Source organism: Aedes albopictus, chromosome 3, assembly GCF_035046485.1.
Source record: "Aedes albopictus strain Foshan chromosome 3, AalbF5, whole genome shotgun sequence".
Lineage (NCBI taxonomy): Eukaryota > Metazoa > Arthropoda > Insecta > Diptera > Culicidae > Aedes > Aedes albopictus.
Window position 1 is genome coordinate 263,425,524 of NC_085138.1, and position 72,089 is coordinate 263,497,612.

Genomic DNA, 72,089 nt, shown 5'->3' on the forward strand with positions numbered 1-72,089 from the left:
TCTCCAGTTCCGCACTCTGCGTAGCATCCGTAGATCGTCCTCCACTTGGTCGACTCACCTAGCTCGCTGCGCTCCACGTTTTCTTGTACCGGTCGGATGACTCTTGAGAATCATTTTAGTCGGGTTGCTATCCGACATCCTGATGACGTGACCCGTCCACCGTAGCCTCTCGAGTTTCGCGTCCCGTCTTCCGTAAATGGTACGCAACACTTTCCGTGCGAAAACTCCAAGGGCGCGTTGGTCCTCTGCACGTAGGGTCTATGTTTCGTGCTCATAGAGGACTACCGGTTTAATAAGCGTTTTGTAGATAGTTAACTTCGTGTTACGGCGAACTTTATTCGATCGTAGAGTTCTGCAGAGCCCGTTGTGTTCGTGGCATTTCTGCAACACCTGGCGAATGGCGAACATCTGGTCCGTTGTAGCGCGTTCACCCATGAATCCAACCTGATATTGCTCCACGAACTCTCTTGCAATCGGTGATAGACGGCGGAATAAAATTTGAGAGAGTATCTTGTAGGCAGCTCTCAGCATTGTGATCGCGCGGTAGTTCTCGCAATCCCACTTGTCACCCTTTTTGTAGATGGGAAACACGATTCCTTCCATCCATTCCTCCGATAATACTTCCTCCTCCCAAATCTTGGTAATGATCCACAGTGTAGTGCTCTCACCAGTGCTTCTCCACCGTATTTTAGAAGCTCGCTTGGTAGCTGACCTGCTCCAGCGGCTTTGTTGTTTTTCAACCGGCTAACCTCCTGCTCAATCTCGTGAAGGTCAGGGGCCGGAAGTCTTTCATCCTGTGCACATACTCCTAGATCTGTTACCACGCCACCTGAGGTGCTCATTGTAATGCTGCCTCCTCCTGCTCAATCTCGTGAAGGTCAGGGGCCGGAAGTCTTTCATCCTGTGCACATACTCCTAGATCTGTTACCACGCCACCTGAGGTGCTCATTGTAATGCTGCCGCCACCTCTCGACCATCTCACGCACACTCGTGAGAATATTCCCGTGATTATCTCGGCACATGTCGGCTTGTGACACAGAGCCTCTTCGCGAGCGGTTGAGTTTCTTGTAGAACTTTCGTCTTTTAACTGTTCACATTCGCCGTCGTACCAGTCGTTTCTGTGATCCGGAGTCGCGAAGCCTAGTGCTGTAGCCGAGGTACATACTACGTATGGCGGATCGGATGTCCCTCAAGCCATCTTCAAATGTAGCTGCGCCAAGCTGCTCTTCTACATTACGCAGCTGCTCGATGTTGAGCCGCAGCGTTTGACTTCGACGCGTGGTGATCTGTCGAAAGTTTTGAGCGCATGCATACAGCGACTAAGTAGTGATCCGAATCTATATTCGCACTGCGGTATGTGCGGACGTTGGTTATATCCGAGAAGAATTTACCGTCGATTAGAACGTGGTCGATTTGGTTTCTGTTTGATGGTCGGGTGATCTCCAGGTGGCTTTGTGGATATCTTTGCGGGGGAAGAAGGTGCTTCGGACTACCATACCACGGGAGGCTGCAAAGTTTACGCATCGCTGGCCGTTATCATTCGATACGGCGTGCAGGCTGTTTCGCCCGATTACCGGTCTGTACATTTCCTCCCTTCCTACCTGTGGGCAGTGGACGTTGATGATGCTGTAGTTGAAGAAACGGCCCTTAACTCTCAACATGCACATCCTTGCGTTGATCGGCTGCCACCCGATCACACGTTGTCGCATCTTGCCCAACACTATAAATCCTGTTCCCAGTGCATTGGTGGTGCCACAGCTTTGGTAGAAGGTAGCCGCTCGATGCCCGCTTTTCCACACTTTCTGTCCAGTCCAACAAAGTTCTTGCAACGCCATGATGTCGAAGTTGCAGGGATGTAGTTCGTCGTAGATTATTCTGTCACATCCTGCAAAACCTAGTGATTTGCAATTCCATGTTCCAAGTTTCCAATCGTAGTCCTTATTTCGTCGCGTGGGTCTTTGCCGGTTGTATCGAGTCGTATTTTCTCTTATGTTATTCGCAATGGGGATTTTTACGGGTGGCTTATTGGGCCTACGCCAACACTCCTGACTCGCCGGAGGGCCATCGTGCCAGTCCTGTTTAACGTCCCAACCAACACTGGGACGACCACGCTGATGAGGCTACCACCTTGGATCTAACTGGGCGTGGTGCAGTGTTTCTTACTCAGCCGCTGGATGCCAGAACAGACGCTGTTTGAGCCGCACCTCCTTGGTGAACAGACGCTCGGATCGTACCTCCTCAATCTAGCTGAAGTCAGAAGGACAACAGTGCCCAGGCTGCACTACCAGCTAAGCACACAACTCTTAGCTGGCGGTCTTTGTCATCGCTTGACCCGTGGAAGCATGAGATAGGAACTTGTGAGGACCAGAGCTATATTGAACGCTCTCCTTATCGACTCACCGTTTTGCAGCCCTCCGGTAATACTTCCTCCTCCCAAATCTTGGTAATGACCCACAGTGTAGTGTCCTCACCAGTGCTTCTCTACCGTATTTTAGAAGCTCGCTTGGTAGTTGATCTGCGCCAGCGGCTTTGTTGTTTTTCAACCGGCCAACCTCCTCCTCAATCTCTTGGAGGTCAGGGGCCGGAAGTCTTTCATCCTGTGCATATACTCCTAGATCTGTTACCACGCCACCTTCGGTACTTGCAACGTCACTATTGAGGTGCTCATTGTAATGCTACCGCCACCTCTCGGCCATCTCACACTCGCTCGTGAGAATATTCCAGTGATTATCTCGGCACATGTCGACTTGTGACACAAAGCCTCTGCGCGAGCGGTTCAGCTTCTCGTAGAATTACTTTCGTTTTTCAACAGCACTGCGGTATGTGCGGACATTGATTATATCCGAAAAGAATTTACCGTCGATTAGAACGTGGTCGATTTGGTTTTCTGTTTGATGATCGGGTGATCTCCCGGTCGGGTGGCTTTGTGGAGTGAGTGAAAATATATGTGGCTTTGGGAGTGAGTGAAAATGTATTTTCACTCTCCTCTTTGTGCGGGAGATTTCTCAAGCCAGATTTTCGCTGAAAATTGGCGTGAGGGAGAATTCTATTTTCGTGAGAATGAGCGAAAATTCCAGACGCTGGTTATAATAGAGTCGTACGCTGTCTTAAAGTTTGCAGAGTCTATCTGTTTGTTCACAACATTCTCGTCACCTCTTATCTTAATGTAAAAAGTTTCTGTTATTAGTCTTGTGTAGCTGTTTGTAACTTTGTCAAGTATTTTTGTCTTGTCAAAGTCGAAAACATGTCCCTCTTCTATGTCGTGTTGTGACAAACCAGTACCAGATATGTTTTTTGTTCTAACGTTATATTTATGTTGGTTGGCCCTGGGCTTGGATTATATCTTCCAGGAAGCTTTGATTTCAGGCATGTGGCCGATGTGCTTTGCAGTAATGATTGGAATAGCTGAACGTATAATCAATGGCAAACAATTCTGTATAAATCAGATCTTCAAGTCATCTGATATTGTTATACTGATCATAATGCTGCATAGTATATCTATCGAACATTGTCGAAGTCATTTATGTGCCGGTAAAATATAATTCCAAGTTGCTGAGAATATTACAAACTGAGGGAGGGTAGAGGCCCAGTCAGACCCCTGAATGGGCAATGTGGGTTAGTGTATGGGAATGCCATTGAAGGTTTATAATATTCTCCGAGGCTTTCGAAATCCAACAGGGTGCGTCCCCGGGTTGCGTATAGGGGGAAAAGGGAGATTTTTCGCATTTGTACTGTAATCAGCCAATGTGATATTATCTCCTATGGTGTTGTAGTGCGAATGAATAATCTCATTCTATGGGAATTCGAATTCGAAAAGCTTGACAATGTTTTGAAGACAAACATGTGATGAGAGAATTGCCTAATAGGAAAGTCACATCAGCAAAGCTTTTACATATGCAAATGCTATCCATGGGGTCATGTCTAGCATTTAATATGTATGGCAAAGACTGGTTCTTACCTAGCAGGGGCACTACAAGACCACGCGGACAATTCGATTAAAGGCCTAATTGGGGATAATATATTTTCCAGAACTGAAGGGACTTTTTTCCGGGGTGACTGGCGAGTCGGAGAGGGTAGAAGTTTCCGTTTGTTATAATTGACAAAATAAACAATCGGGCGCTTTTTCTTTCTTTGACTTGCTTGGTGTTTTATGGATTATTGTTTTTTTTTTTGGTTTTGGAAGGTATGCGATTCACTATTGAGCCTTAAAATTCTTTTGCATCTGAATAGTATTGATATTGTCAAGTCTGTACCAACACCCTAATCCCACACCAAAATACCCTTTTCCTATCCCATGGCGTTTATGTGGTCAGCAAAGACTATTCAGCCATTACCCCTCCTTATCATCGGCTTTGGACTGACTTGCGCTCTCATTGCCCCACCAAATGCTGCAAAATGAAAATGAAAATGAACGTTATACTTATGTTGGTTATTTCTCGCCGAGAACCAATCGATGAACTACCAGCACAGCACCTATTGTTGTAGCAATGAAACAGTAGAACGCGCGCAATTGAATTTTGTACAGCCCTTGGTTTAGCTTGTCAGCGCTGTAACTTTTGAATTTGATAAAGGAAATGGCTGAAATTTTGAACACAAACCTCTCAATCTACTTTTTTTGCATAGGCAAAATTTCAAAAAAATCGATGCGCTATCAATAATTTTATAGTCGAAACCTATATTCAGTGCTGAAAAATTCATTTTGTCATATCTAGTTTCAATCACCTACAGCTCATTTTAGAAGCTGAACTCGAGAATATGGTATATGAAAAACTTGTGCGGCTAGATCAGTTCTGCATGAAAGTTACGAAAAAAAACCGCTATTTTCCGAATATTTAAGGTAAATGTCACGGGCTACCCTTGAAAAATGCCAATGATATTCACGGTGAATATCATATGGCATTTTTCAAAGGTAGTCCGTGACATTTACCCTAAATATTCAAAAAATAGCGGGTTTTCCGTGACTTTCTTGCAGAACTGGTCTAGCCGCATAAGTTTTTCATATACCATAGTCTCAGGTTCAGCTTCTAAAATGAGCTGTAGGTGGTTCAATTTAGATATGACGAAATGAAATTTTCAGCACTGCCTATATTGGGGCTGCCCGTATTGTTAGCCCACCATACAACAATTAGTCAGCACTCCTTATTGAAAGTACTATACCAATAATCATTAAATTTTACAGGCATAATCCACACATAATCAACTACCTTCTGTGAAAATTATATGAACATTGGCAGAGACATTCAATAGTTATGAGTGTACAAAAATCGCACATGAAAAACATTAAACATTTTTACTAACACTAACCTGTTGATAGGGGTAGTAACTTTCAATCTAATTAATAAAAGTTGATGATTTTTTGCAAGAAAGTGTCTCTATAAGTATTATAACTGCTTACAAAATTTCATAATTATCCCCATAGAACTTTGAATTGTAGCGGAAACGAACCATCTATTATGCGAATGAAAAATTGGTCATGATCTAGGTCATGATTGTAAAAAATCTCAAAAACCACGTCTGTTTCTCATCCACAATCAAAAGTAATGCATCGATTTCTATGAAATTTTGAACAAATAATAAACATACATCGAAGAGTTCTCAGTTAATTTTTGGCCTATTTTTATCGATTCAGTACAGAGTTACTGCCGTACTTCTGTGTCCCGATTATTGCGGATACAGGCTTAGTTACCTACAAGGGCAGTCATCCAAACAATGTTGTTTTAGGCTTTCTATTCATCAACATTCATTTCATTCAAAAAATCACATTCAAAATAATACAAGCAGTTGAATACAGTTTTCCACATTTGGTAATAATATTTATTGGATACCTCCTCCCTTCGCACTTTAAGCTGTTGTCCGATGTTAAGATACTGACTTGATTGATTTTGATCGTTATATTGTGGCCACGTTGTTCTGCTTCCAGCTGGTGTTGGGTTTCTGAAATGAAAGAAGACTCAATATAGACGTTAAATGTTCTTTCCCACAAACGTAGAGGCCAAATCTGTTCGAAAAAAAAAATGAAACAATATTTGCACATTTTATGAGTATGAGTAGGTACCTAGGCAGTATAAACGGTGCTTATTCAATTCGATGCACGTCTACATTCCATAAAGGTCCTTCCCTCAAGCATGGCTGGGAGCTCTATTATGGTGCGGATATGCCAAAGCAGTGCGAACGTTTGTCATTTTGGACTTGTGTGTGAATAAAATACTATCGAGTCGCGTCGAAAAATGAATAGCGAATTTGTGTAATGGTTTGTAATCGAAGTGCTTTTCATGGCTGGAAATCCGTGGAAAAGAAGATATCGTATGCTGCTTTGTCAATCTTTTTTTTCTGTTTTGAATATTCATGAAATTGGCTGTAAAAGCATGGCAATTGTCGGAATGGCTTCTATTGTTGAATGTCGTCCGTGAGGGGTGAAGACTATTTTCCTCTTTTCAATTTACGAATCGGCGATTGAATAAACCCATTTTTATATTGAATAATGGTTATTCGTACGCTATCTCAAACGAAGGTGCTACTCTTTGTAAGGGAGCATCTATTAAGTACGTCACGCTAATACATTGCTTGTCACACTTTCACAAACCTCTCTCCCTCTCTAAGCTTGACGTACTTAGTGGGTGCCCCCTAAGATGCATCTCGCTCTCTCCTTGGCGTAACGTCTCCACTAGGACAAAGTCTGCTTCTCAGCTTAGTATAGGGCACTGCACTGTTTTGATTTTGTATGGGATTTTGAAGTTTCTTGGCCTTGTTGTTTACAAAATTTCCGTAGGAGTGAAAGAGAAGGAGAGAATTTCATGCAGTCCCCTATTCTATGAGCACTAGGCTGCGGCTTATTTTGTTGTTGTTGAAACCTGGAATTCGTTAGCTCTTCTGGATACAAATGACATAAATAGAGAAACCTCTGATTTTGAGTCAAAAAAAAAATGAGATTTAGAGGTCGCACAATCGCTTCAAAGTTGAATTTTCGAGTAATGAAAAGATGTTTTCACTTCAAGTACCATAACTTTCTCAACATTCAACCGATTTTCATTCTTTTTTATATGAATTTCTCACAAATTAAATTTCGAACAAACTCGTAGAACGTTAAATTTTTGCCAAAGTCATGCAAAATATGGGTTTTTCAAGATTTATTTTTTTTTTCTTTTTACAAAAAAAAAAAACTTCAGAGTCCGAAAACTTTACAAGCGGTTGACCAATTTCAAATTTTTTAGCTTGCTGTTGTAGATATTTCTGTTGCATATCTTTGTCCCAAACAAATTATTGATCAAAGTAGTCATTTTTATGATACTTTTTACCAAAAACTGACAAAGCATGCCTTAAAACTTGATTTTTTTTATGCATAATTGGAGTTTTTGACGATTTTTTGCAATTTTTTACCCCAAACCAGATACTAAGCATCATATTTAGGGATATGGAGCACATTGCAAAAACTGAAGTTTAAGGCTTCCATATGATTATTTAGAATACATTTTCCACTGTTAGCCCGAAACTATGTTTGAAAACAATTGGGTTTTTAAATTAAGAAAATTGTATCGATTTTTTGATTTTATACGAAAGAGCACCTTTTTCTGAGCCACTATGATTTTTTCAGATTTTTAGAACTTTATTTTGGTACCTAAAATCAATTTCAAAGAAATTATTTGAAATCACCTTTTGACAGCTGAGTAACTGTTTGACAGCTCCACCCAGTACAAAATGTGACGAGGGATGATTTGACAAATCGCTCCCATACAAACTTCAAATTGATTTTTAAATAGGTTCCCGGGCACCAAAATTCATGAAAATTTGGATTTTGGCTCAGTTTCGCATGCAGATATGGAATTATCTCAACACCGCTAAAAAAGCCAATTGAGGGGCCCAGATGCAAAGGGGTGTAAGTGATCATTTTGTCGATTTTGAGTTGAGCATATCAAAAAATTCTTCAGATTTCAAGCTTCCAGGAACTTTTTTTAAGATTATTTTTGCGATAATTAGAAAAATTACAATAAATCGGAGAAAATTGAGCCGAAATTGGAACTCCATACATTTTGTATGGGATGAAAAGTTGCTGGAAAACTTTAAACCTCATTTACTCGAAAGTCGGTTTTTGTCACTTTTTGTCATTTGTCGTTTTTGTCACACCCCTTTGCTTCTAACCCCCTCAATTAAAATTTTGACAAAATCCTGATTTTTCCAATATAATACGCGTGTTCACGCACATTCCAGCGTCTTTCTGGGGCCGGTGCTATGTTGGTCAATTAGGGACAATCACTGATGGGTATGTAATTCACTAGTTAGCATTATTGCACAGGCACAGACACGCTTAATGATCATGGTCAGTTTATTATTTGGATTAAGTTACACGAAACACTTATCTTCTGGCCAAATGTTGTATAATGGACAATTAATTACAGTTTTTCCTATACTAATGGCGTTCAATTCAGTGTCTGATGGGCTTTTATAGTCTTGTAGAGTAATACCAGCGGCGGTCACGATTTTTTCCGCAGATTGTGAACAATCCTCGGTACCCACTTACGTAATTTATGTTTAGTCCCTTACGGTCAGGGCTGTCTTTCCCAGATAATGTACACCAGACCAGATAGACCGTGCGAATCAAGAATGATGAAAAATTTCATCAACTTCTGGATTTAAACTGTGTAACCGGTGAGATCTTTCCATTTTGATCACTTTTATCAGTTATAAGTTTCATAATCGTAAAACTTATATAAAATTCTTAAAATGGGCCATCATTGAGGGGTCATGGGACCATAACGTTTTAGTTTATTTTCAGAGAGCGAGTAATGGCGCTTAAGCCTAGGCACTAGGGTCAGGACAAGGAGTAAATACCTGTGTTCCATCCCAGGAAGGACCAAGGACCAAGGGGTGACATTAACCTTCTTAGCATTATCACCCCCACCGATTTTCACCGTATTTTGATTTTGCTTTTTCATAAACTGAGTGGTTGGTACGAGATGCCCCCACTCATTGTCTTACTTGTTGAATTTAAAACGCTGCACAGTAGGCCTGGCCGCTTTAATGCTTGTAATGCATCTCCGATGTGCTGCAATCATTAATAATGACAAGAAAAATTATGGAACTAGTCGATTCCATCATTTGCCAGGATTCTTTCAATGAACGGCTGTGTATGTGAAGACTAGACTAGACTAGACTAGTCCCTTACGGTCAGAGCTATCAGATCAGTGTAACACGCTAAATATAATTTACACAAAAGGCAATTTACACGGAAAAAAATACACGGTAATGAATATTTATTGGGTACCGGACTGGACACAGAAAATTTAATGGTTTTTTTGGTACATCGAGGTCTTGAAATTAGTCTATGGCGGGAAACCCGAAACGTCCCGAAGTTCTATATAAAGGCCGTATTCCTTTAAAAGTGCTGCTTGGTACATCCTATTAGAACTCATATTCCATTAAAATTTAATAATTCCTGCACGCATGGACTGTGGGACCAAACCACATGATGATTTGTCCAAAACTGGCGTTAACAACGTGTTTTTGGTATTTATCCATTTTGAAACGATTTTTTGAAGGTAGTTTATTCACAGTATTCTTAGGCAACAGAAATATCTGCAAAAGTAAGCTAAAAAATTTGCAATTGGTCAAACGGTTAAAAAGGTTTAGGACTCTGAAGTTAAAAATTTTTTGTGAAAAGAAGAAACAAATAAATTAAATCTTGAAAAACTTGAAAAAAAATTTGCGTGACTTTGTAAAAATTTGATGTTCTACGAGTTTATTCGAAATTTAATTTGTGAGAAATTTATAAAAAAAGGTTTAAAATCGGTTGAAAATTGAGAAAGTTATGGCACTTGAAGTGAAAACACCTTTTTATTATTCGAAAATTCAACTTTGAAGCGATTGCGCGACCTCTAAATCTCAATAGGGTAACCAATATAATTTGGACCCCCATATATTTTGGACCCCCTGGATCGTATTATCATAATTTTCACAGCTTTAATGAATTAATAAAAATGCAAAAACGCGGTAAAGACGAAATGCGGCATGTTTCAGCCTCCGCGCCCTGCTTGTCACTGACGACCGACGACCTTTCACTCTTCCATCAGCGTTCCATTCAAGTACGAACGAGAACACAAATAAAAATGCAAAAACGCGGTAAAGACGAAATGCGGCATGTTTCAGCCTCCGCGCCCTGCTTGTCACTGACGACCGACGACCGTTCACTCTTCCATCAGCGTTCCACTCAAGTACGAACGAGAACACAAAGAAAAATGCAAAAACGCGGTAAAGACGAAATGCGGCATGTTTCAGCCTCCGCGCCCTGCTTGTCACTGACGACCGACGACCGTTCACTCTTCCATCAGCGTTCCACTCAAGTACGAACGAGAACACAAATAAAAATGCAAAAACGCGGTAAAGACGAAATGCGGCATGTTTCAGCCTCCGCGCCCTGCTTGTCACTGACGACCGACGACCTTTCACTCTTCCATCAGCGTTCCACCCAAGTACGAACTAAAAACACAAGAAAAATGCAAAAACGCGGTAAAGACGAAATGCGGCATGTTTCAGCCTCCGCGCCCTGCTTGTCACTGACGACCGACGACCGTTCACTCTTCCATCAGCGTTCCACTCAAGTACGAACGAGAACACAAATAAAAATGCAAAAACGCGGTAAAGACGAAATGCGGCATGTTTCAGCCTCCGCGCCCTGCTGTCACTGACGACCGACGACCTTTCACTCTTCCATCAGCGTTCCACCCAAGTACGAACGAGAACACAAAGAAAAATGAAAAAACGCGGTAAAGACGAAATGCGGCATGTTTCAGCCTCCGCGCCCTGCTGTCACTGACGACCGACGACCTTTCCCTCTTCCATCAGCGTTCCACCCAAGTACGAACGAGAACACAAAGAAAAATGCAAAAACGCGGTAAAGACGAAATGCGGCATGTTTCAGCCTCCGCGCCCTGCTGTCACTGACGACCGACGACCTTTCACTCTTCCATCAGCGTTCCACCCAAGTACGAACGAGAACACAAATAAAAATGCAAAAACGCGGTAAAGACGAAATGCGGCATGTTTCAGCCTCCGCGCCCTGCTTGTCACTGACGACCGACGATCTTTCACTCTTCCATCAGCGTTCCATTCAATTACGACCGAGAACACAAAGAAAAATGCAAAAACGCGGTAAAGACGAAATGCGGCATGTTTCAGCCTCTGCGCCCTGCTTGTCACTGACGACCGACGACCTTTCACTCTTCCATCAGCGTTCCACTCAAGTACGAACGAGAACACAAATAAAAATGCAAAAACGCGGTAAAGACGAAATGCGGCATGTTTCAGCCTCCGCGCCCTGCTGTCACTGACGACCGACGACCTTTCACTCTTCCATCAGCGTTCCACCCAAGTGTGGTGTCCGAGCACTCTTTTTCGGCTGATCCGCCATCAGCCGATTTTTTTTCCACTGCCTTCACCACAAACCAACACGGACGTCCGTCCGTCACAACAACGTTCACTAAACTGAAGTACATCTAAATTTCCATCCAGCACATGGTTACGCATGATTGACGTTTCTGTTACATCTCACACGCAAGGTGTCAAGTTAGCGTTAGCGTTTCGAGAGCACGTTCACAAGCATTCATTCGTGCACGCTAAAATAATGATAATCGCACACGGTATGATAAGACTTTTAAATTGTCCAAACTCTCAAAATATACAACTCATAAGCTGACACCTCTGGCTACTACATCCGCCTTCTTCTCCACTCTTGTCCTGGATAAAAAAATATCCTCATCACATCGTCTGTTTGTCTGTGATCATCATCACATCGTCTGTGTGTCTGTGATCATCATCACATCATCTGTTTGTCTGTGATCATCATCACATCGTCTGTTTGTCTGTGATCATCATCACATTGTCTGTTTGTCTGTGATCACCATCACATCATCTGTTTGTCTGTGATCATCATCACATCATCTGTTTGTCTGTGATCATCATCACATCGTCTGTTTGTCTATGATCATCATCACATCGTCTGTTTGTCTATGCTCATCATCAGATTGTCTGTTTGTCTGTGATCATCATCACATCAACTGTTTGTCTGTAATCATCATCACATCGTCTGTTTGTCTGTGATCATCATCACATCGTCTGTTTGTCTGTGATCATCATCACATTGTCTGTTTGTCTGTGATCACCATCACATCCTCTGTTTGTCTGTGATCATCATCACATCATCTGTTTGTCTGTGATCATCATCACATAGTCTGTTTGTCTGTGATCATCATCACATCGTCTGTTTGTCTGTGATCATCATCATATCATCTGTTTGTCTGTGATCATCATCACATCGTCTGTTTGTCTGTGATCATCATCATATCGTCTGTTTGTCTGTGATCATCATCACATTGTCTGTTTGTCTGTGATCACCATCACATCATCTGTTTGTCTGTGATCATCATCACATCGTCTGTTTGTCTGTGATCATCATCACATCATCTGTTTGTCTGTGATCATCATCACATCATCTGTTTGTCTGTGATCATCATCACATCGTCTGTTTGTCTGTGATCATCATCACATCGTCTGTTTGTCTGTGATCATAATCACATCATCTGTTTGTCTGTGATCACCATCACATCATCTGTTTGTCTGTGATCATCATCACATCATCTGTTTGTCTGTGATCATCATCACATCATCTGTTTGTCTGTGATCATCATCACATCATCTGTTTGTCTGTGATCATCATCACATCATCTGTTTGTCTGTGATCATCTTCACATCGTCTGTTTGTCTGTGATCATCATGACATCGTCTGTTTGTCTGTGATCATCATCACATCATCTGTTAGTCTGTGATCATCATCACATCATCTGTTTGTCTGTGATCATCATCACATCATCTGTTTGTCTGTGATCATCATCACATCATCTGTTTGTCTGTGATCATCATCGCATCATCTGTTTGTCTGTGATCATCATCACATCATCTGTTTGTCTGTGATCATCATCACATCATCTGTTTGTCTGTGATCATCATCACATCATCTGTTTGTCTGTGATCATCATCACATCGTCTGTTTGTCTGTGATCATCATCACATCATCTGTTTGTCTGTGATCATCATCACATCATCTGTTTGTTTGTGATCATCATCACATCATCTGTTTGTCTGTGATCATCATCACATCGTCTGTTTGTCTGTGATCATCATCACATCATCTGTTTGTCTGTGATCATCATCACATCATCTGTTTGTTTGTGATCATCATCACATCGTCTGTTTGTCTGTGATCATCATCACATTGTCTATTTGTCTGTGATCACCATCACATCATCTGTTTGTCTGTGATCATCATCACATTATCTGTTTGTCTGTGATCATCATCACATCATCTGTTTGTTTGTGATCATCATCACATCATCTGTTTGTCTGTGATCATCATCACATCGTCTGTTTGTCTGTGATCATCATCACATCATCTGTTTGTCTGTGATCATCATCACATCATCTGTTTGTCTGTGATCATCATCACATTATCTGTTTGTCTGTGATCTCCCGGTCTACTCCATTGCCGTTTTGGCAGGAAGTCTTACGGGGGAATCTGTTATTCCACGTTCCGGCCTACTCTGCTGCTGTTCAGGCAGGGAGTCTTACCGGGGGATTCGTTTTCAACTTCCGGCCTACTCCACTACTTTTCAGGCAGGGAGTCTTACCGGAGGATCCGTTTTTCACCTTCCGGCCTACTCCACTGCTTTTCAGGCGGGAGTCTTACCGGGGGATCCTTTTTTTTTTCTTCCGGCCTACTCTGCTGCTGCTGAGGCAGGGAGTCTTTCCGGGGGATCCTTTTTTTTTCCTTCCGGCCTACTCTGCTGTTGATCAGGCAGGGAGTCTTACCGGGGGATCCGTTTTTCTCCTTCCGGCCTACTCCACTGCTTTTCAGGCAGGGAGTCTTACCGGGGGATCCGTTTTTCTCCTTCCGGCCTACTCCACTGCTTTTCAGGCAGGGAGTCTTACCGGAGGATCCGTTTTTCCAAACCAACTTAAATATTCCATTGTTACAGCCTTCCCGTGAGAGCGCAATGTTTCCACACCAGCTGCGCCATTGTGGTGTCCGAGCACTCTTTTTCGGCTGATCCGCCATCAGCCGATTTTTTTTCCACTGCCTTCACCACAAACCAACACGGACGTCCGTCCGTCACAACAACGTTCACTAAACTGAAGTACATCTAAATTTCCATCCAGCACATGGTTACGCATGATAGACGTTTCTGTTACATCTCACACGCAAGGTGTCAAGTTAGCGTTAGCGTTTCGAGAGCACGTTCACAAGCATTCATTCGTGCACGCTAAAATAATGATAATCGCACACGGTATGATAAGACTTTTAAATTGTCCAAACTCTCAAAATATACAACTCATAAGCTGACACCTCTGGCTACTACAGAGATGACAAAAGTTTTTAGAATCATTCGCTTAATAAGATTGTTCTGCAAGAGCAGCAATCATTTCCTCACTGGAAATATCATTCTTTGCCTTGAAATTATTTTTGTTAATTTCGCCATCCGTGCGAGTGTCGTGGCATGTTTACGAAAAGAGAAAGTGGTGCTGGGGAAACTTGCAGATGTAAACAAAAACTTTTATCATTCTTGCGCATTAAATTCACAAAGTTCGTCTAATCATCCTTTGTCAATCAAGTAAATAGGATGTGCTCCAGCATATCCAAGTGGCAGATTCTTCGAAAACAGTTTCAAGTGGGTTTAAACAGCGGGTGTCCAAAATATATACTTAAGAGGGTCCAAAATAAATTGAAGTGTCCAAAATAGTGAAAACTGATGCTTCAAAAATCAGTTATTTTCATCAAATTTTCAGCCAGAAATGAACTTGTGGGTATTTTTGACGGACAGTAGAGGCTTTTACGGTTATACCAACATCATCATTATGTGTAACACCCTCTGAATCTGTTTGATTTTAGTTTAAATTCAAACTCATGTCCTCTAGGGGTCCAAAATTCGACCGTTACCCTATATTTGGCTTAAACTCAGAGGCTTCTCTTTTTGTGTCATTTGAATCCAGAAGAGCTAACGAATTCCAGATTTTAACAACTTTTGAAAAACAAGCCGCAGCGTAATGAGCATTTCCACAGTTATTTGCTGAGTTTTTCAGCCACTGAACATTTTGCATGCGTAGTGAATATCGTGAGGCAGACAAACTCTATGCCTAAAAATGAATCCAAATAATATCCTTTACGAAAAGATCTTGGAACGACGACCAGGCATCGAACCCGTCCTCCTCAGCATGGTCATGCTGAATAGCAGGCCTGGATTAAGGATTGTGGGGGCCTTTGGCCCGAGCGGATGTAGGGGCCCGTGAGAGAGATGAGCAACATTTTTTACTCTATTTTCGAACAGTAAGGTACACCGGGGCAAGTTGAAACGGGTGGGGCAAGTTGAAACGGGTGGGGCAAGATGAAACACGAAGTTTTGAAATAGATTTCAATACAATTTGGAAATTAATCATTCGCTAAAAGATTGTTCGAATCAAAAACTATGTGTTATGGCGATCGAACTGTTTATCATCATTAGAAAACATCATGTTAACCCGCTGTTTCATCTTGCCCCACCCGTTTCAACTTGCCCCGGTGTACCTTACTTGGGCAATATGAAAAATAAAGCTAATGTTAGCAATTAAAAAAGGGTTTTGGTTTTGTGAGGGTCCCTAAAATGTAAGGAAATAACAATGAATAAGAAGGAGTTGTCAAATCATATGAGAAATTCGCGTCGCATCACGTGACGCGTTCACCCTGGCTGTGCCCTAAAGCACTTGTCCGCTGCCGATGCGCCGAATGTCGCCACCGTTAAATCAGTTCGTAATCTTTCACTTTTGGTTTCTTAATCAAGTTTTCTGGTTTTAGAGCAGTACGTAATTTGTCTAGTATCTCCGTGCCGCCCATCCCGCTGTAAAGTGATTAATGATTAATGAAAATATATCAGTTTCGTGAATATTTTTGCTAAAGTATCAAGCAAATATTGTTTAGCTGCTGTTACCATTTTGTAATTGAAACGGTTTGTTTGAAAAATAGCATCTTACCCCCACTTTACCCTATACATTGTTCTCATGAAACACTATCACCAGAAGGTTCATTGATTTGAAGTCCTATAATGTATCAATTATTATTTTCTTAGAAATATTCAACTCCCACAGGTGCCGTTGATTTTTTTTCCCAATCAATTCCCACAACAATGAAGAATTCAACTGCATCCTTTTTTCTACACAGTCGCACTCAGCGTGGTTAGATTTATTCATGCAGGAAGCCCGCATTGGTTTGTTTGTTCAATGAGGCGCAAAGCGCATGAAATTGAATCCATTTGCGTAGGTGCCGACACGCGGGTGCCATAGGATTTCCCCACCTTGGCGTGTAGGTGTTGAGTTAGAAAGCTAATTGAATGAAATTTGTGTGATTGATTGCCATTCTCGGAAGCTATTTGCGATGCAGATTGAAAAAAGCCCAAGCCCTAAAACAAATACGTTCTATATGCAGATGAAAGGCTGGGCCTCATTGCATGGAAAGGTGTGAAAAATAGCCCCGTGAAACGCGGTGTGAAATATGAATGATTGATTAATGGGCTGAGTTGAACTTACCCGTATTTGACAAAGTTTGTCCATAGGCGCACCATTCGACGGAGAACCTTTTGCGATTGCTTGACGAGTGGCTCGTTGACTTTGTTTGATTCTACAATATTCCGGTAGTTGTATGGTGTGAAGAGATATCCTAGATCGTCACCGTGCATGGCACCAGGCATTGGATGAATCTCATTTTTGTAGTATACGTTCTTGGCGTAGCCAAATGGTCCGTCAAACGAGAAACGGTAACGATAAATCGGTGACTTAAACTGCTGGGATGCCTTCTCGATGAAATATTGTACGCCGAACTGGTAGTCGGCATACGAGCCCAGCTTTCGATAGAAAACCCGTGAAGAACGGTTCCCGCGAAGTTGTTCGAGATAATCTCTGATGCGCTCGTAGATGGTGACGTTGTTATTTGGATAATTGAATTGATCCATACTGAAGTTTCTGGTGTCGTATAAATTCTCGTGCTCTACTGCCGTGCTTCCAACCATAAGCGGCACATCGGTGAGCGGCCTCATCGTACGAACGGTATCGTATGGATGCTTTCGCGCGTAATCCTTATCCGCACTGGGCATGTAACATGAATGAGAGAACGTTAAATAGTGGAATTTTGGCCCATCATTAGATACCAGGATTGTTGCTGGTTTTACTTTAAGTTGTGCTTTGTTAGTTACGTCCATTTGTTTTATAAATTCGTTGCTACACCATTGAGTTATGAAATTGTATGCCCATGGTTGTGTCATTGTTCCGCTCATAGCAATTACCCGACGAAACAGTCCTTTTGAGGAGCGAGCGTACATATGGTAGGTTGCAGACGCAGATCCTGAACTCCACCCCATCAAGGTAACTCTGTTGGAGTTTCCACCAAATCTTCTGATGTTCCGCTGAACCCATCGCAACACTTCGGTTTGATCTTTGAGTCCCAAATTAGCAGCTATATGCAAATCCTTTATTCCAAAGAATCCCAACGATGATAAACGGTAGTTGAATGTGATGACTATGATTTCCTGTAATGTATTTGCATGTATTTGCATGGTCTTGCTAATACGTTAGTATGTCCAAAACTCACCTCGTCCAATATGAACTCACTACCGAAGATGTCAGTTTCTGATGAACCTTCGGTGAAGCTCCCGCCATGAATCCACACTAATACTGGCATTAAAGGTCGTGGCCTTTTGCTTACTCTAACGTGCGTGGTATAAACGTTCAAATACAGACAATCTTCGTTGCCGAGCTTGTGCCAAGCAATGGTGTGCTGCTTGCATGGATATGACACGTTTTCGAAGGTTGCCGAACCGTAGAAATAATATGGCACAGGATTCTGAAAACATAGAAACTTAATTACTATCAAGCTCTATCAAGTATAATTAGGTTAGCTCCAGAGATATGTTCTCCTTCATCTTTTCGATATACTTGGTGTGTAGACCTCAAGTTTTACCAAAGGTTCGTTGGCATTGGCCGAAGGCCATACAAGCTTTCTTGATTCTGAACTCAATATGAGGTGTCCAATTAAGCTTCAGGTATCAGAAGGCCGGCTCCAGAGGCACGTTATCCTCCATTTGGGACAGTTATGCCATCGTCATAATAAAATCCTATTTCATCATCTAATCTACCTCAGGAAAAATAAAGGAAATAAGGATTAGGATGGAGATAGGAACAGCTAGAAAAATAGGAAAAGATATCCTGGAAGAGGGTACTAACGCATATGCGTACCACAATGTGTTCAAACCGCGCCCTGAAAATAGCACTGCAATAACGCATAAAGCGTAAAGTGCGCCTATACCTTTTTACCAGAGCGGGCACAACAGAGTAACCTGAAGATTCAGGTTTCTAAAGTCAGTTTCACTTAGTAAATGCTTACCGAGTACTCGAAAACGCAGTTGCGCAAAAACTGGACAATAACATATCAAATGATACGTTCCATAATTGGATTCACAAACTATCACATACAAATGAATCAGCTTGCTGATTATTCGGCATGGCCTAACCAATGATTACCCATACAAGATGAACAGTATTTGCTGAATTGAGCTCCTCGATTTGAGTCCGACAAGCGATAACTAACTTTGACCTAGAGTTGGCCAAAGCAAGTGCTTCAATAGTAGCCTGGGTATCTTAACAGAAGTATATGACTTTGCCCATTTGCCCCATCCAGCTGCAGAAGTGCTGATTGTACAGCGTACATAAGAGCAAAGAATTTAGCCTGGAAAACGGCACAGTATCTATGAAGTAAATAAGACTGATGTAGCTTCATCTCACTAGAGTAGACACCAGCACCTGCTCGATCTTCGAGAAGGAAGCCATCAGTGTAACATACGATGCCGTCTGAAATACTTCTCTCCAGATAACGGTGTCAGGCCATTCGGCCGAACGGTCATTGGGTCTTCTTCTTGCCGTTACGTCCCACCTGAGACAAAGCCTGCTTCTCAGCTATGAACACTTCCACAGTTATTAACTGAGAGCTTCCTCTGCAAATGACCATTTTGCATGTGTGTATCGTGTGACAGGGACGAAGATACTTTATTGATGCTGAATCTACTGATATTTTACCTTCTTTTAAATATAGGCTGTTCTTTCTAGTATCAATGCTAGAATAGTTTTTGGCGCTGAAACTGCTGATATTCAATTCATAAATTTTTCCTTCAAGCGATGACAAAGACCGCCAGCTAAGAGTTGCGTGCTTAGCTGGTAGTGCAGCCTGGGCACTGTTGTCCTTCTGACTTCAGCTAGATTGAGGAGGTACGATCCGAGTGTCTGTTCACCAAGGAGGTGCGGCTCAAACAGCGTCTGTTCTGGCATCCAGCGGCTGAGTAAGAAACGCTGCACCACGCCCAGCTAGATCCAAGGTGGTAGCCCCATCAGCGTGGTCGTCCCAGTGTTGGTTGGGACGTTAAACAGAACTGGCACGATGGCCCTCCGGCGAGACAGGAGTGTTGGCGTAGGCCCAATAAGCCACCCGTAAAAATCCCCATTGCGAATAACATAGGAGAAAATACGACTCGATACAATCGGCAAAGACCCACGCGACGAAATAAGGACTACGATTGGAAACTTGGAACATGGAATTGCAAGTCACTAGGTTTCGCAGGATGTGACAGGATAATCTACGACGAACTACATCCCCGCAACTTCGACATCGTGGCGTTGCAGGAACTTTGTTGGACTGGACAGAAAGTGTGGAAAAGCGGGCATCGAGCGGCTACCTTCTACCAAAGCTGTGGCACCACCAATGAACTGGGAACAGGATTTATAGTGTTGGGCAAGATGCGACAACGTGTGATCGGGTGGCAGCCGATCAACGCAAGGATGTACATGTTAAGAGTTAAGGGCCGTTTCTTCAACTACAGCATCATCAACGTCCACTGTCCACACGAAGGGAGACCCGATGACGAGAAAGAAGCGTTCTACGCGCAGTTAGAGCAAACATACGATGGTTGCTCGCCGCGTGACGTGAAAATCGTTGTCGGCGACATGAACGCGCAGGTAGGAAGGGAGGAAATGTACAGACCGGTAATCGGGCGAAACAGCCTGCACGCCGTATCGAATGATAACGGCCAGCGATGCGTAAACTTTGCAGCCTCCCGTGGTATGGTAGTCCGAAGCACCTTCTTCCCCCGCAAAGATATCCACAAAGCCACCTGGAGATCACCCGACCACCAAACAGAAAACCAAATCGACCACGTTCTAATCGACGGTAAATTCTTCTCAGATATAACCAACGTCCGCACATACCGCAGTGCGAATATAGATTCGGATCACTACTTAGTCGCTGTATGCATGCGCTCAAAACTTTCGACAGTTATCACCACGCGTCGAAGTCGAACGCCGCGGCTCAACATCGAGCAACTTCGTAACGTAGAAGTGGCTCAAGACTACGCGCAGCAGTTAGCAGTGGCCCTACCAACGGAAGAGCAGCTTGGCGCAGCTACACTTGAAGATGGCTGGAGGGACATCCGATCCGCCATAGGTAGTACCTCGGCTACAGCACTAGGCTTCGCGACTCCGAATCACAGAAACGACTGGTACGACGGCGAATGTGATCAGTTGAAAAACGCATGGGCGAGAATGCTGCAACATCGTACGAGAGCGAATAAGGCACGTTACAAACAGGCGCGGAACAGGCAGAACTCAGTCTTCCGGATGAAGAAGCGCCAGCAGGAAGAACGAGATCGCGAAGCGATGGAAGAGCTGTACCGCGCTAAGGACACACGAAACTTCTACGAGAAGCTGAACCGCTCGCGCAGAGGCTTTGTGCCACAAGCCGACATGTGCCGAGATAATCACGGGAATATTCTCACGAGCGAGCGTGAGGTGGTCGAGAGGTAGCGGCAGCATTACGATGAGCACCTCAATGGCGACGTTGCAAGTACCGAAGGTGGCGTGGTAACCGATCTAGGAGTATGTGCACAGGACGAAAGACTTCCGGCCCCTGACCTTCAAGAGATTGAGGAGGAGGTTGGCCGGTTGAAAAACAACAAAGCCGCTGGAGCAGATCAACTACCAAGCGAGCTTCTAAAATACGGTGGAGAAGCACTGGTGAGAGCACTACACTGGGTCATTACCAAGATTTGGGAGGAGGAAGTATTACCGGAGGAATGGATGGAAGGTATCGTGTGTCCCTTCTACAAAAAGGGCGACAAGTTGGATTGCGGGAACTACCGCGCGATCACACTACTGAGCGCTGCCTACAAGATACTCTCTCAAATTTTATGCCGCCGTCTATACCAATTGCAAGAGAGTTCGTGGGGCAATATCAGGCTGGATTTATGGGTGAACGCGCTACAACGGACCAGATGTTCGCCATCCGCCAGGTGTTGCAGAAATGCCGCGAATACAACGTGCCCACACATCACTTGTTCATCGATTTCAAATCGGCGTATGATACAATCGATCGAGAACAGCTATGGCAGATTATGCACGAATACGGATTCCCGGATAAACTGATACGGTTGATCAAGGCGACGATGGATCGAGTGATGTGCGTAGTTCGAGAATCAGGGACACTCTCGAGTCCCTTCGAATCTCGCAGAGGGTTACGGCAAGGTGATGGTATTTCGTGCTTGCTGTTCAACATTGCTTTGGAGGGTGTAATAAGAAGAGCGGGGATAAACACGAGTGGGACGATTTTCACGAAGTCCGTTCAGCTGCTTGGTTTCGCCGATGATATTGATATTTTTGCTCGTAAATTTGAAACGATGGCGGAAACGTACATCCGACTAAAGAGTGAAGCCAGGCGAATTCATATCGACGGTGATGAAATCGAGGCGGTTGAAGAATTCGTGTACTTGGGCTCACTGGTGACCGCCGACAACGACACCAGCAGAGAAATTCAGAGGCGCATTGTGGCAGGAAATCGTGCCTACTTTGGACTCCGCAGAACTCTACGATCGAATAAAGTTCGCCGTAACACGAAGTTAACCATCTACAAAACGTTGATTAGACCGGTCGTCCTCTATGGGCACGAAACATGGACCCTACGTGCAGAGGACCAACGCGCCCTTGGAGTTTTCGAACGGAAGGTGTTGCGTACCATCTACGGCGGAGTGCAGATGGAAGACGGGACTTGGAGAAGGCGAATGAACCACGAGCTGCATCAGCTGCTAAGAGAACCAACCATCGTCCATACCGCGAAAATCGGGAGGCTACGGTGGGCGGGTCACGTCATCAGGATATCGGATAGCAACCCGACTAAAATGGTTCTCGAGTGTCATCCGACCGGTACAAGAAGACGTGGTGCGCAGCGTCGTAAAAAGTACAACACTACCAAGAAACCTCGCTCGTTGTATACCGCGCGAGCACGGTGCAGTTTCAGCTTGATGATGCGGGTTCTGAAAGGTTAAAAGAACAATGGATGTTTTACTCGGATTTACCGAAAGGAAATATTGACGACCTCAACCTTCAATTACCTGAAGAGCGCTTTGCATCAGGTCGAAAAGAGCGCTGATGCACATACCGTTTAACAATATTAAGTAGTCGTCGGCAAAACCATAATTTGGAAAACCGCTATTATTGAGGCTAAATAGCGTATCTACTACGAGATCTTTGGGGCATTTACAAACACTCAATTTTCTAATCGCTGCTTGATACAATGTCGAGAAGAGGGGTCAGTTTTTGAGCATTTGGTGAATCCAATTGAAAATCATTGGAGATACCATGACTCCGTGCTTCTAATAATCCAAAAGATGTCAAACTGATAGGTCTGAAACTCTTTGCTTCTTCAAACGACGCACGATCCACTTTCGGAATAAACTTCACAGTAACATCCCGCCAATATTTGGGAATATACCCTGTAGCACAACAAATACATGCATAAAAATAGCTTTTTCAAAAGATGTTTCAAATAATCAAATCCTTTCTGAAGCAAAATAGGATCATCTGCTCCATAAAATTTAAAAGGAGCGAAATTTAGCCGAAATCAGAGAATCATAACTACAAGAAAAGACATCAGGTTCATCCGAACATGTAATATCCACACATCCAAAGAAGTGTGTACTGAATAAACATTCCAAAACTTCCTCATCAGAGGAAGTGATATCGCCAAATGAAATTCGTTCACTCGGAAATCCTTAGATTATAAAAAAGGATTTTGTTCAACCGACTGACATAACTCAAGCTGGAAACATTTGTACAAAGGGGTCTTCAGCCGGATTGTTCAGCAAATCGAAGATCGAACAGCTTCCTGATAGGCCTTGTAAGCCCATCTGGAAGCCTCCTATCCAGTCAGACGTCGTCTGTTTCAAATCTTTCTGTATTGTTTCCTGAGGCCAGATCAGAGTTCCACCAAGGGGTTCGTCTTGTGGTCTTCACAGACTATTTCTTCGAAAGCTTCCATATGATGAAGGACGTTGTAGTATCAACGGCATCATCTAAATCACTTGGAGTTTCTGTGGATGGTGAGTATCCATGAAATTAGGCCGCAATCAAGCCAGTGAAGAGATCCCAGTTGGTTGATCGGCGATTTCTGAAACACAAAGTTTGCAAAATAACAATCAAATGTTCAATTCAGCTGTAGCGAAGGTCAGATAAAGATTTTTCTTCTGGCACATGTCAATTGGTCAGTTCATGACTGATTCTGCTAGAGCAAAGCGTTATGTCTAATACTTCCTCTCTGACAGATACTATAAAGGTTGGGCGGTTGCCTCTTAAGTAATCCAAGATCTGTACTATTTAAGTATACCAGCAAACTGGAATCTCTCAATGTCTGAGCTGCCCCAGATGATATGGTTAGCATTACCATCACTGCCAGCAATAAGCAGAAGGCCTTTTGAAGTGCAGTATGCGATATTTCCTGTTGAGGTTTCTAATAGATAGATACATTGAAATAGCACATACACTATCCATCAATAACACTAGTTTACAGCATTTTTGAACTCGGTAAGCTGATGATCATTTTTGGTGTAGAATCATGCTCTGAGTTCGAAAACGCGAAGGAAAAAAAATACAGTAGAGCGGAAATTTTTTCGATTTTTCATACAAGGTTGATGATTTGAAATCGATTTTTGTTCTACAGGGGATGGCCAAAATGTTTGGGATAGGCAACTTTTTTTCTCTCACAAAAAAATTCAACATGCTATAACTTTTCGTAGAGTGCATCAAAAAATCTCAAATTTTGACTGTTTATCAACATGTTATATGTGCATCACTGGTACAAAATTGTGCTCGATTGATTAAACTTTCGCAAAGTTATAACCGTTCGGGTGAAACACTATTTTTTAGACAACTCATTTTTGAGCTGTCATATCTCGGAAACCAGTGAACCGAATTGAATGAAACTTTGAACGTACACTAACAATATACAGATGCTTCACAAACTATTAAAACATAGATAGTTTTTGGACGTTGAAAAAAGTTATCATGGGTTGACACTTTTTGGATTTTTCTCGAAAAAAGGTAATTTTTTTTACATCAATGTCAATAAATTTTAGTGTTGATGCCCAAAGATTTTCCGCTTCTGTGCTCAAGTTATCTCTAATCAGATATATTAGAGCCTATTAAGATTGAAGAAAGAGCACATTTAGCAATTTTTGTATGGTATTGTAAATTTGACTTATTTTCTTCTATATGGGTAAAAATTTCAACCCGGTATAACTCAAAAATTTTGGTCGTTGACAGAAGTTCACGACTTTCATTTTATTTTGTAAACTAGTGTAATATGGAATCGTTGCAATAATGAGTAGTGCAGCACCCAAAAAGTTTTGCATCACACAAAATAAATAAGGATGAAAAATGGAGTATACCTAGAATCAATAAGATTGTGGGTACGAGTTGTATTTTAAAAGAGAAGTAGGGGATCATAAGTGGGAATCATAAACGATTTGTGCCTCAAATATCTGAAATAATAATATTTTAAGCTTATGCATAACTTTTTGGGGTGCTGCTATATTCAGTATGAGTTTTGCAATATGCTATTCTTTATTTATGGACGGTTGTGTACATCTCTGGTAGCTAGTTCAGAGAAGAGTGTAGCAAAGATTGCGTTGTTAACCTTTCAGGACGCGCGCCATCAAGCAACCGAAACAGCACCGCGCGAAGTTTTTTGGTAGTGTTGCATTTTTTACAACAGCGCGCGCTAAAGGGTTAACAAGCACACATGCTCGAGGCATAACACACGTGTTTTCCATTTCATTTTTACTGAAAGTAGCAAACACCGGGTCCAATTATTCCTAGGCACGGTAAGCATAAAGCCGCATGTAGTCCTACCACTGGAACAAGCGGTCCGTAGTGCTATTCTTATCCAGTTGAACTAGTTACTACCGACACTACACAGCTTTCTAGACTGATCGGGAAAAGAAGTTAATATTGACCGTACACCCAAATATATTCATCACTTTGCTTCGTTGTCATAGATAATAGCAACACTTCAAAATTGGTATTAATCTCGTGTACATAATCATACGTCAATTTGATTTAGCAATTTTTCTCTGGCCATCGCAAACATTCACATACCTCGAATCGCAACTCTCCTACTGGCGGTTTAGCGTACGGAATTCCCAGGTATGCACAGTATAACTTTTTCGAAAACGTTTCCCTCAGAACACCTGCACCAATTCCATTATCGAACTTAGCAATACATTTCGGGCTTCCTGCAGCAACAACGTTATAGATGGTTGCTGCCAGCAGCAGAGTAGCACAGAGATCCGGGATTGTTTTCATATCCTTATTTTCACCAATCTGAAATTGGATGCACTTTGTTTCCCATTGAAATTGCAACTGCACTGCACAGCATTATTTTCACGTGCCTCCGAACAGGATTGTTGCAATTCGTTTCGCTTGTTACTGCTGCCGCCGTTATAGAGGCGCAGTTATAGTTGTTTTATTTTCACATGAGCTGTTAACTTCCGAGTGTGCATCGTCCCTTAAGCCGTAAAAGTTGAGTACGACACACTTGTATTGTTTAATTGCACCGCTGCTGCTGCTGAGCTCTGCCCCATAGCGCACATTTGAATTTAGTAAAAAAGCTAATGAGCGGCTTCGATTCAATTTGCCTGATTGGCAATTTAACGGTGCATATATTTCTCCGGGTGAGAATGGCGAGAATGTTCCTCGAACTGATACTGGCGACTATTGATGCGTGCGATGAAAGTGCGCTGCTTTTTATAAATTCACACCCAATTAGAGGAGCATGGTAACAGAACACCCGAGAAATAAGGATGTCTCCTCTGGGATTGATTGCAGGGTTGCTCATCCAGTTTTACCAGTAACGTCGTCTATTGATATGGATAATACCAGATTTTTCTTGATTGATAATCAATATTGACTGCACGTCGAGCAAATGTGTGTTCTGTTATTATTGATTATTTTAATCGTTACGATTTTGTTCATACATATACTATTGAGGCCTTTCTTAGCATAACCATAATAAATACTCTACCGTTCTACGCCCGATTGTCCCATGTTATATGGGAATCCCATATAACATGGGACAATTATGCGTAGGGTAATTTTCCAATTGTTGCACGGCTAAAAACTCGCCTATTGTTGCACACTCCCTATTATTCTTATGAGGTGTGCAACAATTGGCGAAATTTTAGCCGTGCAACAATTGGAAAATTACCCTATAACGGCAGTACTGGAGATGGCAAAATTTGAATCAATCAAAAAAAGAAAAAGTATGAAAAATGAAGGAAAAACAAGAGATAGTGTGGAAATTGATTTATAATGACCAAGAAAAAAATCATAAATACTTTATATTTTAATAGATTTTCGTGGAATGATTTCTTTAAAAAAATACATTTAAACAGCCAACTGATAGTTCTGGTTCTACACTTGATATTAGGAGAGCGTTCATAAATTACGCTGCACTTCGGCTATTTATGCTATGCTATCTTGAAATTTTCACAGAACAACAGTTGCTTATGTAATTTCCTTCCAACAGTTTTTTTTTTTTGAGGATTTTCCGGACTTCCTAAATAGTTTTTCCGACTTTTACAACCGATTTTCCTCAACTGTGAAACATTTTGTGAAAAACAATTTGCATTTTGTGTATTATTTCAATAGGCTCCTAAAGTCCTATCGGGATTCTTGTTTTAAACCACAATATATGGTTCAAGAGTACATATTTACTCATTTTTTGACGTTTTTATTAACCGTAGTTGAAAATATATAATTTTTATTTTTTTAGCCTTTTGTCTCGCCCCTAGCTTATAACACATACTTTGAGTGATTTTTTTCACCGTGTATGTCAGATAGGAACATTTTTGAAATCCCTGTGCGAAAAATGTCGAGCTCAGTTACACGAGGTTGTCCTCAAATGTCAAAGTAGAACTATTTACCATTTTACTTATTTCGAATTTTCTCATTATTCCTTTGTTTCGAGTAAAGTACAATTCCGATTAGAATACCATGCTTGATCGTATTATTCAATATAAGCGAGATTTCGTCTTTAATTTTAGGACCCTATTGCTGAGAAAATTTGCTTATGATTTCACAAAAAAAATGTGTCTACGATACTTCGTTCTTGAGTTATGATTGTTCAAAGTAGGTGGTGTCTGTGTAAAATGTTTGTTTTCCTCTGACGTTTTGAGGAAAATTAGGCGAATCTGATTTTTTTCAATTTAGTTTTGTCCATATATATGTGAACCCTACCTGTGAAAAAATGCCATTAAATTCTGAGATCCTTCGTACCAATTTTTACGATAATAAAAAAATCCCCAAAACTCAAACAAAATTGAGATACAGGTCGGACTCGATTATCCGGAGTTGGGTTTCGGTGCTTCCCGAAATAAAATCTCGCAAACGGAATGCTGTAAGAAGCTGGAATTTTGACTGATCACAAATCAATGTTGGCTTGACAAAATGTCAATTTCCTTCATAGAGCATTCCGTTACAAAGATATATGTTTGAGAAGCAACAGAACTTGACTTCGGATAATCGCGCCCGACCTGTAATCTGCAACAGCACCAAACAAATTGTTGATAACTTTTTTCGGTTTTGGAATTTTTACCATAAATGGCGGTACTAAACGATCCCTTCTATTATCAGTTACTAATAAATGTAACAAGAAAGAGTTGAACACTCAGTTCATTCAGTCTCAACAGTTCAACACTTGAACACTCAGTTCCGGAACATCCAATTTCCTAGAAATTCAGCTCAGTAGCTTGATGTTCTAAGGAAGACTTAATGGTCATTTTAGTAAACACAACTTTATAAACGAACTTGAAAAGACAAATTTTATTGTACTTAATCAATGAATGTAAAGCTCAAATAAAAAATAGAACCGGCACCCACTGTGTTAATGTCCACTGCTCTACCCTAAAACCACTATCATAATGAAATTCATAGCGCCTGGAATCTGACAATTGGTTTCTTTAGGGGTATATAGATTATTTCATAATCGGCTTCTTCGCCCAAAAATTTGTCGAAATCCAAAATTTCATATTTTTTGGAGTTCGGGAACTATTTTCAAAATGCATTTAAAGTTTGTATGGAGCATTTTTTTTTGTTCGGGTCGAACTGCCATTTTATTGATTGAACTGTCATTCTATCCACGAAAATTTGAACTGTTTTGTTGATTTAACTATCAAAACAAAGGCATTGGAACGCAATAAAATCACGCGTTACTCAGAAAAATGAGCTCTTTCGATTAGGCTTTAGAAAATATCAATATTTTCTTCACTAAACAACCCAATTCGCCAATGATTTTTCATAAGGACCTAACTGACTTGATCAATTTCTCGATTCTCTCTTTCGATAATATTTAACTCAACCAAAACAAAACAAATAATCATTCATTGATAGAATTGTGAAGCTATCATAATAAAAATAGAACAAAAAATGGATATGCGTTAACGTTTAACAATTGACACATTCTACCGTGACGTTACAACGTTTTGACGCATTCGTTGTCAGATTTTCCTCTATAACTCATGAAAACGAGCGTAAACCGCGAAATATTTTTTTCATATTCGGATTCCTGGTAAAACTTCTGATATATTTGACCTATTGAACATTTAGTTTTCATTAGAAAAACGTGTTTAAAATTCGTATTTGTAGCGTGACGTTACAACGCGCTAGAATCAGACCCTCTCTAACGCGCTACTAACATCTTAAAAAATCTGCTCGGATTTTTATGATATTCTGATTTTTTTTCCACCATTGAAATTTATTGGTTTGTTCTTCAATTCAATGGAATAAAACATTTAAATTTCGGATTTGTTTTTGAATGATCGACTTTTACATTTCGTGACGTTACAACGCCCGTTCAGTTTCAAACAGGGTTCTGCTCGCGTTGTAACGTCACGAAAATGTACATCATGTTAGAATCAGAATAATCAGCCAAATTTACCCGAATTTGTGAATATATCATTGCATTATCTTCACTGCTCCAAGGGGAACTTTATTCTATTGAAAATCCGTTTTGTGATAAATGGCTCGGAGGGCCAAGTTATTGCTATCAACAGTATGAATACTCCTTCATTATGGTTAATGACACCGGCACCCATCTTTGGTTTAGTATCACCCATATTCTTCTAGTTTTGTTCCAAAGACCAGCGCGCTGAGATCCGTTATTTTGCACCGCCAGATATTTAAATTTTTCAGCATATAACTCATCACGCCGTCGAGATAAGGCACATTCTACCGTGACGTTACAACGTTTCTACGCATCCGTAGTCAGATTTTGTACTTTAATTCATAAAAACGACTGTAAACCTCAACATATTTTATCATATTCAGATTCCTTGTAAAATTTCCGATATGTTTGACCTGTTTAACATTTAGTTTTTATTAGAAAAATTTGTTTAAAATGCGTATTATTAGCGTGACGTTACAACGCGCTAGAATTCGACCCCCTCTACCGCGCAACCAACATTTTGAAAAATTTGCTCGGATTTTTATTTTAAACTGAAAATTTCTCCCACCATTGAAATTTATTGATTTGTTCTTCAATTCAGTGAAATAAAACATTTACATTTCGGATTCGTTTTTTGGATAATCGACTTTTACATTTCGTGACGTTACAACGTTCAGTTTCAAACAGGGTTCTGCTCGCGTTGTAACGTCACGAAAATGCACATCATTTTTTTTTTAATCAGAATAATCAGACAAAATTGCCCGAATTTGTGAATATATTATTGCATTATTTTTACTGCTCCAAGAGCAACTTTATTCTATTAAAAATTCGTTTTGTGATAAATGGCTCGGAGGGCTAAGTTATTGCTATCAGCAGTATGAAAACTCCTTCATGAAGGTTAATGGTACCCATCTTCGGCCTAATACCACCCATATTCATCTAATATTGTCCCAAAGACTAAACCGTTGATATCCAATACTTCGCACCGCCAGATATTTAGATTTTGCAGCATAAAACTAAACACGCCGTCGAATTAAACATTTTTTCAATAATTTATGCAATGTCATTGATTCAATTAAAAATGCTTTAAGATGTGCGAGCAGTTATTGAACCAAAGACATACCTGAGGATCTGCATACCACTTAGGGGCATCAATTTATGTGATTCCAGAGACAAATAGACCTAATTCTGACAAAAAAAAATCCATCCTATATATGTCAGAGTCATAATTACTCAGAGAGTTAGTGTCTTCGGTAAAATTGTTTAATAAGTCAAAAACTTACAGCTGATTTACTATTGGATGTGAGATTCAGACACACTGGGAGACGCTTATTAAAAGTTTACAATAATTTAGAATTTCTCAAAATGTTTTCAACAAATTTTGATTAGTTGATAAACTATTTTTTGGCAAAATCTTTGGGAACTTTATAAGAAGTTACAACATGTTGAATATTTTTTGAATAAATATAAAGTGCACTATTTTTCAAAATTTCAACTACCACTAGTCAGTTAGAAACTTGAACCAAACGGCTTTTAAACTGAAAATTCTGGAGCATGAGCATGAGCATGAGCATAGAGGTTCAATTTCGCATAGAGTACAAATGAGTTTCAATTTCGTAGGTGTTACGTCTGTTTGTCGGTGATTCTTGTTACATCAAAAATAGATGTAACACTGACGTAATATCCATCCCATATATTTCAAGATCTCAAAATTTAGACAGTTGGTGTCCTCGACAAAATTGTTTGGCTGGTCAAGAACTTTCAATTGATGGGCCGTATGATTTCAAATCCTTCCACTAGGAGGTGCTAGAGGGCATACGCATTTTTAGTTTTACTTATCTCAGGATCGTGATTAATTGGAAAGATGGTTGCTTCATTAAAGTTGTTTGGTAGATCACTAGACTTTCAGTTTAATAGCCGTATGTTATTAATTTCTGCCACTCAGTGGTGGTAATTGCAAGTTTTCAAAAGCATGCCGATTTTATTAATTACCCAAAACACATTCAACAAGCCGAAACTTTTTATAAAATATATCAAAACTTCTCAAATTTTGACTGATAGTTCCTCATCTTGTTATCTGTAATATCTACAATTTTGGACTTGATTGGTTAGCTCTACACAAAGATGGAGCGCTTTAAGCAGAATAATATTTTTGACTGTGTTCTATTATTTCTTATATCTAAGGAATAAGTGAATCAAATCAAATAAAATTTTGATAGTTAAGAACAGGGTTGGTCATCACTGAGGAGAACCGAAAGATAAGTGCATTTTTTTCACTCACCACACACGGCTTGCTTGATCAGGATTTCTCTTCTGATTTTCACTCTTCTCCCGCCACGCACTTTTGTGCAATCTCCCCGGAGTGTAAGAGAATTGTTTTCTCGTACACCCGGCAAGAAAAGAGCCTTGAAGGCTCCAAAATATGATCAAAAATACAGTCAGACCGTTCCGGCACCCGGCTTAAAGCAAATTTATGACAGGGTACACTAGATGTGAAGTTTTCAGACTTGATTGTAGGTATGTCATTTTACCCATCAACGCTTGCCCGTGCTAATCTGTCTATGAACGTTAGCTTTTTGGGCGTAAGAAAATCGACTAAACCTACGTGTATCTGAATTTGTTAAAATTGAACATTCTGCAAAAGTTTACAGGAGATGGAGTGATACCCTAATGTACGTCCAGGTTTACCCGGCTCAGCAATCGGCTAACTAACCCCAATGTTAACATTTGTCGTCCGCAGATAGTAAAGGGAAGTTTATGAGAGGAAGCTTTTGCAGAAATGATCGTGCCGTACTCCGTGCTAGGAGCAACAAATTATGGTCCCATTTCTAATTAAGTGCATCATGCGGTCTCAGGTATATCTGGTAAATAATTTGGTGCAAAACAACGCAAAAACACACACAAGTTAAGAAATTGGCAATGTCTTTCCGTTGAACGCCTAGCTTCGAACGTAAACTTCTTTTCGGTGCTCTGTTAGTAGTTGAGTTTATGTTAGGTACCGTGATGCCATGACAACCTACATTTCTTCCAGCGCGACACTCTGAAGTTCAAGCGAGGTACTGTGTGTGAACAGTAACCGCTCCACTCCAAACAAAAATCATGGTGCACTACGCACACTCTCAATATTCCGCTTTAAGATGCGTGTGATTTTTTCTCTTCACACAAAAGAGCGGCAAGGCACACTTCTCTGGACTGCACCCAAATCTGCACTTTTTAAGCCAAAGTGTGAGAAATGACCAACTCTGGTTAAGAATTATATATTGATCTTTGATTACAATTTGATTTGAATACAATATGTCCAAAGTGAAAAAAGTTCCAGCTTGTAGAATACATTACTTTTCAAGAAATTCTAATCCCTTGCCTGCTTTTGCAAAACGTCTTCTAGTGGCAAAATCTCGCATCTATTGGTATATCAACTGCAAGTCCATTACTTACCAAACAACTTTGCCGAAGAAATCGTATTTCTATGTAAAAGGGATCCTGAGATGTATGAAATTTAAAATTTGTAAGTTCTCTCTCAAACTATCCATCAACTGTAAGTCTTTGACCAACTTAATAACATTGTAATTTCGTCAGTGTTTCGTCTGTTGGCCACTCATATCACAGAAATTTTCGGTTTGAGTGGTACTAGATTACGATTAAAAAAATTTACAATATCGCAGAACAATTACATAGTAGATTTTGGCCAAACACCATCTCCCGTCCTTCAAAAGTCTACGTAGTTTATTAACCGGCAATGGTACGCAATTTATAAACGATATCTCGAAAAAGAGCTCATACACAACGAGAATGAAATTGTTTTGAATATAGAACTACGTTTGTCCAATTCAGAAGCCGTCCAAGCCAGAAAGATTTGGTCTTTTCCACAGAACTTTTTTTCGTGACGTTACAACGCAAACTTCAACCAGGTGAAACTCAGGCTTCCGTGAACCGATTTTCTTTTTTTTAGTCTCATCTGAAAGATCTTTTCGAGTACAAAGAGCATACAAAATTTCATATTTGTAACGTTTTCCGTATTTGAATAAAATTTTAAAATGTTGATTTTTCGTGACGTTACAACGCAATAAAAACCCATACTATGATCAGCCATATTTCAGAGTTGTAAAGTCTTCCGATTAAAAATCTTTTTATGCTAAAAAATCTACATACATTTATCTACAAATGATGGAAGACTTTTCAAAAATCAGTGTGTTGGTGTTTAAAATACGATAGTTTGGATGAAAAGTGTGCTTAAAAGACTTAAAATCACGATTTTAATGTTAATTTTAACCGTCATTCAATTTATATTTATTGTAACACTAATATCATGTCGAATACATTTTTGCATGACAAAAGTAATGTAGAATGTGATAAAAATGTCAAATATGCCAGACCTCAACTTTGAAAAATTGGTATTGATGATACGGGGCCCGTAGAATGTGTCAATTGCTTTTTTTTATCTGTATTAACGAGATTTTTAGCCCTAGGCTAGTTCATCTCGAGACCCACGATGTACTTCCCTTCCTAAGGAAGAACTCGCATTTTGCAAGTGTGTCGGGAGTGGGATTCGATCCAAGGTCCTCAGCGTGATAGTCAAATGTTCTAATCATCACACCAGGTTCACTCCACTTTAACGGGTTGCGTGCCCACCACTGCAACCATGTAGTTGAAATCAAGATAAAACTTTCACACCAAAGAATGATAATTCAAGCACAAAGACGAAAATTGCGTTGGGCGTGCAACAGACACATGGAAATGAGGCACAATGGAGGGCCTTGTAAGACAAATTCCAGAAGAAAGTTTTCCCGAATTACAACACCTTCCTTTTTTCCACTGTGCTGAGAAAGCTGCCAGCATCGCCCAATGGATAATTCGCGAAACGCAATTAAATCTGCAACATTCAAAGAACAGTCACTGAAATTATGTTACAAAAGCGAGCTACATTATCGAGGGAGGAAAGTTTATCCGACTGCAGCGGAATTTTAAAGTTGGGAAAAAGCGTCAAGACAAGGTGAGCATCGCATCAACACGGTCGGCGCGCGGAAAGTAAAATCTCTACTCTGTTGCTGCTCTCGAAATGTCGTTTCCTTCTTCACGTTTACCCCGCCAGAGCAGCAGCAGATCTGTGCGAAGTGCTTCAGCGAGCTGCGGCGCAATCTTTGGGCCGAAACTTTGCAAACAGCTTCAAGTGTCGGTCTTTGCCGGCTTTGTAACTTCTGGCTGGCAGCCATCCCACATCAGTCGGACCGCTTTTTTCGGTACACGGTAGTCGCCGGGAACGAACAGCGGAAAATAACATTTTCTTTTTAATTGATAAAACTTTCTTAAATGAAATGTCCGTGTTGCAACAAAAAGCTAGTTGCGAATTAAGCTCTTCATCAGTGTCACTGTATTCTGAGAGATGATAAAATAAAGGACAATACTGGCAACTTGACAATAGCGTTTCTTTCCTGTTTGGCTACATTTTGAAGTACGAAATGTAAAAAAAATCAGGATGCATGAAGAATACCTCACACTACAGTGCTAGTTGGAATTGCACTGCTAGTGCAAATTGTTCGCGTATACTGTGGAGTTTTCACACTTGAATATTTAGTGAATCAACATCTCGAATTTTCAAGAGCACACATCAAAAGAATCGAACAGTGGATTGTGCTAAATATTATGAATCTTACCCATCCCTTTTTGTAGGGCTGCAAAACGGTGAGCTCTGGTCCTCCCATGTTTCTACCTCATGCTTCCACTGGTCAAGCGATGACAAAGACCGCCAGCTATAAGAGTTGTGTGCTTAGCTGGTAGTGCAGCCTGGGCACTGTTGTCCTTCTGACTTCAGCTAGATTGAGGAGGTACGACCCGAGCGTCTGTTCACCAAGGAAGTGCGGCCAAACGTCTGTTCTGGCATCTAGCGGCTGAGTAAGAAACGCTTCACCACGCCCAGCTAGATCCAAGGTGGAAGCCCCATCAGCGTGGTCGTCCCAGAACAGAACTGGCACGATGGCCTTCCGGCGAGACAGGAGTGTTGGTGTAGGCCCAATAAGCCACCCGTAAAAATCTACATTACGAATAACAATACGACTCGATACAATCGACAAAGACCCACGCGACGAAATAAGCACTACGATTGGAACCTTGGAACATGGAATTGCAAGTCACTTGGTTTCGCAGGATGTGACAGGATAATCTATGACGAATTACATCCCTACAACTTTGACGTCATGGCGTTGCAAAACCTTTGTTGGACTGGACAGAGAGTGTGGATAAGCGGGTATCGAGCGGCTACCTTCTACCAATAATGTTGTGGACCATCAATGAACTGGGAACAGGATTTAAGTGTTGGGCAAGATGCGACAATGCGTGGAAATCGTTGTCGGCGACATGAACGCGCAGGTAGGAAGGGAGAAAATGTACAGACCGGTAATCGGGCGAAACAGCCTGCACGCCATATCGAATGATAACGGCCAGCGATGCATCCCGTGGTATGGTAGTCCGAAGCACCTTATTCCCCCGCAAAGATATCCACCTGGAGATTACCCGACCATGAAACAGAAAACCAAATCGACCACATTCTTCAACGGTAAATTCTTCTCGGATATAATGTCCGCACATACCGCAGAGCAAATATAGATTCGGATCACTACCTATAGAAGTGGCTCAAGACTACGCGCAGCAGCTAGCAGTGACCCTACCAACGGAAGAGCAGCTTGGCGCAGGTACACTTGAAGATGGCTGGAGGGACATCCGATCCGAGGTAGTACCTCGGCTGCAGCACTAGGCTTCGCAACCTTGAATCACTGAAACGACTGGTACGACGGCGAATGTGAACAGTTGAAAAATGAGAAGAATTCAGCACGAATGTTGCAATACCGTACGAGAGCGAATAAGGCACGTTATAGAAGCAATTAGTCTTCTAATTAACTGCCAAGTGGTCCAGTACGCGAGATAAATATACAACGTTTAGACAAAACTGGAAGCTTCTTAGAAAACTAGCGCCACGTAGTAAGTGATTCTCGAGCTAAATTGATTTCTGTGTGAAAGTTCTTAGTCTTCTGAGCAACTTTGTGTAGAAATGTGACAATGACCACCTCCCATAATTATTATCTTGACTGTGTAATTTATCCACAAACATGACTGAACTCTTTTTAGTGTGTAAGTGAGCGCCGGCAAGCACAGCGGCAACATTTGTTCTTTCCAAAAGTTGTTAACCTCTCGATACAGAAACAGAATAAAGCTAAGTTGTGTAGCAATCGGATGTGCGCGTTTCTTTGATCCGAAGTTCCTTTTTCCTCCTTCTCCGCGAGTGATTCTTCCTGCTGCCTGGTTATCTCTGTCCACAGGTTATGACCCCAGTGCAGGAGAAGTGACGAAAAGTGCTGAACCTGAAAAAGAAACGTTTTTCGGGAAGAACAGTGCGAGTGGTATTTTCCGGGCTCGATCCGCGCGTCGCCGACGGTGTTTTGCAAAATGGCGGACGGAGCGAAAATTGTGTTCCCCAAGTTAAACCCAACCAATTGGGCTTCGTGGAAGCAACGTATGGAATGGTTGCTTGAGAAGGAGGATTTGTGGGAAGTAATTAGTGTCGCGAAGCCGGAACCGGTGACCGCCGAGTGGACGAACCGCGATCGGAAAGCTCGCGCGAATATTGGACTTTTTCTCGATGAAAGCCAATTTAAATTGGTGAAAACCGCGGAGAGTGCTCGTGGGATGTGGAATGCTCTGCAGCAGCACCACGAAAAAGCAACCATGTCTACCGTTGTGCATTATTTGAACCAACTGTGCAGTGCAAATATGGCCGAAAATGGAAACATGGAAGAGCACTTGAACTCAATGGAAGACTTGTTCGATAAGTTGATTGCTGCTGGACAAAATTTGGACGAATCGTTGCAAATAGCAATGATTTTTCGTAGTGTTCCTCCGTCTTACCGGAGCTTGGTGCAAAGCCTGCAGTGCCGGCCGGACGAGGACTGGACGGTTGTGTTGGTGAAAGCGCGGCTTTTGGATGAATACAACCAGCGACGCGAGAGAAGTGAAGTGTTGTCGAGTGATATGAAAGCATTGCGGCTCGATGCGAGTGGAAGTAAATCAGAGAAAGTGTGTTATTTCTGCAAAGAGCCGGGACATTTTCGCAAGCACTGCAAGAAGCTGCAATCGAAGAAAAGTGGTTGTGAAAATGAGAAGAAACAGCGGTATCGGAAGGATGACAACCACAAAGGGGGGAATCCGAAAGCGAAGCAAGCCGACGACGCGCGCGGCTCGGGCGGCTCCGTGTGTTTTATGGCTGGAGACGTGATGCCGGACTGTTGGGTGATAGACAGTGGTGCAACGCGACATATGACGAGTGATCGATCGTTTTTTACGTCGATGGACAACAGTGAAAATTCGCGTGTTACGCTTGCCGACGGGAACAAAACGAAAGTGTGTGGTGTCAGCGAGGGCGTTCTGTTTGGCGAAAACGGACGCGGTGAGCGTGTGGAAATAACATTGAAAAATGTACTTTTTGTGCCGGGACTCGATGGTGGTTTGATTTCGGTGAGCCAACTGGCGGCGAAGGGATTCGTTGCGAAGTTTGGTGCGTCCGCGTGTGAGATCCAGAATGCAGATGGTGATACAGTGGTGGTCGGAGATAAGGTGAGCAACCTCTACCGGTTGCGTATTCATGAGCGTTCATTGAAAGTGGACGGTGAACATCATGAGCGGTGCCAGCACACTTGGCATCGTCGGATTGGCCATCGCGATCCAGAAGTGCTGCGGCGGATCGAAGCGGAAGATCTGGTAAGTGGATTCTCTTTACTTGATTGTGGGGCTCGCATCGTTTGTGAATGCTGTTTGAAAGGGAAATTTGCGAGGAAGCCTTTCCCCGCGATAACCGATAGAAAGACGACGAAACCCCTGGAATTGATCCACACTGATCTATGTGGACCAATGGAGACCACTACGCCATCCGGAAACCGCTATTTGATGACGCTCATAGACGATTATAGTCGGTACACAACCGTGTACTTACTGAAGAAGAAATCGGAGGCCTCTTTTTTTTTTTTTTTTTTTTTTTCTAAACCATAGGGGGATAATCTGCTCAACAGACACCCTAACAGAAGGTTAGGGTAGTGTAGGTCTGACAGGCCGTCTTCTACAACAAAAGTAAAATCCAGGACTACTCTCTCCTCGTACCCACTAAACCATTCCTATGGTCGCCAAACCCTACGTCTCTCCGGAACCACCAAGAAGGTATTGCTTCAGTGCACATCGCACCCACAAGGTTAGCTGCGTAGCCTGCAGCAACGAACATCGATGACTCGCTTTGGAGAGTCCATCACGGTAGCATGCTGGCGCTTAGCCAGTTTCCCGAGTGGTCCTCGCCACTCCCTTTGTCCTCGGAAGGCGGGCAGAGTCAACCCCGCCCGCGCCCTACTGCTGAGCGGACATCAAGAACTGATGCCCACATGCAACCCGATCTGACCTGCCCGCAAAGGAAGGGTATCACTACCCTTCAGGCCCTATCAGATGCATCCGTAGGTTGCTGACGGCAGGGTCTCCACCTGCCCCGACCCTTGCCGGGGACCCCTTTCCAACCGCGGGCTTGGATCCAACCCAGTAGACCGACGCCACGACAGCACCGCTACCGGGACTTCCTCTCCGCGGCCACTTAATCGTTGTAAGGGTCGATCTCGACCGCAGGGCACCGGTATGACCTACGAAGCCGACTCCGAACCCCTGGACCACCTCTTGTACTGCATCTGGACTAGCCATTCTCCGAGTCCACGCGCCACCTCCTCTGTAGCTCCCAGACGATGTGGGTAATAGCCGTTGAAACGGCGTTCCAGCCAAACTCATCCCTACACATCCTCTGGACCAAGTTGTCCGGAGTTGTGTCCTCCCCGCATGTGGCAAGCATGCGGTCACGCATTGTGCGAAAACGCGGGCACACGAACAAAACGTGTTCCGCCGTTTCCTCTGAACCATTGCACACTGGGCATTCGGGAGAATCCGCATGCCCGAAACGGTGTAGATACTGTCGGAAGCAACCATGACCTGTAAGGACCTGTGTCAGGTGGAATGTGACTTCCCCATGGCGCCTATTAATCCAACTATCTACCCTCGGTATCAACCTATAGGTCCACCTTCCTTTGGTGGAACTGTCCCACGCGCGCTGCCATTTGACCATAGAGGCCATCCTGACAGTCCTGCGTATGCCTCTTGTGCCGCGCATTTCGAAGCACTCCATGTCCTCACTGATAAGAATGCTGATAGGCACCATACCAGTAATGACGCAGAGAGCGTCGTGTGACACGGTACGGTACGCGCTCGCAACCCTCAGGCACATAAGCCTGTAAGTACTTTCCAGCTTCCGTCGGTAGCATTTAGTACTTAGCGCGGTGCCCCACGCCGGGCCGCCATACCTAAGTATGGATGTAGCAACACTAGCCAGAAGCTTGCGCTTACTGGCGTACACCGCAGAGCTATTGGACATCATCCGGGACAGTGCCGCAATAGCTGTGGAGGCTCTTTTACAGGCATAATCGACGTGGCTACCGAAGGTAAGCTTATCGTCGATCATCACGCCCAAGTGTTTGACGGAGCGCTTTGACAGGATAGTACACTCTCCTACACTGATCTCCGTCTGCTGCTCCGACTTCAGGTTGTTAACAACCGTCACCTCTGTCTTGTGGTGAGCCAGCTCCAGTTTCCTGGACCGCATCCACGCCTCCACAACCTTAATCGAGTGGTTGGTAGTCAACTTTACCTCCTCGATCGTTTCACCGTAGACTTCGAGCGTAATGTCGTCGGCAAATCCGACAATCACCACTCCCACTGGATACTCTAACCTCAACACCTCGTCGTACATGACATTCCATAACACCGGACCCAGGATGGAACCTTGCGGGACTCCTGAGGTTATGTGAAAGCACTTCCGACCCACCTCCGTGTCGTAGACTAGTACACGATTCTGAAAGTAACTTCCGAGAATCTTGTACAGGTACTCCGGTATCCCCAGACGCAAGAGCGCATCGGCAATAGCAGACCAGCTGGCGCTATTAAACGCATTCCTTACATCCAGAGTCACTACCGCGCAAAAGCGAATTCCCCTCCTCTTAGGCTCGAGTGCTTTCTCGGCGGTTTTTGTAACCGACAAGATAGCGTCTACGGTGGACCTCCCCTTCCGGAAGCCGTACTGGTTACTCGAAAGACCATTTTCGCCCTCGGTGAACCGCAACATTCTATTGAGGATGATCTTTTCGAGCACCTTCCCCGCCGTGTCAATCAAGCATATTGGTCTATATGCCGACGGGTCTCCGGGTGGTTTCCCCGCCTTTGGCAATAGTACCAGGCTCTGCCTCTTCCAATCTTCTGGGAAAACTCCCTCGTCCAGGCATTTCTGCATAGCAGACCTGAACATCTCGGGAGCCTCTGCAATAGCTACTTTTAAGGCCAAGTTCGGAACTCCGTCCGGACCTGGGGCCTTACCTACGCTAAGGGACTTAGCTATCCCCGCAAGTTCCACATCGGTGACCCTCTCCTCATCGCCAGCCCCAGTCCCCGGCTGTCCTACGAAAGGAGGCCAAGGACTAGGATCATGACGCGGAAAAAGTCCTCCAATGATCCCCTCCAACATCTCTGGAGATTGCTCTGTAGGAGCCATCACACCTCTCGTCTTGGCCAAAACGATCCTGTAGGCGTCACCCCACGGGTTCGTATTGGCACTCTGACAGAGACCCTCAAAGCAGGCCTTTTTGCTTGCTCTTATCTCGATCTTAAGCGCGGCTTTTGCAGCGGCGAACACCACCCGCCGTTCGTTTCGCTCTTCCTCTGATCGTGCTCGCTGCATCCGCCGCCTAGCCCGTAGGCAGGCGCGGCGCAGGTCCGCAATCGCGTCGGTCCACCAGTAAGCCGGTGGCCTCCCATTTCTAGGGTGGACTCGCCTAGGCATGGTCGCATCACACGCACGTGAGAGCACCGCTACCAGCTCGTCGCCGTCTAAACCGATTAAGTTTCGCTCACGGCGGAGCGCCTCCCTAAATACCCCTTCGTCGAAGTATGATGTCTTCCACCTGCGAGGGCTTGGCCTTGGCCTAGCCGCCTCTTCTTCTATCCGCTGTCTGCTGTTATTGTAGTCGATACTGTAGCGAACCGCCAGGTGGTCGCTGTGAGTGTAGCCATCATCTACTCTCCAGTTCGAACTACTTGTTAGGCCAGGACTACAAAAGGTCACGTCAATAATTGACTCCGCTCCGTTACGACTAAAGGTACTCTTGGTACCGACATTAGCCAAGTCGACATCTAAGATGGCCAGTGTTTCTAGCAGGATCTGACCCCGCTGGTTCGTGAAACGGCTTCCCCATTCCACGGCCCAGGCATTAAAGTCGCCCGCTATTACCACCGGCCTTCGCCCTGTGAGCACGGTCGTTAAGCGGTCCAGCATTTGCGTGAACTGCTCGATCGGCCACCGCGGAGGCGCATAACAGCTACAGAAGAAGACCCCGTTTACTTTGGCGACCACGAAGCCCTCATAGGTAGTAGACACCAACTCCTGCACGGGGTATTTACCCGTCGTCCATATCGCCGCCATTTTCCTGGTCCCATCCGAGGCCCAGTTGCCGTTGCCGGCGGGTACTCGGTATGGGTCCGATATGATGGCGATATCCGTCTCCCACTCAGAAACTGCCTGACAAAGCAGTTGCTGAGCCGCATCACAGTGGTTCAGGTTCAGCTGCGTTACCTGCACTGTGATTTGTTGCTCACTGCGGCTTTCTTAAAGGCCGGGCACCCTGGACCACCCATCGCATGTCTGTTTTTCGAGGTTTTCCCGGTACAGATCATGCAGATGGGCGGACTCGTGCAGCTTTGGGCCTTATGACCTTCAGCGCCGCATCGCCTACACAGTTTGCGCCTGTCGGGGCCTTTGCAGTCCCACGACTTGTGTCCTGGTTCCAGACACCTGAAGCAAACCTCAGGTGGCTCGTGGAATGTCAGGTGACATACACACCAGCCCACCTTAATACTCCCTACTTTAACGGACTTTTTAACGTCCGCCACAGGTAGCTGAACCAGAGCTATCTGTGTCCCTGCTGGCCCCTTCCGCAGCCTGACGGCTGTGGCGGCCACCTGAACATCGCACTGTTGCCGCAGTGCCGTGACGAGCTCTTCCGCTTCGGTGATCTCGTCTAGGTCTTTGACCTTCAGAGTCGCCTCATGCGTAAGAGCCCTCACCTCCACTCCATCACCAAGGACCTCTTCTGCCAGCCTCTTGTAGGCGGCGCCCTTGTGATCCTTCTCGCGCTTAAGCTCCAGGATCATTTCGCCCGTACGAGTACGTCTGATACTGCGTACGTCGGCTCCAAGACCCTCGAGCTTGGCGTCGCACCTCATCGCCTTCAAGACGTCCGAGTATTTCGACTGTTCGGTCTTGATGACGATAGCGTCACCTTTTTCGCGCCTGGCACCTGCCTTCCTACGCCTTGGCTTGGCGACCTGCACTTCTGCCTGCGGATTCCCCTTCTTCTTCCTCTTCCGCTCTACCTTTGTCCAAGGAGGGTCCTCTCCTTGGATCGCCCTGCTCTGTGGCTGCTGAGGGCCCACCATTGGTCGCAACCCCTTGTTCCCATCATTCCGCGACGGGCCGGCCTTTTCAGGCCCACCCTTCCCAGCTTTCCGGGAACCCTGGCTGGGGTCCGACTTTCCAGCGTTACCACCGGCTTTCGGGGTTATTATACGCCTGGCCTTGCGGGCGCCGCCAGACAGCTCCTCACCTGACGGCTGCCTCGCCCGCTTCTGCGAATGCTTGTCGCTTTTGTCGCGAGCATTCGCTTCCACTCTCTTCGGACTACCCGCGAAGGAGAAGGCCTCCGTTTGTGTAAACTTAGACGCTTTCTCCTTTGCGGGTTCCGCCGCTGCTGCAGCCAGCAACGCAACCGCGTGCTCCTGCTTGGCATTATCGACAGACGCCCTAAGCCGAAGCAAGGCCGTTTTCAGGTCCTTGCTTATATTCGACTTAGTTGTCGCAAAGTCGATAATTTTGCCAAGCTGCTGCTCAGCTACCTCAAATGCGGGCCGTCCTTTTTCTGCAACTTGGCTGATGGCCCTCAGCAACCATGCTCCGTCCATGACCTCCGCCGGCTGGCTTGCCGTGGAGTGGACAGGAGCTCCCACGCTTGAGCTGCGTAAGCAGCTTCCAGCACCTGACTCCTCGCTTCTCCTTGTAGGAGACCTCATCAACCCGCTTCTTGCGAAGGGGTTGATCGCACCGCTACTTCCACCTGAATTTTGATTCTTAAGATTTTTACTCATATTTGATTCCCACGAGTCGCACGAGAAAGAATGTCCACCACGCCAGAGCTCTGCATTAACGCGGTAAGGGACAGCTTACTGTGGGGGGTGCCCAGGTGCCCCACAGGCTCCGTTAAAGATCGAGCATCTTTTTCACCCCCTCGATCACTCATTCCTCGGCACGGGTCGCTTGACACCTTGAATTGGGGTTAGTAGTCCTATTCTTAGCCGGCAACTACGCGGCTGACTCGCAAGCGGGGGGGTGCGTCAGGCCCCAGGACATCCGTCCCTGCTGCCGGAGGCCTCTACCAGGATCCAACAGTACGTTCGCTGGGTGCAGAATCGTTTCGGTCGGAAGCCGCTCGCTATCCGGTCAGATGGAGGAGGCGAGTACATCGGCCGAGAGCTTCGGGAATTTTATGAGGCAGAAGGCATAGAAGCGCAGTTCACGACGCCGTATTCTCCGCAGCAGAACGGCGTCGCCGAGCGGCGAAACCGGTATCTTCAGGAGATGGCCATTTGTATGTTGGCGGATGCTGGTTTGGGAAAGCTGTATTGGGGTGAAGCTGTTATGACGGCGGCCTACCTGCAGAACCGGCTGCCATCCAGGGTTGTATCGAAGACTCCATTTGAACTCTGGACAGGACGTAAACCTCGTTTTGAACATCTCCGGGTATTTGGGTGCGATGCCTATGTGCATGTACCTGATGCAAAGCGATCGAAGCTGGATGAGAAGTCTATCAAGCTGACTTTCGTTGGCTATTCCGAGGACCATAAAGGGTATCGTTTCCTTGATCGGGCTACAAATCGTGTGACGCTGAGTAGAGATGCAAGGTTCATCGAGCTTGAAAATGGATCGGAGCGGCCAAGTGAGAAGAAATCTGAAGCCGTACCGGAAGATTTGAACGGTTCTTTCGAAATTCGATTGAAGCCGTCGGATCGAGGAATTGCGGAGAATGGCGAAGCTTTGAGTGATTCAGAAGGATGGAATTCGGCAGAAGATGATGACGATCGTGAAGAGGAGGAGCCAGAACCGGCGGCGCAACCACCGGCGGCGCGCCCGCAGGAGGAGCTAGCGGTGCAGCGTGATCAACGGAAAACAAGAGGTGTTCTACCGAGCCGATACGATGACTTCGTTGTCGGTATTGCGGAATTTGCTTCAGTTGAACCAACAGATTACCGGAACGCATTGGAAATCCCGAAATGGAAGGAGGCGATGGATTCGGAAATTGAATCGCACGAAGCTAACAAGACTTGGAAGCTGGTTCGTCTACCGGAGGGAAGGAAAGTGATCGGGTCACGCTGGGTATACAAGATAAAGCGTGATGAAAACGGTGAAATAGTGAAGCACAAGGCTAGGCTGGTAGCACAAGGCTACAACCAGCGCTACGGAATCGATTACGTGGACGTCTTTGCTCCAGTTACACGACAGGAAACATTGCGAGCGCTGTTGGCTGTAGCAGGAAAAGAGCGGATGATCCTGCAGCACCTGGATGTGAAAACAGCGTACCTACACGGAACAATCGAGGAGGAGATCTACATGAGACAGCCTCCTGGGTATGAAGCCGCAGGTAAAGAGGACATGGTGTGCCGGCTCAGAAAGAGCATCTATGGACTTAAGCAGTCGGCACGCTGTTGGAATCGTGCTCTACACGCAACGTTGTTGAAGCTGAATTTCGAGCAGTGTGAGTCGGACCCCTGCTTGTATGTGCGGCGTGAAGGTGGGAAGACGGTATATCTTCTTGTCTACGTCGACGACATTTTGGTGGCGAGTACCGATGCAGCAGCAATTGAGGCGGTGTTTCAGGCACTGCGGAAGGACTTCGACATAACGAACCTTGGAAAAGTGAAACAGTTCTTAGGCCAGGAAGTCCGTTGCAATGGAGGATTTTACAGTCTACGCTTGACAAGCTACATCGATGGCATGATCGAGAAGTTCGGCCTGAAGGATTGTAATCCGGCGAAATCACCAATGGACCCAAGCTACATCAAGTCAGACAACAACAGTAAACCGTTCGAAGACATCACACGGTACCGCAGTTTGGTCGGTGCCCTCCTGTATGTGGCGGTGAACGCAAGACCGGATGTGGCAGTTAGTGTGTCCCTGCTTGGAAGAAAAGTAAGTGGGCCCACTGAAATGGATTGGACAGCGGCGAAACGCGTAGTCAGATATCTCAAGGGTACATGAGACTACCGGCTGGAATTCGGACCTGGACAAGGGTGGTCACTCGAAGGCTACTCAGATGCGGACTGGGCAGGTGACCAAGAGAGTCGAAAGTCTACAAGCGGATACATATTCTTCTTCGGAACAGGACCGATCGCATGGGTTAGTCACAAGCAAACATGCGTCAGTCTATCGTCAATGGAAGCGGAGTATGTGGCGTTAAGCGAGGCGTGCCAGGAGCTACTCTGGCTGCGTCGCTTGATGGAAGACCTCGGGCAAGCGCAGCAATGTACGACAATCTTCGAGGACAATCAAAGCTGCCTGAGTTTCATCAACACGGAACGAACGAGTAAGAGATCGAAGCACATTGATACGAAGCGACATTTCATCAAGGATTTGGTCGATCAACGTGTCGTGAAGTTGAAGTTCTGCCCATCAGACAGGATGATAGCGGATACGCTGACGAAACCGTTGGGCACTACTATGTTTTGGAAGATGTTGGAAAGTACCGGCCTCACCGGTAAGTGACAGTTTGTGATCATTGAGGAGGAGTGTAGAAATGTGACAATGACCACCTCCCATAATTATTATCTTGACTGTGTAATTTATCCACAAACATGACTGAACTCTTTTTAGTGTGTAAGTGAGCGCCGGCAAGCACAGCGGCAACATTTGTTCTTTCCAAAAGTTGTTAACCTCTCGATACAGAAACAGAATAAAGCTAAGTTGTGTAGCAATCGGATGTGCGCGTTTCTTTGATCCGAAGTTCCTTTTTCCTCCTTCTCCGCGAGTGATTCTTCCTGCTGCCTGGTTATCTCTGTCCACACTTTGGTGAAAGCAGTATCCTTCTAAAATGGTCCAAAACGTAAGATATCCCACAACTACTGGTAAAAAAGAATGCTACCCCACATGTCCGACATTATGCCCGGTGATTGCTGGTGGCCCTGTGTTTCTGGAACCACTGTTTTACCACATCAACACATTCGAAATTATCTTTCATTTCTGGGTCCTAATGATGACCTACGACTTTTTCAATGCCCGAAGAAGTGTTATATTTAGAAAAATGCTCCACCGTGATTACTAAACAGTTAGTATTGGAAGTTAGGATTTTTTGTTTTATTTGTTTCCGTGCATAATTTCACTATTGTAATATCCAGTGAATGTCTTAAATCGTCATGGAACGCACATAAAACCCCCGGTATTCTCTCAAACCTTCTAAGGCTCTTATAGAACCTGTTGGATTCCTTGATGCCTTGAAAGCTCATGAAATCTCCTGGTACACCTGTGGCCCCGGAACTTTCTGAAACTTACTGATACTTCCTAAAACCCCCTGGAATTCTCCCAGAACGCCTATTCCCTAGAATCCGCCCTTGAAACGCCCTGAGGCCTTCATGTATTCCCGAAAACCTCATGGATCGCCTCTGAATACAGGGTTCCTGATTTCCACTTCGCATCTTTATTCATATTTGCAGCCACTCAGCAGCGAAAGGCTGTGTCACTTTTATTTGCTTGTCAGCGACGATAGCAAACTTCGGCGAACGGTTGGAAACCGTGTTTGGAAATTTTCTATATCCTTGATTCGCACCGCAAGTGATCGACCGGCGATGTAATTCGAAAGTCTGTATGTCTGCACATTTCTTTACGATTTTGAAAAATATTTAACAATTTCATTGATTATCTAGCATTTTAAGAAAAATACACTAAAAATGCATGCAGTAAATACAAACATTCTGTACTAATTATGATAATTATGATAATGCCGCTTCGATCGTTCCCTATTATTCTTCAGTGAAGATGCAGGACAGCTCAGAAATAGCAGCGGTACTGTAATCCGGGGTCAAATTGATCACTTTGATACAACTTTTGCGGGTAACATTAGTGACAATTGAAATATTGCCAAAAGAATTTCTGTAAAATCAGTACCCAGTGGATCTTCATAGAACCATGTCACAGAATTTTGTTGACGAAATTTAAACCTTAAGTTAAATAACTCCAGAAATAAAAAAAATGAAGATGCCACTTTGGGGTGAAATTTATCAGCATACAATTTAGCATCGGTTAGAAAGAAAAATTGCCTTCTCCGCTTAATTTTGCTCTTCTAAACTCGAATAACGCGTTAAAACTTTTTCAACTAGTGAATTTGACACTAAAAATGCAATATTAAATATTGAAATTTCCCCCCCCCTAAACGCCTAAAGGTAGGCAATTTCCTTTAAAATAAGATATTTCTTCCACTATAAATGACTATTTCATCTTAAAATGAACTTTTTTTTTTAACTTATTCATGTTCAGAATAGCTACATAACTTCCCAACCAAGGCTCCACAAGAATGTTAAAATTTACGGGAAGTCCTAGTGGCAATCAATTGTTTAGTAGCAATGATTTCAGCTAAGTGAGAAATACATTACTTACTTGATACTTGATGGGCTACAACTCGTAGCGGTGAGTCTACGCCGAATGAAGTATCCGCCTCCACTGGCCGGCCTCGGTCCTGGGCCAATCGTTTCCAGTCGCCCTGAACGTTTAGAGTCCTTAGGTCCTCCTCAACTGCAAAAAGCCAACGTGTGCGCGGCCTTCCACGAAGCCGACGACCCCTTCCTGGTTCTCTGCTGAATATGATTTTAGCTTGTCGTTCCTCCGGCATACGAGCTACGTGTCCAGCCCACCGCAGCCTGCCGTGTTGTATTCGCTTCACTATATCCATCTCTTTATATACCTGGTACATTACTCATACGACGCCGCCAGATGCCGTCCTCCAGTTTACCGCCGAGTATTGTTCGCAGCACTTTAAGCGACCGGGAGAATCAGAGACTTGTAGAAAAAGGCCCGATTTGCAGCCGCAATCCGTCTTTTCACCTCGCGGGGAAGATCATTATCGCACGTCACTAGAGTACCAAGATAAACAAATTCATCCACAACTTCAAACTTTTCCCCACCTAGCACCACTTCGTCACCACTACCACGGCCGGACCGACGTTGAACACCAGCAATCATGTACTTAGTATTTGTGGTGTTAATCGTAAGTCCAATCCTCTCGCAGTCTCCCTCTTAAAAGGTACGAACGCCTCTTCCACGGCCCGACGGTCGATTCTGATGATGTCGATATCGTCCGCGAAGCCCAGGAGCATATGCGATTTCGTGACAATGGTTCCGCTCCTGTGCACACCAGCTCTCCTTATCACTCCTTCCAGTGCTATGTTGAACAGTAAGTTCGAAAGAGCATCGCTCTGCTTCAGTCCGTAACGAACGATGACGTAATTTCATCCGCAACCCATACACTTGATTTCGATCCGTCAAGCGTCGCACGAATCCTCTTGAAAGAGGGCAAATGAGACCATCCAACCAACTAGCGGGCAGTTCTTCCTCCTCCCATATCTTCAATATAATACGTTGTAAGAGTTGATACAGCTGCTCACTACCGTGCTTGAGAAGCTAGGCCGGGAGTTCGTCCTTCCCAGCTGCTTTGTTGTTCTTCAGCCCCGTAATGGCTGTCTTGACCTTGCCTAGCGTTGGAGGTTCCACAGCTTGTCCGTCGTCGTCGATTCGAATTCTGTCCGTCGCTCTTCCACTCCCACCGTTCAACAATACCTCGAAGTGCTCTCTCCACCTGGCAGCCACGATTGTATTGTCTTGTCTGTCAGCAAGTTTCCATTACGGTCGTTGCACATGACGGGAGAAGGCGCTGTTTTTCTCCGCACGCCATTGAAAGTTTCGTAAAATCTCCGCATATCATTCTGTTCCATACTCTCTTGCGCCTGAGCAATCACATTTTCCTCGTGCTCTTTTTTCTTTTTGCGGTGGATTCATTTTTCGGCTACTCTTGCTTCCCTGTATCGCTCCCTGCTCTGCCGGGTCCCCGACACCAACATCCGGCTTCTGGCAACATTTTTCTCGTCCGTTACCCTCTGGCACTCCTCGTCGAACCACCCGTTTCTAGGTCGTCTTTGAGCAGTACCTATCACCTCCCGCGCTGCTGTACTCATCGCTCCGTGGATAGACTCCCAAAGAGTGTTGAGATTATCGCTCTCGTTGATCTCACTTATCCGCTCGTCCAGCTTCTGGTGATAGTCAGCTACCGTACCGTCTGCTGAAAACCGCTGGATGTTGAAACGCATCGTTCGTCGGTTCCTAGAGTTCGACACGACTACGAGATAGTGATCTGAGTCGATGTTGGGACCTCGAAAAGTTCTAACATCAATTACCTCCGAGAAATGTCGGCCATCTACCAGCACATGGTCGATTTGGTTGCAAGTATCGCCGTTTGGTTGTCTCCAGGTGTGCTTGCGGATATCCTTGCGTGCAAAGTAGAGGCTACTAATGGCCCTCACCCTAGCGGCAGCAAAGTTGACTAATCTCAGGCCGTTGTCATTAGTGACAGAGTGAAGGCTCTCCGTACCGATGGTTGGACGGGAAAAGTCCTCTCTTCCGACTTGCGCGTTGGCGTCACCGATGACAATCTTAACGTCGTGTTTTGGGCATTCTCTATAGGTCTTGTCAAGACATTCATAAAACGCATCCTTCACATCATCGGTTTTCTCGTTGGTCGGCGCATAGACATTGATCAGGATGAATTTGCCCCGGATCCTCAATACGCAGATCCGCTCGTTGATCGGCTTCCACCTCATAACTCGCTTCATCTGTTTCCCGATCACTATGAATCCGACCCCATGCTCTGCCTTATCGCTGCCGCTGTGGTAGATGTTATATTTGAACGATGTATTGGCGACGGGATCCACCGCCCTGAATTCACGTTCACCAGTTTTGGGCCACCGCACTTCCTGTATAGCAGCCACGCACACACCAACTTTCTGCAATTCACAAGCCAAAAGGCTCACTCGTCCAGGTTCATATAAGGTCCTGACAGGTACCGAGTTTCCAATCATAGTCCTTATTTCGTTGCCGGGTCTTTTTCCGAGAGTATCGTTCGCATATTCTATTTCTTACTGCATTTTTTGTAGTGTTGAAAGGCTTCGACAGGCTACCTTACCGGGGTCACGCTGCCTACATCGCGTTGGTGGGGCTGCCACCTTAGGTATAGCTGACGCGATACAGCGTTTCATATTCAGCCGCTGGGTGCCAGAACAGACTCTGTTTGAGCCGCACCTCCTTGGTGTACAGACGCTCGGGACGTACCTCCTCAATCTAGTCAGAAGGACAACAGTGCCCAGGCTGCACTACCAGCTAAGCACACAACTCTTAGCTGTCGGTCTTTGTCATCGTTTGACCCGTGGAAGCATGAGGTAGGAACTTGTGAGGACCAGAGCTATGTTGGACGCTCTCCTTATCGACTCACCGTTTTGCAACCCGAGAAATACATTGAAAATTACAGCTAAACTGACTTTTTTCTAAAAAAATAAAAGTCTACATTCATCTCTTGACATCTATGAACTAGATGATGTAATTAGTTTAAGATCGTTACAATGCTTAGAAGTTCCTTATATGGAATTACAATGTAATACCTGAATGATCAATTTCACCCCGCTGATCAATTTGACCTCGGTTTACAGTAGCAAAATAAGCCGCAGTATCTAAGACCCAACAGCAGTGCTGCAATTTTTCGACAGGCCTTTATGATAGCGATATTTTTCTTTTTTCATTTTCTTTGTTTTGGTTTTCCTGTCAATGTTGCTTTCCGATCAGCAACACGGGAGCGAAATGAAATAGGTACTCACACTCGCACGCAGCGTGCTGAAAGCGAGAGCTGACAGGGCTAAATTTCCATTCAATTTTCTGTGGCAGCCAATTAATCGTCCCATAATAAATTAAAAAGTTTCCATAAATAATTCGAAAATTACCAATAAATAACTAGGAATGGAAGCAATAATAAACTAGAAAAGTTCCCTCAAAAATTAAAAAAGCGCATAAATAAATCGAAACTTCCCATAAATAATTGATTTTCTAGCAATAAAAAATGTAAGAATTTCCACAAATAAATCAACAGTTGCAATAAAAAACTATATTTTTTCCAACAAAAATTTTCGAACATACTACATTATAGAACTATGATAGAAAGACTGAAACTATTGTGCAATTTAACAGACAATCGCTTGCTGTCCGAACTCGCTAACGCTCGTCGGACTTAAAAAAGGGATAACATCTCTGTTCGCCTTATACCGGGCAAATTCTTGGATCTGTGGATTGCCTAGAACCGAATCGACTCAGTTACGGCGCATCGGATTTCGGAAACATCGGCGGCCTTCTGCCGCCTCAGTTCCTCAATCCTCTATGCGGCTTCGCCGCATGGCTCAGCCGGTACTTTTACCTTGCTCATCAGTTCCTATTTATTGCTAAATTTTCAATTGCTTTTTTGATGTTTTTCAATTGGGAATTTTTTAATTATTTATGGAAAAATCAGATTTATTTATGGAAAATTTTAACTGTTTTGGTGGAAAAAATGTAGTTATTTATTGCAATTATTGAAATATTCGTGGAAATTCCGACGTTTTTTATTGCTCGAAAATCAATTATTTATGGGAAATTTTGATTTATTTATTCACTTTTTGATTTGTTTATGGAAATTTTATAGTTTATTATTGCTCCCACCCCTACTTCTTTATTGGCAATTTCTGATTTTTTTATGGAAAATGATCACTTTTTTATGAGTCGTTTATATTTTAGCCATTTTCTGTAGTTGAGGAATTCCACGGAGTCATGTCAGTCGATCCTGAGCGACCATTTCAAAAATATCTGAAACTTTGCACAGTTTTTCAATTTCATCTAAATCGTCATTTTTCGATATCAAACCTTCATATTCACTCACGACTAACTTTTCAGAAGGGTGTATGCTAAAACAGCTCAAAAATATTCTAAAAGCTGTACAGCAAAAACGGATTTTTCGATTGTTATGAATTTTTCAGCAAAGTTAGATAACTAAATGATGATTCCTTAGAAAATATACACTGTAAAAAAATTATTTTTTTACTTAAAAAAAATATGATTTTTGTCACAAAAACTCAAATATCTCAAAACCCTATCTTTTTACCAACGTTAATTTTTTAGGGGAAATGGCCCTTTATATCAGCTATCTACCATACAATTTTGGTGATGGTAAACTGATAAACAAAAAAGTTATGACATTTCAAACATTTCACAATTTTTACATTTAGTAACAAAAAAAAATTTTTTTCTGTGTAAATTATTTTGAGAATTATTTTTTGATGCTGATTTTATTGTAAAGGCTACCGCCTGAATTAAACAAGTTGTTTTCATGATACTTTTATTTGATTATTCATAATTTCTATAGTATCTATTTGAAACTTAGACGCGATCCAGTGTTTTGATCAAAAATATTGAGAGTGTCATACTTTTTATTGTACGTGACTGGTGAAAAAATCCCTTGATAGTGTTGAAAAGCTGTTGATTATAAGAAAAATGGAATTAAACTTATTTTTAAGACAAAAGCTGTATAATAAAAGTTTTATATACGCGTATACGTCTAGTTTATCTTCAAAAAAATACCTCTTAGAGAACAGACTTTATGATCGGAAGAATGCGAGTAACTTCAACAACAACAAATGCATGAGAGTTACCTACCACGTGAAAATCCATCGCCCAGTTCACACTACCCCCACCTGGTGGAAATGTTTCACGAAATACTGCGATGTGCAATATCGTCATCAGAAGGCGCTAGTGTGAAACGTCAAACGCAAAGAAAAATGATGGGCACTCTTCTGGTTATGAAAGCCACAACCAAGATTCAAAATGATCGTTAAAGGCGTGGTCAATGAAAATTTCGTCAGTGTTACGTTTGTTTGTCTGTATACATACCATGACAATGCTCACGAAAAAGCAAAAAAAAAAAATACTACCGCTATGGATATTAAATAGTAATTTTTTTCTTCAGCCAAGCAACACCAAACTAGTCAGTTAAAACTAATAAGTGATTTTGTTTATTATAATCTAACGAACAACATGAACAGTCGCTTTCTCAAAGGTCTTCAACTCAACTCTCTCTTGTAGACCGTTTGATGAAAAAAAATGATCAAAGGAGTTACGAAATCTCACCGAAAGCACCATAGATAATCTGAAAGAGACTGGTTATGCCCAAATTGAATCAAAATTTACGCATTTGCACGTCCTGCCGTCTAGACTTTGACAAACGAGCCATCTGTATATTATCGGTAAAGCAGGGCGTAGGAAGTTCGAAAACGACAACAACTGAGAAATTGCCAGAAGTGCTAAGTGCAGAGAGTCATGTCACCGTACCATCAGCGACATCAGTTTAAACAATTAATCACGCCCCTTTTCAAAAATGCTTTGATATATACTTCAACATCTATACCCATTTCAATATTTTTAACGTTGCAAAACACGCTTTCAACATTCATTTTGAAGAAGAGGGAAAACACTTGTCCTCAAATGTAACAGCAAATAATGAATAAACGACTAATGCGCGGAGGGCGTGATAAAATCGGAACATTACTGTACATATAATATACATAATACATAATAAAAACAGCTTGTTTTACTCACGCAAGGCCATTAACAATAAAATCAGCATCAAGCTGCGATTTCCGGCCGAAATAAAGGCAGGAACAAATCTCATTTTCTTCTTTTGTCACAGCGCTCGTTGACTCGTTAAGGGGGAGGATGATAAATAATAAATGTATTCGATGGAAAAATATCCAAACAATTAGGCAACATAGATAAACTCATCGGATTTATTAAGAAAGTTTCTGTGGAACTCGAATTACACCTTAAATTTGTTGATTTTCTTGAACATTTTATTTGTGCCCCCCTCAAAATGTTGAATTCCGACCAAAATTTTCCGAGGGGGCGGTGACATAAGAGAAAATCGAAATTTGTATTAGCCTAATTAACACTTAAAAAAATTATTACTAAATGTGAAAATTGTGAAATGTTTGAATTGTCATAACTTTTTTGTTTATTAGTTTATCATCACCAAATTTTTATGGTAGATTGCTAATACAATGGACCGTTTTCCCTAAAAAAAATGCGTTGGTAAAAAGATAGGGTTTTGAAATATTTGAGTTTTTGTGACAAAAATGATATTTTTTAAAGTTAAAAAAGATTTTTTTCACAGTGTATATTTTCTTAGGAATCACCATTTAGTTATCTAACTTTGCTGAACAATAAAATCAGCATCAAACTGCGATTTCTGACCGAAATAATTTACACAGAAAAAAATATTTACCAAATGTGAAAATTGTGAAATGTTTGAAATGTTATAACTTTTTTGTTTATTAGTTTACCATCACCAAATTTTTATGGTAGATTGCTAATACAATGGACCGTCTTCCCTAAAAAAATTGCGTTGGTAAAAAGATAGGGTTTTAAGATATTTGAGTTTTTGTGACAAAAATGATATTTTTAATGTTAAAAAAGATGTTTTTTTCACAGTGTATATTTTCATAGGAATCACCATTTAGTTATCTAACTTTGCTGAAAAATTCATAGCAATCGAACGAACCATTTTGGCTGTACAGATTTTTGAATATTATTGAACCATTTTCACATACACCCTTTCGAAAAGTTAGTCGTGAGTCAAAATAAAAATTTGATATCGAAAAATGGCGATTTAGATGGAACTGAAAAACTGTGCAAAGTTTCAGTTCAATAGAAAATCATGAATTAAAAAATTTCCTTAATTTTGATGCTGTTGCTTGGAATCGCTCAGTTGAGTGTTTTCACCCGTGGTAACGTATAGGGCACTCACTCTCACAAGCCATCGCTTGAGACGAATGGCCTTTCAACATGAGTAGTGTGTGGATGATTGGGAATTGATCTTGTTGGGTCGCTCACGAATGGAGCTCTCGGACTCTGTCAGTTCTCACTTCGAGGAACTGAAAACGACCGCCGCAGCCATTCATTTTCGGCTGAAAAACAGGCACTGAGACAGATATTTTGCAGGACTGCCCAACAGGATACACGGTCTGCGGTAGGTGAGCGATTGCATCATTTTTTCCTCGTTCTCCTCAGTAAGCTGTATTCTAACATGTCAGGCACCATACTCGAATAAATTAGAACAAAAACTCAAATGCACGCCATGTCACCTTACACAGTAGAATTTTCGTGCTTTCATGCAATGTGATAGGCTTGACACATATGCATTAGGAAAAAATTTAAACTCACATGGTTTCTGATAAAAATGTCAAAATTAGCTTAAAAACTGTTTTTTCATTGATTAATTTTTATTTTTTAAATAACTCGAAAACAGTAGGCTGTGGAATTTTGAAGTCTGAGAAAGAGTTGTTTATTTTGCCAAAATAAACAACTTTGCCGAAGACGCCAAGTCTCTAGGACGTAAAAGAAAGAAGTTAGATGGTGGCGCCACTTATGCGAACGAGTTGCGAACTACTGCGTTCTAAGAAATAGATGCCCCTGCTGATGTCAAACAACTTTGTCGAAGACACCATGTGTCGGAAATGCTTCGTTTCAGAGTAATTAATTTAGTTCCGCTAGATTGCGATTCTGGCCCTTAGTGCAATGTGGACAAACTTCATCATGTATTTTAAACCTTAATCGCACTACGTGCGTATCTGCAGAAATATTACAAGCTATTATTTTACCTAACCACACTAATGAAGTCGGTATCATTCAAGTCAATACAAATCCAATTTTACGCTATACAACGTGTGCACAGCACATGCAGATTGGCAACACGTGTTTCATGAAATCGGATTCAGGGGCTGGTCCTAAATTATGCATTGCCACTTTGGTAATTGTCCCACTGCCAGGGGGGGTAGAACACAAACGATTGCACACAACTCATTCCGGTGCTTCATTGCTGGAATCCCCTTCGGGAGCTTACGCTTCCTGCCTGTTCTGCCTGCCTGTGGTGTATACACATTTATACAAAGTGCCTGAATGTTTGTGAATATTTTCCTCTTGGACAGCATTAATTACAATTGGCCAAGAACAAATGTTCATTTGCACGCCAAATTGGCTTCAGTGGCGTTGAGCAAGTGTGCATAGAAATGTTCATGCATTGTATTAATATGATAGGATGCATTAATTCCGCCTGTTTGCGTGCATTGTATCATTTCATCTAGCCACTGACACCCATCAAGCTGTTAATGTTCGCTTGTGAGGGATTTTTCGCTTGAGTGGCCGTCATGAGAACAGAGCACGTCTACCGTATGTATGGCTAATCCGGGCGAATGATGCGGCTTAGAATTTTCCGGGCTGTTTGGTGCAATCTTGTTTAGGAGTAACATTGTACATACAATTGACACGTTAATGAATTTATCCACGTGGCAATGTGCATTATTGATAGATATGCAATTTTAATATCTTTTTTCTCGAAAGACCTAATCCTTGTCTTGAAACAACCAACTTGTCCGCTATTGATCTGCAACCTATCACAACCATTCGCAAACTTCCCGTTTGTAATAATGCATCTTGAACGGATTCACATGTCGTTAGCAGACGGTGTCGTTTCCTATCCCGAGGGCTATCAAATTTGTTTTTCATCAAGAAATTTTCGACTTCTTCGACATCCTTTCGGTGCAGATTTGCACGTACCTATTTGCATCCGAACGAAAGACTACATTAGCTCGATCGTATCTTGGACATCCTCTTCCCGGACTTGCATATGTTGCAAAAGTTCAGCATCAGCACTCTCTGTACGACATCATCGCATGGACGTGGCAGTTGCAAAACGAGCGCACATGTAAGAGTGAAACTTCATATATTACATCAGCTTTCGGAGTGCAGGACAGGCACAAGTATAGCGGGAGACTATTTTGGCCCTGTGGATTTCTTCGTGTAGGAGTCTCATAAATTCCACATTATATCGCAAAGCAGTAAATATCCTATTTCACCTCCGGCTTTTCACCACCATTATCTAGTTGTATACATCGTACGTGCCCATCGTTCAAGAGCTGAAAATGTCTTACTGAAAAGTGATTTATGGCAAGTCGTTAGGATTGTTAGTTAGATTCACCAAGTTTAGCATTCGTGGAATTGTGCAAATACTGAGCCAAATGATGATGCAAGTATACTTTTGTCTTTGTATTATATCCTCAATCAATTTAGACAAAATCCAAAATTCTAATTAATTATTTTTTTTAAATTTAATTTAAATTAAATTAATTAAAAAAATAATTAATTAATAAAAAAATGAAACTATTTTCTCGTTGGAGAAAAGTGGTCCAAGATGCAAATTTTAAGCATTCCCGGCAATCACGGATTGTATAAGGGTCATTTCGCGCCAAGAGGCTGACCGCTTGCAATCGACCATCACGGATTTGAACCAAATTTGGCTAAAACATTTGTTTAGATGGAAAAAGAAAAAAATTCAAATGTTGGTACCGTTCGGATCACTCCTCGGCCCGTGGCACAGTGGACAAAACCTCAAAAATCGACTTCAATATTTTATTTTTCTAATATTTTTCTTCCATTATAGATATTTCAACTAAGAAAACCCCAAATTTTCAAGAGATTTGGACGAAAATTGAGTCTTGTAGATTTTTTCAAAGTTGAAGTTTTATATGCTACAATATTAGTATTTATTGTCTTTATTTTATAAGCTTCCTTCATGAGTTCGTTGTAAAAGTTAAGAAGACTTGAATAATGTGACAATATTTTTTTGTGATTTGGGTATGAATAACCATTACATTTCAGGGATTGTTTGGAATTCAATCACACAATTATTATGTTTTTACAATATGCAAACATATTGACTTATATGAAATTTTGAAGAAAAACTTCGTATTAAAGAGATCCAGTACTTGTTTAGGAAACATCAGAAAACGACGCCGTATCTCGGATCTGACGTGCAATTTTGTCTAGTTTTTGGCTATATAGGTCACTGTTTGCGCATTTTTGCGCTAAGCGCGAATTTTTTTTTTTTCTATCAGGTCACAATGGAGCCGCATGGTTGTGGAGGAAGTGATATTGTTCAAAGTTTAAATTTTATCTTAACATAGTTCAATTTGACTTCAGAATACTAACAATTTAGTGTAATTTTCATTCTTGTAAGAGACTTTTACCAAGTCAGATGGTCATAAGAAGGGGTGGTGTCTGAAAATGTAATAATGTAATGGCCACAGCTTTAACATTTTTTTATAATTTATTTTTAAAATATTGTTTTATTTTTTGACAGAAAAACACAAGAAGGTGGGTGCTCCAGTGTAAAATAGTATAAATATAAAAGGAATTCACTAAACGGCGTTAAACGCTACGTTAAATATTGTTCTGCGTAAACGTCGCGATCACCAAGGCAATCTTTGAATATTTTAAAAGCAATTTCATGAAACGAACAATTTATGCTTTTTAGTGAAACCCCTTTTATTGTTTTTAAAAACTTGAAGTTTTATTGTATGTTATTCATGCAGTTTCGTTAAGCACGTTAAACATTTCTACTGAATGATACACTGAGTGATACAGATTTTGAAAATATTTGCTGCAACTCTACTGTTCATAAATATGATTACCGATCTCTGATGATCGTTTATCAAAAACTCCCTTCAATATTGCGAATATGAATTGCCAATTCTTTATAGATAGGGTTGTTTCGGTTGCTTCGACAAGTGATAGCAGGGATCGATGTACCTTAAAACCCATATGAACTTGTTGAAACAAGATTGACAAAAAGCAGTTCAAATTTTACGCAGTATCTGACCCCATAACGATTGAATTAACACACCTCAGTGCACCCCCCGTAAAATGTCACGTGGTCTATAGACAGTCCCCGAGAATAGACCACGTCTTGTCAGCCAACATTGGTGTGTATCTGAATTGATCTATTGAAAGAAAACGTAGGTAATGATTTATGTAGTTTTGAAGATTTTGGACCACCCTAACAGCAACAAATACACAATTATAGTTTATTTCAATACCAATACATGATTTAAGAACCCCCAAATTGAAAGGTTAATCAAAACCTACGTTCAGAAAGCACATCGTGATAGCTTATTATCGATTATTTTTACATGCTTTCCATAACACAAGTTTACAAAATAAAACGAAAGTCGTGAACTTCTGTCAACGACTAAAGTTTTTGAAGCACAATTTAGTGCTGATTTCGAAACCGACCTTCAAAAAATTTTAAGTAGAACAGTTTTTGAGTTTTAGCTCAATATCGAGTTTTGCAACTTTTCAAAATATGAAATTTATTGAAATTCAAATATATTGCGTTTTGTTTAACCAATTTTAAATCTTTTTCCATAAATTAAAAGCTGAATACAATACCATTCGAACATCTGAATACAGGTTTTGCATCAGATTGATGAAATTCAAGATATTGGCGAGTTTTAGGGATGATCTTCTTAAATTTTAGCAAAATTTCCAAAATTTTTTGAGGAAATGTATTTTTTTCAATAAGAAAAAACCAACTAAAAAATTCTTTCTCGACGTTTATTTGACATATCATATGTAGGCGAGTTACAGTAAAAATTTCAGCTCAATCGGAGCATTGGTTACGGAGAATGAGATGTTTAAAGTGAGCGACTTTGCTTAACAATAGAACAAAAATCGATTTCAAATCATCAACCTTGTATGGAAAGTCGAAAAAAATTCCGCTCTACTGTAAATTTTTTCCTTCGCGTTTTCGAACTCAGGGCATGATTTTACACCAAAAACGATCATCAGCTTACCGAGTTCAAAAATGCTGTAAACTAGTGTAATCAGCAGATTTCAAAATTTTTAACCACCCTAATATAGTAAAATCAAAATATATGATAAGTTCCATATCAGAAATAGATTTAGGGAACAAAAATCATCATAATCTGTGAATTTTAGCAATTTTGGTTAACATTTGAGGTTTTGTCCGACTCTTGTATGGAGGCCCGCCACTGTGCGTGGCAGCACCCCTCATTTTGGCCGATATGAGAATTATTCTCTCTTTCTTTTATTTATTTTTTGATACAGTGTTGCCAGATATCATATTTATCAATTTTAAAACTCAAAATCGATTTTTCTCAAAATACGTATATTTTGATTTAAATTTTTTTTATTCCATCGTGTTTATCAGACATTTTCCGATCGAAAAAGCTTAATTCTCCAAAGTAATTTGCGCCGTTCCTGAGATATAGCGTTTTTAAGAAAAGAAATTGTTTTATATAAAACTAGTTGTACCCGGCAAACTTTGTCTTGCCTACTGCGTTTTTTGACGTTTCAAATTTCAATCCAAGACCAAGTCCCCGGTCACAAAATGTATGGAAGATCAATTTTCAAAAACTCTCAATTTTTCCATTTTTTTGCCTCATAAACCTTCCTTGGGTGAAAACTAACAACACTACAACTAACAAAACTAAGACGACCAAAATCGGACCTTCCGTTCACAAGTTATGTGCGGTCCCACGTATGCCACTGCATTTTTACATATAGCTAGATATATAAAATCAGGTGCGGTTTATAAAATTCGTAAATAAAACATTATTCATGCTATGTAAAGACGTTTTGTTATGATTTGGACAATATTAAGTATAAGAAGTATTAAAAAATGTGACAGTGTTGCCAGTTTACCTTTTTTTTATTATAGCGCAGATTCGAGTTCGAAAGGAATCGCTCAAGAAACTTCTTGAGTGATTCCTGACAGAATCTTTCTTTGGAGACTGCCATTTGAACTGTCATTCCTTCGCTACTGCGTACTGCGATCGAAGAAAAACCGGTTTCTTGAGAAATTTCTTCTGATCTGCAAACAGTGCTTATACCATGAAACCTAAGCTTCAAGTGTTTAACAATGTACCGGTCATTCTGACATATCGCACCATGTGTGTTGCAAGATGTCTAAGCAAGATAAAAACAATACACTAAACTTGTAATACTTCTTCTCTATCAATCATGACCTTTGTTGTTGACCTTTACTTCAAATACAAACAGACCTAACACCTAGAACAATTTTCGTGGAAATTCATCGCCTAGTTCACACTAGCATCACCTGATGGAAATGTTTCACGATGCACTGCGTTGTGCAATATCGTCAAACGAAGACGCTAGTGTGAAGCGTCAAACGTATAGAAAAACGATGCGCGCGCTTCTGGTTGTGAAAGCCACAACTATGAAGGTTTAAAATGATCGTTAGAAGCATGGTCGATGGAAATATCGTAAATGTTGCGTCTGTTTGTGTGTTTTCTGGTTTATGGTCCTATCTGACAAAATGGCCCGAAAATTGTCAGTTATTGTTAGTTTGATAGTTAGCAATAAAAAATAGGTATACTACAAAAGATGAGGATAAATTGTTAAAATTTAAAATGTTTCTAGACACTTCTACGCAGGAATAGGATCGGACTCGATTTTTGTATTCCAGCAGCAGCAGCAAATCAGCCTTGAATCTAACGAATTGTCCGCACTGTACATAAAACTGTCTGATATGTTCAGGGATATCTCGGCTGCCAATAAAAATGTTGATCCTTTTCATTTAATGCCTAAAATTATATCCCTTTCGGAACGGAGCGCAAAAAAACTGAAATTTCTATACAAATTGCTCAAATTTGGCTCTCCAGAACTCTAAGATTTTTAAATATATTAACATTTTTTCTTTGGCATTTGCAAGAACTACTCTTTAACTTTCAATTCCTAGCTTTGTCCACCTAGATAAATCGAAAATTAAAAATTAGCGACAGATAATACTTTTTAATGTTTTACAATTTTTGCTCACTTTTTGTTTAACTTGTTGTAGTAAATCTCACACACAAAATAAGCAAAGGTTTGTTCGCACACATGCAAGTATTTGTAATGGCTCAATATTAGGGTGGCCCACACTTATAAGAAAAACAAAAAAAATCGAAAAAAGCCAAGTTTTATCTCCTGAATCAGTTGTTTTGGACTCCCAGAAACTACGTTCACAATTTGAGCAAAATCGGTTGAGCCTAAAAGGGCGCTCAAACGCTTGAAGTTTGTGATGATGATGATGATGATGATTGTGTATCCACCATCAGCGCAAGGATTACCTATGGCTGCAGAGTCATACCGGAACGGAATGATCTACCTGATGGTTTGTTGTAGCAGGGTAAGCTAAATTCACTGAAGACCTTCGGAAAACAACATGATAATTGTTATCTCGTGACAAAGTCTGGCCACCCCACGAACATTTGCCCGGAAACCAGTTCATTTAACTTCCTTAGGCTACCCCTCCGAAATCCCCATATATGTCATGTTCAAATATAAAAAGTAATAATATGGAACGAACTCACCGGGTAATCCTGACCAGCTGGTTTTCTATGTTTGGCTTTGGTCTCAGCATGCAAACGGTCAAACCATATTAAATGTGCACTCGTTCACACCACTCGCTGATTCTCCGATCGTCCATCGAAGAATCCGAAAAAAAATACATAAGCGAGAATACCCGACGCACTGAAAAACAATCTCTTGGATACTAGCATTTCCGAACTCGGAATAACGACGAACACGAGCACCACGTCGCGGGCAATGTGGTCTCTTGCCACCGAGCCATCGTCGATCGTTTACACAAAGTGCGAACAAAAAACACAAAGAAAAATACGAAAACGCGGGAACGACGAAATGCGGTTAGTTACAGCCTTCGCGCCCTGCTTGTCACTGACGACCGACGACCTTTCACTCTTCCATCAGCGTTCCACTCAAGTACGAACTAAAAACACAAAGAAAAATGCAAAAACGCGGTAAAGACGAAATGCGGCATGTTTCAGCCTCCACGCTCTGCTTGTCACTGCTCAAACGCTTGAAGTTTGTATGGGAAAACTTGGCCAAATTTATGCAGAAATTTTAAGTTTTCGGATTTTGCCGCTAGGTGGCGCTGTAAGCGTTCAATAAATAAACCCTTTGACTATATGCCAAACAACTTTGTCGAAGACCGCGAAGTGATCCGACGGCTGTGAAAAAAGTTATACCATGTTTTAGACGCGGATGTTCGGATTAAGATTGACTGTGAGAACGTAATTAAAGTGATAGTTATGAGTTCCTTTTATTTTTAGTCCGTTCAGATAAGGTACCCCGGGGCAAGTGGGACTTAAAAAAATGCTAGTTTGCTTTTGTCAAGCCAAAAAATTCTTAACATAAATGATTTTATAATTCCAATGGTTCTAAAAGACATTGTTGGTATATTTCTTCTTATTAACGGGCATTAGAACTGTTTTAAAAATTTTACATTTTGTATATTATGCATGTAATGAAAAGTTGAGCAGATCTTCATTTACTCCGTATCACGGGGCAAGTGGGACCTATTCGGAATGTTTGTACAAATAGCTTAATATACTTGCTGCATATATGTAAGGTAGCATGAATTATAAATATCTTATACGAATAACTATGTTTAGCGATTTATGTTGGAAAAGTTTTGTGGTATCGGGCATAAATTACGTAACATATATAATAACGAATCACTGAGAAAAAAAATGATTTAACTCTTGCAGCTCGTGCAAAACAAATTGGTTTTATTTATACAAAAAGCGCCCATAGGTTAAATGCCGAAAGATTTCCATACTTACTTTTCATATTACGTAGTTGATGAGTCTCGCCAAAAGATTTTTCAAGATTTACAGATGTTATGTTTTCCCTTACATAATTTTACGATCGTTAAATAAAGATTTTCAAATCGTGAACTTCAAATAAGACGTTTTCAAAAATTTTCATACTTTATGGTCGGTTCCTTAGCATTCAGAAAAACTCATTATGCAGCGAAAAACGAAGGCATAATAGAATTTGCTTGAACGAAAATATGGAAAATAGATGATTTCGAAAAAAAAAATATGTTATATCAAAGACATTACCATTTTAAACAATAGCTTCATCATCAGAATAGAAGTAATTAAGTATAATTCAACGATTTAAGTAAGGCGCCGATTTTTACTTTACTTTTGTGTAAATTTCGACTTAGGCTGAAGAAAGCGAGATCATACTATGAAATAGTGTTTGTTTACTCTCATAGGTCTCACTTGCTCCAGTTGTTGAAATGCACTGGGGTAAGTGAGAACAGTTAACAAAAGGTAATAAATGAAAATAAATTCCAGGTTTTTCGCTTAAAATAATTTGCAAGCACTCCAAATATTATCCTGAAACCGAAAAAGTTTTACTTTATTTGTTATTCTATTTTTAAACGACGAATGTGGTAGAGTACGTTAATCTCACTTACTGAATTGAAAATTACATATGAACAACAATAACATATATGGTCTTTTTATGGTGAGAGCAATAACAATTTTTGAATTCAAAGTATCCGTTGAAGTGATACCTATGTTTTCTATGAAGAATGTTTGCCTTAAAACTTACAAATAAAAAAAATAATAGCTGTAGGTCTCACTTGCCCCGGATTCTCACTTGCCCCGGGGTACCTTACGTGCTCGGTTATGCAGTAAGGTGGCCCACTTATTCTTCTTCTTTATGGCTCTACGTCCGCACTGGGACTTGGCCTGCCTCGCTTCAACTTAGTGTTCTTCGAGCACTTCCACAGTTATTAATTAAAGGGCTTTCTATGCCTGCCATTGCATGAATTCGTATACATATTGTGAGGCAAGTACAATGATACTCTATAATGCCCAGGGAGTCGAGAAAATTGTCCCGACCGGAACGGGAATCGAACCCGCCGTCTCCAAATTGGCGATCCATGGCCTTAATCACTAGGCCAATTGGAGACTCCCATGTAAATCTATATTACCCAACGAACATTTTACAAGAGTACAAGGGTGGAACCAATTACTCTTAAATAAACTCCAGCTTGAGAAACTGTACTTCAGCTAGTTCTTTTTCTTGGGTATATTCTGGTGAAGGCTCGACTGTATCGTTTCAATTATAGATAGTAGAGTAAACATAGATCCGTCGATGATGAATCCGTTGTATCCAAACGAACTGTCAAAATTTGTATCCAAACGAGCATGTCGTCACGATTCCAACAACAACAATGGGTCGCATGACGTCATATTCAACAGTCGCACTCCTGAAAAATGCTATTCGTACGCTTGAAACATTTCACTCAGTGATGTCCGCAGATCTATGTTTACTCTACTATCTATAGTTTCAATTATCATTAAAAACGGCTGCGCAGTCTTGAAATTAGCAAACGATGTTTATTAGGCTCAGTGTACCAGTTATGGCTATAGTACCTCAAATTCGCCATAGTTGATTTTCAACCTTTAAAGATACAAATCAACAAGAAAAAAATCGTGAACAACAGATCACGATCACAAAAGATGATTGCAATCATTCAAACTTCACAATTTGCTCAAATTGGTAGAAATAAATAATTTTCCTTAACTTTTCGGCCTCCTTGCACCCTATTTCGCCATAGTGTACCAGTTATGGCAACTCCCATAAGGAATGCATGTAAATAGTGCAAAGTGGAACCTAAATTAACAAATGTGTCCATAACTGGTACAGGGTTCCTATCATTGGCACACGCCGTAATAAATACTAAAAGTAGTTTTGGCTCCATTTCTATATTTTTCCTGTAAAGTATTGAAACAAAGCAATCATTTGACTTATTGTTTACATTCGTCGGTCTTCTTCTTATTTTTGTAGAAATAGTTTTTCTTAGGTAGTGCGATAACTGCTACAGGCACCCTACTTGTCCAACGTTTGGACACAAACTGTGTGGAGGAATGTTTGCTGTCTAGATATTTTTTTTTTTAATTTCCAAATCAGCTTTTGGAGTTCTCAAGTCAATTCCTGGAAAATATCTCGAAGGAACTGCTGAATGAGTTTCCAGATTAATTCCTAGAGGAAATCCTGAAAGAGCTTGAGTTAAAACTTTATAAAGATTTCTTGAGCATCTCCATGAAGATAATTCCCTTTGTTTTCCTATATATATTTGGTAATTTATCAAACAATATTCTTTACGTATTGTTGCATATAAATATTTAATTTTAACAGAATTTGTTGATTATTTGACAATTGTACTTCGCCCTTTTTGATTGCTCTTCCTTGCTGTGTCGTCAAAAATTCGATCCCGGAAAGTGTGCCACCAGCTTGTTCTGTTTCATTATTATTTATACAAGCATTGCGACGTTTGCGCTGGAAATTTGTTTATTAAATCATCAACCATAATTAAATTCCTTTCCCGTGTGCAGTGCATCAGCAGATGCTCGTCCGACGGATGGTTGACAGACACCCTGCATGACGGATGGATGCGTGAAAATTTGCTACCAACATAGAGTGAGCGCACTTCTCGTGGCTGGCCTCCTTCCGTGAGGTGGACGGACAGTTGGTGCATGACATGATTAAATTGGAATTTTTGGTTCCATGGTAGGTTTCATGTGTGAACGCGGTGCATCTCCGTTTTCAGCATTATCAGTTTTCTTCATTCGACACAGTTCTAGGGAGAACAACTCGATGTCAGAGCGTACATTAGTCGACCTGATGTTTTGAGTACTAGTTATGTATTGAATCTTTTGTTCACTAAATGTTTCATGTTGGTTTGCATCGTTGAAGGTTCAAAATCAACAATGGCGAATTTGAGGTACTATAGCCAAACTGGTACACAGAGCCTATTGGATAAATACATACATTTATTTGTTCAACATCACATTTAAGACAAGACATAATGAACATTAGTACGCCGCAATACTCGGTTTGTGGCTGCCGCTCTCCATCCTCGGCCACGCTCAATGCTCGCCAGGTCACGCTCCACCTGGTCCGCCCATCGTGCTCTCTGCGCTCCACGCCTTCTTGTGCCAACCGGATCAGTCACAAACACCAGCTTTGCAGGGTTGTTGTCCAGTATTCTTGCAACGTGCGCTGCCCGCCGTATCCTTCGGGATGCTGGGTTCACCGTAGAGTGCAGCAAGCTCGTGGTTCATCCTTTTCCGCCACACACCGTTCTCCTGCACACCACCGAAGATCGTCCTTAGCACGCGTCGCTCGAAAACTCCGAGTGCTTGCAAGTCCTCTTCGAGCATGGTCCATGTCTCGTGTCCGTAGAGGACCACCAGTCTTATCAGCGTTTTGTACATGTTGCATTTGGTGCGTGGGTGATTTTTTTTCGACCGCAGTTTCTTGAAGCCCGTAGTAGGCCCGACTTCCGCTGATGATGCGCCTCCGAATTTCACGACTCACGTTGTTGTCAGCCGTCAGTAAGGATCCGAGGTAGACAAATTCCTTCACCAATCCGACCTTTGCTGCTTCGCGTTTCAGGCGGGTGTACAGCTCTGCCACCGTTCCAATTGTTCTGGCTATAATGTCCATGTCATCCGCAAAGCACACACATTGACCGGATTTTGTGAAAATCGTGCCCCGGCTGTTGAGCCCGGCTCGTCGCATCACAGCTTTCAGAGCGATGTTAAAGAGTAGGCATAAGAGTTCGTCACCTTGTCGCAATCCCCGGCGAGATTTGAATGAACTGGATAATTCACCCGACACCCTTACCGCACCGTCCATCGTTGCTTTAATCAGCTCAGTCAGCTTCCCATTAAAGCCGTTTTCGTCCATGATTCTCCATAGCTCCATGCGATCGATACTGTCGTATGCCACTTTGAAGTCGATGAACAGGTGATGCGTTGGGAACTGGTATTCACGGCATTTCTGGAGGATTTGCCGTATGGTGAAGAACTGGTCCGTTGTCGACCGGCCGTCGATGAAACCGGCTTGATAACTTCCCACGAACTCATTCGTTTTAGGTGACAGACGACGGAGGATGATCTGGGATAGCACTTTGTAGGCAGTATAGTGATCGCCCTGAAGTTCTCACATTCCAGATGGTCGCCTTTCTTGTGAATGGGGCAGATTACCCCTTCCTTTCACTCCTCCGGTAGCTGTTCGGTTTCCCAGATCCTGACTATCAGCCGATGCAGACAGGTAGGGCCATCTTTTCTGGGCCCATCTTGATGAGTTCAGCTGCGATACCTTATCAGCTGCTTTGTTGGTTGGCGTCGTTGTTTTTTTCCGTTGCCGTGGTCTTCCGTGTCTATGTTCTTTACGCCATTCAGGTGCTGATCGAAGTGCTGCTTCCACCTTTCGATCATCTCACGTCCGTCCGTTAAAAGGCCTCCGTCTTTATCCTTGCATATTTCGGCTCGCGGCAAGAAGCCGTTGCGGGATGCGTTCAGCTTCTGATAGAACTTCCGTGTTTCTTGCGCACGGCACAGCAGTTCCATTTCTTCGCACTCCGCTTCTTCCAGGCGGCGCTTTTTCTTCCGAAAAAGGTGGGTCTGCTGTGTCCGTTTCTGTTTGTAACGTTCCACGTTCTCTCGGGTCCCTTGCTGCAGCATTACCGCTCTCGCTGCATTCTTCTCCTCCAAACCCGTTCTGCACTCTTCGTCGAACCATTCGTTCCGTCGATTCCGTTCCACGTACTCGATGGTGCTCTCGGCTGCGTCGTTAATGGCTGCTTTCACTGTACTCCAGCAGTCCTCTAGAGGGGCCTCATCGAGCTCGCCCTCGTCTGGCAACGCGGCCTCGAGATTCTGCGCGTATGCTGAGGCGACATCCGATTGTTTCAGTCGCTCTAGGTTGTACCGCGATGGACGCCGGTACCGTACATTGTTAGTGACGGAGAGTTTTGGACGCAGTTTTACCATCACCAGATAGTGGTCAGAGTCGATGTTGGCACCACGATAGGTCCTGACGTCGATAATGTCGGAGAAGTGCCGTCCGTCAATCAGAACGTGGTCGATTTGAGATTCTGTCTGCTGTGGCAATCTCCAGGTGTAACGATAAGGGAGGCTGTGCTGGAAAAAGGTGCTACGTATGCCATATTTTTGGAGGCGGCGAAACCAATGAGTCGTGGGCCGTTTTCGTTCGTCTGCTGAATCTACCAACCGTTGCCGATTGGGTAACACATTGAATACTGTGATAATGACAAGAAAAAAGAAAGTTGTATGTTTATTAAAACATAAATTCAATCAAAAAAAGGTTTAATGATTCATGATGTGAATTATTGTGCGTCTCTACTAAGATTCTGTAAGTATTATCAAGGTGTTAGCCGCGTTAAATAGAATGCTGTTGGAACATGGTTTTGCTTCCTGATGATGATTGATTCAAAATTATATTGATTTTCCTCTGTATAAAGTATCACCATACCGATAATACAACACAGTCTTTCAATGCACTGAAAGCCCGCTAAATTGAGTAGTTCTTAATCAGTTGAACAGGCATGTTTATTTTTTCTGTAGCCTTTCATTTGATTCCTCTCATAGATATACTTGTGTCCAGTTCACGATGTACACCGTTTACCTTCAACCGACAATCATTGGCCGGCTTGGTGGCCCGGAAATTGCTTTTGAAGATGCTGGATAAACTACCGTTCTAGTACAGAGAGAGAGAAAAAAAATGAAAACACCACCAACTAGGAAAATGGAAACTCGATCCCAGCGCCGACGGACGACACCGTCATCGCATAGTGCTAAACAAACAGCAACGAATACAATCTTGCTGAGAGGCACACAAATTGAGAAAAGTGGAAACAAAACTAACTCTCGAGTGTCTGACTTTCCATCGTCCGTTTTTTTTCCGGGGGGAGAGGGCGTCTCTGTGTGTATACTTTAATCAAAGTTTCCACTGATATCGGAGTTGAAGATCTTTGTAATTAAAATCCTAATTGAATACGGTGTCACATGCCGTTCACTGTGGTGATGGTGCAGTTCTTGATAAGAAGCCACCGGGGGTTTAGTTTGCAATTGTGAGTTAAATGGAAATGCGGCTATTTAATCAAAAAATTGCAAACAACATTCATTGCAATGAGACGGAAATGTCCAATGAATGCGAATCAGAGAACTCTGACCAGCATAATAATCAAAACAAAAATCAAATACAAATTTTGTCCAATGCATTGGCCCCATTGTTGTGGGGGGATTATAATAGTTACAAAAACTGGATTGATACCCTTTACACTTTGTTTAAATTAACGCTATTCCATAAAAAAACCCTAATCAATCCACCTAGCGGTGATGGCGGCCTTCGAAAACACATTTCAACACAACTCAAGTGACATGTTGATGAATATCGCACTTTCATACGTTTAACAGAAATCCATTTCATGGCATCAGAGATCATATCGTTTATCTGGCTTTTGATTTTTAAGCCTTAAACTCTTGAAAACAGCCGCAATCTCGAATTTTGAGCCGCCATTTCGGATTAAAGTCCAGCAGCTTGGAAATTCTGGCCGCCATTTTTGGACTCCAAACTTCTTCCCCATACCAGATACCCCCATAATAAATGGTTTTAGAACCCAAAACTCCACTAAGCAGCAACCACTTTGAATTTTGAGACGACATCTTGGGTATTCTGGTTGCTATTTTTTAACTCCGGTTGTCTTCCCTATTCCAAATATACCCATATTGAACGGTTTTAAAGCCTAAACCTCCATTAAACAGCCGCCATCGTGAAGTTCATGCTGCCATCTTGAATTTTGAGACGACATATTGGATATTTTGGAAGCCATCTTGGATATTTCAATCGTCATTTTTGGACTCCAGACTTCTTCTCAATACCAGATATACCCATATTGCATGGTTTTAGAGCCTAATACTTCATTAAACAGAAGCTGTTTTGAATTTTTAGCTATCATCTTGGATTTTAGACAGCCATCTTGGATATTCTGGTTGACATTTTTGGAGTCCATATTTCTTCACCATATCAAATATACCCATATTGCATGGTTTCAAGTCCTAAAGCTCCATTAAACAGTCGCCATCTTGAATTTTGAGACGCCATCTCGGATATTTTGGTTGCCATCTTGGATATTTTAATTGCCATTTGTGGACTCCAGACATCTTTTCAATACCAAATATACACATATTGCATGATTTTAGAGCCTAAAACTCCATTAAACAGTCACCATGTTGAATTTGGAACCGCCATCTTGGGTTTTAGACCCACTATTTCATATTCTGGTCGTCATTTTTTGGACTCCAGACAAATTCCTCATACCAAATATACCCATATTACATGGTTTTGGAGCCTAAAACCTAAAAACTAGCCGTCATCTTGAATTTGGAGCCGCCATCTTGATTATTAAGCTGCCATTTTGGGCCGACAACGTGGAATTTCTGGTCTCTAGTGTTCATTTCCGCATAAAATTCGTCAACCATGCTAGGTTACAAAAATCGCCGGCCAGTTTCACCGGTGCTCGTCCGGATCACTGAAATGGTCATAACTCCGGAACGCCTTGATCGAGCAAACAATGCGGTAAAACTCCGGTTTGATTCGAGCTATAAACCATAAAATCGGTCAATGGGAAGTGCTTTAAAAAATGAATGAACTTTTTTTGCACACAGACATACAAACACACACATACATACAGACATCATCTCAATTCGTCGAACTGAGTTGATAGGTATATGTGACTTGACTCTCCGAGCCTTCTATCAAAAAATCTTTTTTTGAGTAAACATATAGCCTTTCAGATTGTTCCTGGCCATCCGGCAGACGAAAACCCCTGACAAGCCCATGCCAACACCAGAGGCGACGCCAAAAGCCAAAAGCCAAGATACCTCCCGGATG

The 72,089-nt window shown here is 42.2% G+C and overlaps 1 protein-coding gene across 1 annotated transcript; it reads right to left on the reverse strand.

Moving 5' to 3' along the window:
• Positions 1–5,723: 5,723 nt before the first annotated feature.
• Positions 5,724–26,396, reverse strand: LOC115257694 (juvenile hormone esterase-like). Its single transcript, XM_029857562.2, has 4 exons — positions 25,534–26,396; positions 17,657–17,908; positions 16,600–17,594; positions 5,724–5,934 (listed from the first exon to the last, which is right to left on the reverse strand). The coding sequence occupies exons 1-4, from the start codon at positions 25,738–25,740 to the stop codon at positions 5,727–5,729; spliced, it is 1,662 nt and encodes a 553-aa protein (XP_029713422.2). The 5' UTR covers positions 25,741–26,396; the 3' UTR covers positions 5,724–5,726.
• Positions 26,397–72,089: the final 45,693 nt, after the last annotated feature.

Coding starts and splice junctions, on each gene's coding strand:
- LOC115257694 (XM_029857562.2), bottom strand. CDS start 25,740: ATGAAAACAATCCCGGATCTCTGTGCTACTCTGCTGCTGGCAGCAACC. Junction 17,909..25,533: donor TAGGAGAGTTGCGATTCGAG/GTATGTGAATGT, acceptor CTATGTTTTCAG/AATCCTGTGCCATATTATTT. Junction 5,935..16,599: donor ACAAACTTTGTCAAATACGG/GTAAGTTCAACT, acceptor CTTTCATTTCAG/AAACCCAACACCAGCTGGAA.